A 66,311-nucleotide genomic window follows, 5' to 3' on the forward strand; every position below is an offset into this window, starting at 1 on the left:
GCTTGCCGCCGGCACCCAAACCTTTTGTCTTGAGCGGGCAGGTACTCGCTAAGGGCAATGCTCGCTCGAGCAATTGCCCTTAGCGAGTATACTCGCTCATCTCTAGTAGTAATACATGTATGTATTACTGCATAGTAAATGAATGGGAAGAATACTTTCATACTCAGTGGATAATAGTGAGCAGTAGTGGGTGGTATAGTAAAATTAATTGTGTATGCCCATTGTGTGCCTGGCTGCAGACATTCTTTGTATTCTGCTGGAATATGCTTATAGGTAAGGCTCCGTACACCAAGCGATTTATCATTTGAACGAGCAAACAATGTCAAAGTTAACTCAGCGAGCCTGTTTATACTCATTGGCTCGCTCAAACGAGAAATCGTTCAGTTGTTCACAATTGTTGTATAAGTGAATCAGAATGACTGAACAATCGGTATTTAAACCAAATGATTAGTGAACGAGCCAATGATGATTTTTATGACGGCACAAAGTGAATGATAAAGGAAGAACTGAATGATTTATCATTCATTGTTCGATCGTTGGCTGCATTTACGCTGAACGATTATCGTTCACTTTCACTTGTTTGAACGATTTTTTGCATGATAATCGTTCCTTGTAAATTCTCATTTACTGTGAAACAAAGGGGTCTCTGAATGTGTCAGCTGACCACAGAAAAGACCCTCTGCCTCTTAATCAACACTCTAGTATCCACATCACTGCGTTGTATGTCTGTGTATTGCATGCTTCTATGTCTAGTGCATGTTCATTGTATATTGAGCCTCTATGTATAATGAGACTTAATGCAGCATCTTCAATGAGAAGGAATTCAGCAAGAAAAATTCACAGCCAAGAAATAGCAATTACACAAATGGATCTATAAGAAAGAGTAAAATACAAGTAAAGGCCCATTTACACGCAAAGACAATCATTCAAACGATTGAAAGTTTTAGCAATCATTTTGCATAGTGTTAATTGAATGTTTTCACTGCCCAGCATGTTGTCTGAGCTCTGCACAGAGTTCCATTGTTCTCGCATGGGCTGTTGGCAGAATACAATGTAATCTCCGACTCCCGTGGAGAACACGGCGTGTGGTCCCCGTTATCTTCTCTTCTGCTGAACAATGGATTTTAAACTCACCTTAAAATCATCGCTCAGCTGAAAAGTAAACAATGTCATCGTTTGCATGCAATGATGATCACTCATATGCCATTGTTTGAACGAATTTTGAACGATAATCGTTGCGTGTAAATGCACCTTAAGATTCTTTTCTTTAGCACAAAACATCTAAAAATTGTTTTATCCCAACTATCCAGTAATGATGTCATTGTCATTCTAATCTATGTAGTTCTAATCTATCTACCTACTCTAGTGACTCTCCATTCAAGGCTGGAGACTGCTGCCTGCCACTTGGAACCTGGAAGAAGCTGTTGGCAGTCACATGCTGTACATTGTGCATGTGACCACTCAGCCAATCACAGGCGTCAGTGACTAAGTAAGAATTACTGCTGAAGTCTGTGGTTGGCTCAACAGTCAAGTGCACTGTGAATGCTGTGTGACCACTGGCTGGCTTCCTCGGGGTTCCATGCAGTTGCATGCAGCGCTGGACAGGGAGCCACTGGAGTAGGAAAGTATCCATTTTTTCTTTATTTCACACAATATTAACCCTGTGATTTTTTTTTTAAGTCCCTGAAAAACCCGGAAAAGTGAAGATTTAATTTAACATAAAAGAGGGCCAGTGATAGGACACGAATATGTATTTGAGCTGACTACACGTCTATATAAGCCTATGTATTGTAGATTCCTCCAGTTCTTCATATGTCCATCTATGTGAATTACCTCTCACTATGTATTTCTAGAAATCCATAGGATAGCTCTATACGTAAATGTACAGTATAGATGTGGAACTGAATAGTGCCACAATCTATACGGGGAAGCAAGACCCTATCCATCATTAGCAATCCCCATGTATAGTATATAGGATGCGTTATCTTGTAAGCATAGAGAGTTCTGATTGTAGACATCACTGTAGGGCAGGTCTAGGGACTTTATCTGTATGTGTATCTATCTACCTACTTAGCTACCTATCTAGGAGAGTCTGCCTGGGAGAAATGCATATAAGGTAAATATACATTTGTAGCAATTTCCTTCTATATTAATATACACGATGCATAATAATGAAGCTTTATTGCAGTTCTCACAACAAATACAGAATGAGATGAAAGTGCAGCTTCTGTTTTCTATCAATAGTCTTCTTTCTAACAATGTGCCCCACTTTAAGCCTGGACTTTCATATGTTAAGTACTCGGCATCAGATGTGCTCAGCAGAGATGTATCCATATAAACATACATAGAAATGTACAAAACACAAAGCAACTGGAACCACATAGAGGTAATACACAGCGGACACAAGAGCTGGACACAAGGCCCAGGGCATCATAATACTGAGAAGGACACTTCCCACCGGGAGAGAGGTCATATGAATAGTAGCTGCAATCCACTGAGACAGCCAATATACACCGAGATGTATCCAGCAAAGCTACTGCATCAAGCTACACAATATAGGGGACAACACAATACATGGCCACACAATACAAGGGACAACATAATACATGGCCACACAATACAAGGGACAACATAATACATGGCCACACAATACAGGGGACGACATAATACATGGCCACACAATACAAGGGATAACATAATACACAGCCACACAATACAGGGGACAATACAACGCATACAGTCACAAAATACAGGAGAAAGGCACAATACTAAACTCTCAACAGGGGTAAGTTGTGAATATTATGAAATTCTCTTTCCTTGGGGTGTGTTTATAGTAAACATGAGATTTGTAAAGTGGTGGTGGGTCTACAAACTAAAGAAAATGGAAAAAACCCACAAGTCTGTGATAATGCAACATTCACGACAACTGCAGGGGTATAGCTGAAGGGTATGCAGAGGTAGCAGTTTGCACCCAGACCCTGGTGTCTATAAGGGCCAAAAGGCCCCTGTGCCACATAAGAAGACAATTGCACTATAAATGAGTTATAGGTCTCTAAAATTGTGAACACCACTTTCAACCAATGAAAACGTAACCATGGTGTTGTAATGCAGGTTAGGTTTTATGAAAGCAGTGGCAGTAAGCAGGCGGAGGTAATACGGGGTCTCCCCATTGGAGGACACTATCTCTTTAAAATGTTGCAAACACAAACAATATAACATGTGGGCCTAGCACCCAACACACGGACAGTCTCTTAACATGGGCTTACTGCCCAAAAGGATACATTCTATCTCAGTCTCCTCAGTCCCAAGGGAGACCTGCCAGATACAGGGGCAATGTTGATGGCTGTTACCATTTTGCTGTCCCATCTGTGTCTAAGAAGCAGGACCTTTATCTTGGACAGCCTCTGCATTGGACCTGGTCTGACGGTCTAGCCATCATCATGTCTCGTCATGGTAGTGAGGGAGACTCCTTCTCTTCCCATGCACTGGTGCTTTGTGGGCTGCTCGGTCCTTAGCGGTCATTCTTGCTCCGAGCCCTTCAGACTTCTGAAAGCCTACTCAACCGATATGGCAGCTGTTGCATCAGTCTTTAATCTCTTCAGCCTCTCTAGCCCTTTTTGACTCCAATGGACACACAAGCCACACTTTTCTTGCTTCACCGGTTGTTGTGGCAACCGCAGCAGGCCTCTTGCTGGATCTATAACTGGAGCTCTTCTTGCTGCGCATCCAAGACACAGACACAGCTAGCACCACTTTTTCCTGGCCCTGGTCTACTAGTCACATCTTAAAGTAGCTGTCCAGTTCTAAACTATTTATGGCCTGTCCTAGCATTGGCACTTATCTAGTACCCACTCCTACCAGTCTATGACATTGGTGACACTTTGGTCACTTCACCAGATGGGTGGCACTTATTCCCTACTGAGCCCCGAGTCTTCTGGGCTGGTGACACACTAGTTGCATCACCACCCACATCATGGAGTGTGTGGTGCTTCTCCCCAGAGTGGCCTAGCAATGGCCCAACATGGTATTGCAGGCACAGTTGCCACTGAAATGAATGGGATTTGTGTCTGCAATACTATGTCAGGCTACTCCACATTGAAAACTCCCCTTAATTTTGGAAAGTCCGTTTAATTTTGTTTCTTTTGAGTCATTCAGAGGTGTACCTGGTTGTGGGCTTCGTTCGGATCATTGTCATGCTACATGTGCTTGAGCTTTAGATCACCAACTGATGGAAATTTAAGAGCAGAATTCATGGTTCTATTGGTTTTGACAAGTCATCCAGGTCTTGCAGAAGCATGTTTCACTGATCGCATGATGTTCTTATGGGGGAATGCAATCCTATCTTCATGCCAGATGCATGAAAGTAGCAAAAGTTTACTTGAAAGTTAACGGGTTATGATGTCTTAACTACAGTGTACTAGTATGCTGTAAATAGAGTCATCACGATGTGCCAGTTAACTTAATGATTACCACATCTGTAACAGGACCCATGTCTTCCAAAAAGTTCCACCTTTTATTTATTAGTCCACAAAATATTATCCCAAAATTCATGAGGGTCATCTAGATTTATTTTAGCAAATGCAAGACAAGCCTTTGTGTTCTCTTTGGTCACCAGTGGTTTGCAACTCTCCCATCTATGCCATTCTTGCCTATTGTCTTTCTTGTAGTGAATTGTGTACATTGATTGAGGAAATTGAGGCTTGTCTGGGCTCTTTGACAACTTCTTGGATGAGTTATTTATGCACTCCTGATGAAATTGTGGTCTACGCTGTAGTCTACATTGGCTACTGCTGGGAAGGTTCACCACTGTTCCAGGTGTTGTCCATCTGTGGACAATGGCTCTCACTGTGTTTTACTGGAGTTCTAGAGCTTCATCAATGGCTTTGTGATACCTTGCGCTGCCAGCGGAGGATGCAGAAGACAAGCGGTGTGTCCCCGCTTGTCTTTTGCATACAGCTGTTTCTAACGCTCCGAGCGCCCAGCTGTTATACAGCCAAGCGCTCGGAGCGGAGGATGCAGAAGACAAGCGGGGTTCCCCGCTTGTCTTCTGCATCCAAATGTTTTCTGCACGGAGCGCCTGGATGTTATATAGCTGAGCGCTCCATGTTGGGTATGGAGAACAGAGTTGGACCGCTCTGTTCTTCATAGTCAGCCTGTGATCAGGGAGTGGGATACAGCTGAAACAATAGTATCAGCTGTATCCCGCTGTGAATCCCTGATAAGGCTCATAGTTGTCTTCCAGCACGCTGAAAGACGATGATGAGCGACGGGGTGACGAAAACTGCACGATGTCAGTGCAGTTACACACAACAATTACCGCTCAAAAGACGGCTTTTGAGCGAATTTTGAGCGATAATCGTTGCGTCTAAATGGTCCTTAACAAATATGCAAAAATACTGTAGAATAAATTGTAAAGGGGCAAATACTTTTCACAGCACCTTTCCATTGAAGTTAATGGGGTATTCTAGCACAGACGAACATTTTAAAATGTAATGTACATCATCACAATAAATTATTCTGTAACAGGTTTACTATACCAGGTCTAGCTACTTTCTTCATTTTCTATCACGTGACTCTCCACCTAAAAAATATCTCCACTTCCTCTGACATCTTGTCCACATTTGCTACCCTGTCCATAACCTCTAACATCCTGTGAGCAGTGCATGATGGGAGGACAGGATCAAAAGCACTGTGCTGTATTGCTCATGTACATCTCAGAGTGCCAGAGGGTCCAGGTCTGTTGGCTTCAGCCTCTTTCTCTGGCACTCTGTGTGAGAGGTAGGTTGGTGCTGGTAGGTTGTAGGACCTGTGAGCTGTGGGCGGAGCTACAGTGCTGGCATGGAGACAATTCCTCTGCATCCTGGAAGTTGTAGGTAAAGGCTGGTTTACACGGGCCGATGATCACTTAAAGATCGCTCAAACGACAAATGGGCCTTTACAGTCTTTTGTGGAAGTGATGCGGCTGCACGGGACAAAGAAGAGGATCCAGAGTGGCAAATAAAAGGTAAAAGTTGATGCTACTTAGTTGTACCTCCTAGATTTTAGCATTTTCAGAATTTCTTATTTGCCCAGAAAGCCTGTTTAATTAGCGTTATAGGAACTTCTGAGTCATTTAAGGGTCATTTTAAGATCAGCAATTGTGTCTCATGTCCAACACTGAGAAAGATAGATGATGCCATCGGTGCCAATAGTAGCAGCGGTGTCACAGATTATAAGGTGCTCACAACATTATACAGATATTTATAACACGTAAACCTGTGTTCAGTGATACTAAGCATAACTTCACAATGGAAAGCTATCAACTGAAAAACTGCTCAAACAAGCAATTTTACAAGACCCGGGAGAGGTGAGCGGCAAAGCTCAGGAGGCGGAAGAGAGCGGCGGGAGCCAGCAGAGAGCCGCGGCATCACGGCCCTGAGGATCCGTAGACCTCCCGCGGCGTAAAGAGGGAGGCGGGGCCCCGGTGGGGGATAGACTTGAGTATGCCCCCGTCCTGTCCCCGCTCTCCCCTCTACTCCCCACTGGTGGCCTCCCACTTCCCTACACACTACCATATAGAGATGTGACCTCGAGTTCTTCCCCTTTTTCTTTTGAAAGAAAAGGGGGCCGACTACAGATAGAATTTACTGTATGCCATACTAAAATGTTTTCTGGTCTAAGTATGCATAAGATACTATAGTCGGGCAGAGAAGTCAATGTACCTGTGATATTGGGGGCCTAGAGTTCTATGCAGATTTAATCTGTCTGACTGTGCCCAGTTATACCATCGCGTTTTAGGTGCACAGTCTTCCCCGTTATCACACGCACGTTCAAGTAATGTTAAACGTTATGATGTATGTAATACCCAGGCAATTTGCTGTTGATGTAATTACAATCGTTAAGTTTTGGACAAGTTTGTGCAGTGCAACACACGGAATTTGTTCTAATCGGAGCATGGGAATGCACTCCTCGGCCCTTGTTCGGGGGGATCTGGTGGCTGGCCGGGCGCGGGCTCGACCTCGTTCGGTGGGGTACACTCTCCCGCATAACTATAGAAACACTCGAGTTAAATGGCCAACATAAACATACTCTCCTGGAACGTGAGGGGAATGGGAGCCCCCAGAAAACGTTCTATGATTTTCTCATATGTCAGGAACCATAACCCCCACATAGTGTGTTTCCAGGAGACGCATATGATCTCTGAAAAAACAAAACTATTACAAAAACCATGGGTTCAATGGGCTATGCACTCAACCTACTCCTCATATGCCAGAGGAGTGTCCATACTAATCCACAAGCGGCTGCGGTGGGAGCCGGGACGCACAGTCAGAGACCCAGAGGGCAGATTTTTGTTCATCCAGGCGTGGATAGAATCCCAACCCTACGTAATAATCGGGCTATACCTCCCCCCACCAGCCAACATAGCAATCCTATACCAGGCGGCCCAATTCGCCAACCAGTACCCCAACGCTTCCATAATATGTATGGGCGACTTAAATTTGATACTGGACCCCCAATTGGACAGATTTGGCACCCCTGCAGCTCACCCAGCCCAAACCAGCCCCTCACCTCTGATGCAATTCCTACAGGAGGTCGGCTGGCGCGACGTGTGGAGAGTAAGACAACCGGCGACACGTGAATACTCGTGTCATTCCATCGGCAGGAACGCTCTATCCCGAATAGATTACTGTCTTGGTAATGCCAGACTGTGCACTGCAATAACCCACATTAAATACCTTACCAGAGGTATATCGGACCATTCACCTATACTCGTAGAAGTTTCCACGCCAGACACGCATGCCCATAGGCATAACTGGCGTGTACACCCATTCTGGTTAAACCTATTCGGTACAAACGATAGAGTACCCGACCAACTTTCTGTTTTCCTAGAACTAAATCAGCCAGATACCGACCCGGCGGTGCTGTGGGAGACATTAAAGGCCTTTTTACGAGGCACTCTAAAATCGTCCATCTCATATATTAAAAGGGAGTCTTCTAGGCTGGAACGCGAGATGGCGTCCCAATACGAACGTCTAGAGGCAGACTACATTACAGACCCAACCGACGAACGCAGAGAGCAGTGGCTACGGCAGGGCAGGCAATATTTAACTCACCTACAAGAGAAGGCTCGCAGAGCCTCCTTCTTTGTTAAACAGAGGTTTTATGAACTTGGCAATCAGTCCAGTAGCCTATTGGCCACTCTGGTGCATCAAAATTCGGCATCGCCGTCGATACTCCGTATCGCGTCGGAAACAGGAGAGATACTCCACCAAAAAGACTTAATAGGAGCAAGATTTCAACGCTTTTATAGAGACCTCTACGCTACTGGACTCCATGTCACACAACAAGAGCTAATAAGCTACCTGTCTAACCTCAATTTTCCCACACTCTCTCAAGACCAACAGACCCTAGTAGATGCCCCATTTACTCTAACAGAACTCTCGGAGGCTCTTCAGGAAATGTCCAATGGTAAGGCCCCAGGCCCAGATGGCCTACCAGTAGAGGTATTTGCAAAGTACCAAGAAATACTCCTGCCCACACTGCTCGAGACCTATAATGCTGCCTATAACAATAAAACACTACCCCCATCCTTCTATGAGGCTACAATTGTACTCATCCTAAAACCAGGAAAAGACGCCCTGGAATGTGGCTCGTATAGGCCCATATCCCTCCTTAATTCAGACTATAAACTCCTGACAAAAATGCTTGCCCGACGCCTCAATAGCGTCATTCTAGACCTGATACATCCAGACCAAACTGGATTTATGCCGGGCAAATCTACAAGAGAAAACCTACGCAGGGTGCAGGTAATAACGCAAATCGGAGCGACAGATAGAGCGGACTGGGCCCTGGCTTCACTAGATGCAGCCAAGGCCTTCGATTCCATAGAGTGGCCCTTCCTGCTCCAGGTGCTGAGGAGATTTGGGTTTGGAGACCGCTTTATCCAGTGGATATCTATAATCTACAAAACACCATTGGCAGCAATCTCCGTGAACGGCACCTGTTCCACGTATTTTCCCCTGTATAGAGGTACTAGACAGGGGTGCCCCCTCTCCCCGCTTCTCTTCGCCCTGGCTATGGAACCGCTGGCCCTTATGCTCCGAGCAAGCCCCTTATACCACGGGATTCAAATCGGAAATCGGGAAGACCGCGTGGCGCTATACGCTGACGACCTTATGCTCTTTATGGCAGACCCAACAACTACCTTGCCTCATGCCATAGACGTCATTAACACGTTTGGATCCTTCTCAGGATTACAGATAAATTGGTCAAAGTCCGCCTTGATGTTAGTATCCACACAAAACCCCCTACAATCAATGGACTCACTGTGCGGACTACGAGTCTCTAGAGAGTTCAAATACCTGGGAGTTCAGATCACCAATACAACTACTAGAGTCCTAGATCTGAATGTTTATCCATTAATAGACCTATATAGATCCAAATTTAAAGTATGGGGAGCACTACCCTTGTCGGTCGCGGGTCGTATTAATCTGATTAAAATGATAGTCTTACCAAAGTGTCTATACATCCTGCAGCACATCTCCGTTCCAGTCCCGACTAGATTTTTCCGAATGATGAACTCCCTTATGACCTCCTTCATATGGGGCAACTCTCGCCCAAAACTTAAACTCTCCACGCTACAGCGGCCGAAGGACGAAGCCGGGTCGGCACTCCCAGACTTACTGCTATACTACCTAGCCGGCCAATTGATACACTTAAAATGCTGGCTGGAAAACGGTCCACTGCCCAATTCAGAGGCCCATCTGGCCCAGACTCTGAACACCTCTAGCCTCTGGCCGTTGCTGGAGCTCCCCGCCACGGTGAGGGGCAAAATACTGCCTATACATAGACTGGCTATGCGGGTCTGGCGCCAGGCAGGGGAGGTGAGCGGATTCTCGGATATAGCCGCAGACATGCCGTTGTGGAGAAACCCTGGGCTGGGTGAGCTGCTGTTGCTAACTGATCTAGAGGTATGGGAACAGCATGGGATAGCTCATTTAGGAGACCTATACAACTCTAATATCCTGCTATCCTTTGAGCAGCTCCAGGCCCAATACCAAATACCTCGACTTCACTTCTACAAATACCTACAAATCCGACATGCGCTCCAGACCCAATTTCCGCCCACGAGTAGCACTATATCCCATTACCCACTAATTGGAATATTAAGATCGCAAGGGCCCCGCGGACTTATCTCGACATTATATTCCCATCTAACAATTGCAAAAGCCACAAGGGAAATCCCCCCCGCTTTGACTAAGTGGAAGTCCCTGATCCCAACGCTGACGGAAGAGACGTTCCAAGAGGTGCTGGAGTCACCGCTGTCCGTCTCCCCCTCAGCAAATAATAAGTTGACTCAATTTTATATAGTCCATCAATGTTACCTCACCCCGGCGAGACTACATAAAATGGGCAGGACTCCATCCACACAGTGTATCAGATGCACCTGCTCGTACGCTGATTTTTGGCATATGATCTGGGACTGCCCGCGGATCCGATCATACTGGGACGAAGTCATAGACCTGTTATCCACAGTCCTTGAAATCCCAATCCCTGTCACACCAGAAATCTGCCTTTTTGGTATCCTCGATGAGGAGCAGTGGCAACATTACCACAGAGTATTCCTAAGGGAGGTACTGTTCATGGCCAGAAAGGTCATCGCGATGAGATGGATGGACCAGAGGGGCCCGACCATGGCAATGTGGAAGAAAACCACAAACTCAATTATACCCTACAACAACATAATATACAAAGCCCGCAAATGCCCGGATAAATTTCAAAAGGTGTGGGGCCAGTGGTGTGACTCCTCGTTGACCTTGTATCCCCCGCAGCCGCTCGCATTAGCAATATCAGCGCTACAAAGGCGATAGTAAAACCCTCGAGGAACTGCGGTGAGACAGGGGGACTCGGCCCCGCGCACGGTCAGCCACCCGGAATATCATTATACACTTCCCTTCTCCCTCTGAAAATAAAATAAAACACTTGGAGGGTCCTAGCCCCGTACCGTAACACGCCCAGTCGATTAGCACATCCCGATGCAAGTACATATTCAAGTGCCTAAGATAAAAGTCACAACAGACCTATGCTTTAAAATGGGCTTTAGCACAGCTATACCTCCCCACATGAACCCCCCATTACCCTTACTCTTCCCCACCTTTCTATTACTCCTACAACACGATATTATACTGCATGCCTACTGCCTCTCCCTTTGCTCAGGGCCGGGAAAACTCACCAAATATGACACAAACTGAAATGTACAAGCCCGATTGGCTTATGTTACATGTAAGACTTTGTACTGCACAATGTTACTGTTTTCTTTTCTGTATTTGTTATGTTATTAACTTGTCAATAAAACGAGTTTAAAAAAAAAAACAAAAAAAAAAACAAGCAATTTTAAGCTACAGTTGTTCACAGGATCAGACAGGGCACTGAGCGAGACACCCCTTAGTATTCACTAGTCACTTTGTTTCAGTTCACTGAAAACGAAATGACTAGTTTGCGACTTCTCTCTTGGTGTAAAAAGGCTGCTGTTGACAATGAATAGAGGTGGGCGGCCAGAGAAGATCTCTAGCACCCGCTATCGCTCCTGTGTGAATGTACAGGAGCGATAAGTCATTGGGATGACTGCTGAGCACTGATGCCACCCTAATCATCAGTGCTCAATATGCCTGCACCTAGTAAAGGTGACCAATTATTGGTCTGATGGTTATAAGTGGGAAGAATAAGACAGTTCCACTACTTTTGTAACCTGATAAACATTAGTTAGTGTAATCAATTAAGGGATCTCATATTTACTATAAACATGTCATACTGTGCAAGGATTTTGTAATATTTACAATTTCCACCCTACTGGGAGTTTAGTATTCTGCCTGTCCTTGTATTATATGGCTGTATGCGTTGTATTGTCCCCAGTATTGTGTGGCTGTGTATTATGTTGTCCCCTGTATTGTGTGGCTGTGTATTGTATTGTCCCCTGTATTGTGTGGCTGTGTATTATGTTGTCCCCTATATTGTGTGGCTGTGTATTATGTTGTCCCCTATATTGTGTGGCTGTGTATTGTGTTGTCCCTGTATTGTGTAGCTTTGGTGGATACATCTCGGTGTATATTGGCTGTCTCAGTGGATTGCAGCTACTATTCATATGACCTCTCTCCCGGTGGGAAGTGTCCTCCTCAGTGTTATGATGCCCTGGGCCTTGTGTCCAGCTCTTGTGTCCGCTGTGTATTACCTCTATGTGGTTCCAGTTGCTTTGTGTTTTGGACATTTCTATGTATGTTTATATGGATACATCTCTGCTGAGCACATCTGATGCCGAGTCCTTAAAGGGGTGGTCTCGCGAAACAAAGTGGGGTTATACACTTCTGTATGGCCATATTAATGCACTTTGTAATATACATCGTGCATTAAATATGAGCCATACAGAAGTTATTCACTTACCTGCTCCGTTGCTAGCGTCCTCGTCTCCATGGTTCCGTCTAAATTCGCTGGCAGCTTGCTTTTTTAGACGCGCTTGCGCAGTCCGGTCTTCTCCATTCAGCACGAGCCGCTTCAGTGTGCTCCCCGCTACAGCTCTTCTGCGCATGCGCAGACGAGCTGTCACTGCTCGGGAGCGCGCTGGAGCGGCCATTCTGTACCATCCTCTGTTAGAGGAAGGTGCAGAGCTGCCCGGAGAAGCCGCCCAGCTGTCCCGCCGTCCAGCTGTCCTGGTAAGTGATGGGCCGGGGGGGCTGCCGCTGCGCTGGGCTGCGCCGGGGGGGGGGGGCTGCCGCTGCGATGGGGGGGGCTGTCGCTGCGCCGGGGGAACTAGCGCTGGGCCGGGGGGGGGCTGTCGCTGCGCCGGGGGAACTAGCGCTGGTCCTGGGGGGGGGGGCTGTCGCTGGGCCGGGGGGGCTGCCGCTGTGATGGGGGAACTAGCGCTGGGCCGGGGGGGGCTGCCGCTGTGATGGGGGAACTAGCGCTGGGCCGGGGGGGCTGCCGCTGTGATGGGGGAACTAGCGCTGGGCCGGGGGGGGCTGTCGCTGGGCCGAGGGGGGCTGCCGCTGTAATGGGGGAACTAGCGCTGGGCCGGGGGGGGGCTGCCGCTGTGATGGGGGGGGCTGCGCCGGTTACCTTCTGCCTGGCGGTGGGTGACAGGTCGGCCGTGTTCACTCCAGGGGTCCGGTCGGCGGCTGCGGGGCGTCTGGTTGCCATGGAGACACAGCTGGTAGCGTCTCGGGAGCGCGCACGTCGGGCTACAGCAAGCGATGCGAAAAGAGCTGGCAGCCATCTTGGGAAAAAGTTTTATAAGTTGCTGAAACGCTGGAACGGTAAGTAGAAACCAGCTAGGAAAGTAATTTACAGGGGTAATTAGTAATGTATGTTTAATTAGGGGGACTGGGCAAAAAAAAAAATTCACTGCTTCCTCGAGACATCTCCTTTAACATATGAAAGTCCAGGCTTAAAGTGGGGCACATTGTTAGAAAGAAGACTATTGATAGAAAACAGAAGCTGCACTTTCATCGCATTCATAGATAAAGTTTGCACTTGTAGTGAAATGCCCAATATTCATTATTATGTATGATGTATATCAATGTAGGAGGAAATTGTTGAAAATGTATATTTACCTTATATACATTTCTCCCAGGTAGGTAGTTAGAGTAGATGTACCCCCCCCACCCCCCCACCTCTCCAAGAGTCCTTTCCACCTTTTATGTTCTATTCCCCACCCACACACATAGAGCCCCTGGCAGGGCTGGATAGGCGGGGAATAAAGTCAATGAAAGTAAATTGATTTTCGTTGACCCACTCACACTAGCATTATTGTGTATAATACGCAAATAAAAAAGAACGCAGTATGTTCTTTATTAAAGCGTATCCCACGTGACAGATAGCCCTATCTATAAAGAAGATGAGGGAGATAAACAAAAAACAATATATATGACTCTAAATAGAAAGCAAACAATGCATAATAAATAATGAATAGAAAATAGAAATATTACAATTACATTTTGAATGATTTTGACTGCAATATTTCTATTCATTATTTGTGATTGTCCCCAGCAAGAGAAACCAAGTAATCTTGTAAATATGATACATTTTAATGGATAACAACAATACATAATGTTAATGCAAGCTTTCAAACCTATGCAGGGTCCTTCATCAAGGCATATTGAAATGGATTCGAATAAGCATGCATATTTATACACACATACATATGACAAGGCACAGACATGGAGGTGATTAATTTGCACTTAAAAGAATACTACAACAGAAATACAAACATAGATGTGAAGGTTTTATGGTCCCTGAGTTAGTGTTAAGAGATCATCAGGTGAGCAGTGTTATCTGTGTTATAGATTTCTCATACTTCTCAGTCACATATGAATCATCTTGAAAAATTTAGGCCCAATGTCCATGGGCGGATTTTAATTATAAAATCCGAGCGTGTCTCCTGTGGGGGAGATTCGCAGATCTAGAAGTTCATAGGGATGCATTAGCATCTGCATTGCAATTTAATGCATGCAGATGTGATTTTTTTCTCCGGCGTGCGGATTGCACGCATGTGAAGAAATCACAGCATGCTCCATTTTTCTGTGGGATCCCGCAGGGACGGTTTCATTGAAGTCAATGGAAGCCGTCTTATCCACGGCACAGCCACAGCTGTCATTGTGGCTGTGCCATGGATCCGCGTCGGCGTGCTTACTGCATCTGTCGGGCAGAAGAAAGAAGATCTAGCTGCAACGGAGGGGAGCCCCGCAGTGTCCGGACAGGCGAGTAAAATGTAATTTTGCCCTCATGGCTGTGGGCACGGATGGAAGCCGCTGCGAGATTCCACACTTGGAAACCATGCATGCCCGTGGACATGAGGCCTTGATCCTCTGTTGAAAGTGTCAAAAATTGTTATCAATTTATTATTTATTATGCATTGTTCGCTTTGTATTTATATTCATATGCATTGTTATTTGTTTATCTTCCCCGTCTTCTTTATACTTTTTTCACAATATACTTTATTGTATGCTGTACCTACCCTTCTCTGTTTCAGTTTCTCCCAGTGACTGATGAAGGAGTTCACCCCGAAACGCGTATCTTTTGCTAACTTTTAATTTCACTAAATAAGAAAAAAGTTGGATATTTCATCCTATTGCCTTACAACTCTCATTGGAGAGTTGCACTGGGGCCCTAGCTTTTGTTTCCCACATATTTAGTCTGCCCACCATTGGCAGGTCACCTGGATGGCAGCACCTCCACTTACTTTCTGTAACCCTTATCAAGGCTATTTGAGCCCTGGGTATACACCTGGGTCTCAAGCCTTTGATATTTCCTTGGGTTTGCTCTACCCTCTTCCACTCTTCTCCCTACACTCTCCATCTACGTCAGTGGAGATGTGGCTGTGCTCAAATGCAACCATTGTTCTATTGAAGTGTTTACAGAATGCAGAGACTGGAAATTGGCAAAGGGGTCGGGTAATAGTTGATTTCAGCTGTGGAGTGGACCCCCAGAATGAATAGAATTTTCCTGGTGGACCCTAGGTGCAATACTGGATAGAAAACATAGCTAGCAAACTTGTTGATTAGATAGACCTTATATACATTTCTCCTAGACTAGACTCCCCTAACAGATAGATAACAGATATAAGTTTGTAAAGCCTCATGTCCACGGGGAAAATCAGGCCCGCTACGGATTCTCCATGGAGAATCCGTAGAGGGTCCCTCCTGCCCCGCGGACATGAGCGCTTAAAATAAGAATAAACTTACCCACAGCGGCCCGGGCAGATCTTCTCTTCTTCACGGCCGGATCTTCTTTCTTCGGCCGGCGGATGTACTCGGCACGCCGGCAGCGTGCCGCGCGCATGCGCCGTGCACATCCGCCGGGCCGAAGAAAGAAGATCCGGCCGTGAAGAAGAGAAGAACTGCCCGGTCCGCTGCGGGTAAGTTATTCTTATTTTAGGTCTCCCGCAGATCTGGACGGCTTCCATAGGCTTCAATAGAAGCCTACGGGAGCCGTCCCCGCGGGAGACCCGCACGAAAATGGAGCATGTCACGTCTTTTTTCATGCTCCATTTTTTAAAAATTCCCTTTTATTGAACATCCGTGGGTATTTATCTACCCGCGGGTGGTCAATGCATCCCTAAGGGATGCGGATCCGCATGCGGGTGATCCACTGCGGATTTAAAATCCTATTTTGCCCGTGGATATCCGCAGCAGAAGACCTGCGAGTCAGTGCGGAAAGGATTTTTAAATGCTTGCCGGCAATCGCAGCATGCTCCATTTTACCGCGGATTCGCTCTATTGATCTCTATGGAAGCGAGCGAACTACAATGCATCCACAATTCAATTGCAGATGCATTGCGGATTTGTAGGCGGATACATCTCTGGTTGCTTGGAGACCAAGTAGGGAGGTGGGGAAGGCAGGCACTTTGGGCTTGCAATTTTTTTTGTGCAGATGTACGTAAATGCACTGCGGATCATCCGTGTGAAAAAAGAAAAAAATCGCAAGCCCAAAGTGACAGCCTTACCCTCCCTCCCCACCTGATCTTGAATTGTGGATGCATTGCGGATCGCTTGCTTCCATAGAGATAAATGGAGCCCATCCGCGCGGAATCCATGGTAAAATGGAGCATGCTGCGATTTCTTTTCTGCACAAAAACATACGCAAAACAAATCCGCATGTACGGACGCTCCATACTTTCCTATAGACGGCTTGAACTGTGGATCTTTCACGCGAGTGCTGATCGTGAATTCCGCAAATCAAATCCGCCCGTGGGCATAAGGCCTTAGGATAGCTCAGTCATAACCTTCATGTAATTCTGTGAAACAACACTAGAGGGCACTGTGCAGAGTCTGATCAATGTATATCACAATGAATAATATTCTGCAAGGTAAGCAAATATATATGGTCAGCCCTTGTTTCCCTTGTTAACCCCTTAGTAACTAAGCCTGTTTACACCTTGATGACCAGGCCAAATTTTGGAAATCTGATATGTGTAACATAGAATAAACGCTGCAAAGGTTTTGCATACCCAAGTAATTCTGACATTGTTTTTTCACCCCATATTGTACTTAGGTGGTAAAAGGGAGACCAATAGAATTTATGAATGGCCCCTGTCCACGGGCGTTGCTGTATGCCGCAGCGAATCTCAGCTTGGAACGGCGTCTGTTTAAACTGCACGATGAGCGATGATCTTCATCGCTGAGTGTTTATGAAGCATAAAAGATGATAGCGAACAGCCGCTGTGTATCTCAATGGAGAGGGGCGGGGGAGCGAGAGGAGAGAAATCTCCTGCACTGCCCCATCTCCATGTGCGAGGAGCGTGGAGACACAGGGATGAATGTCGGGCATCGTTTGCCCGACACTCGTCCAGTGTAAATGGGCCTTTACTCTGAACTACCAGCAAAGAACAAACATGCCTGCATAGGGCTGCCTGCACACAAACAGATTCGAATTGGGGAATGCGCGGTTGGCGTCCACACCGCGGATCAGCAGCAAATACCGTCCACAGCATGCTATGGGAAATCGATTCTTCCTGCACACTTGCAGAAACCAATTTCGATTTTCACGAGTCAAGGAAAAATCGCAGCATGCTCTATTTTCATGCGGTGTTCGTACGGACGCCTTCCATTGAAGTGGAAACCGTCCGACCCACAGAAATAAAAAACATAATGAACAGTAATCAATGCTTCCGCTGTAACTGAAATCTATGGGTTTCATGAAATCATCACGTGCAAATGTAAATTTGCACCTCATTTACATATGAAAATTACATTACAGATAAACAGATATCTCCCATCTTTACCTCCTAGGACAGAGCATGAAATCACCTTCCTCTGGCTCCATCATCAGTATAGGTCATTGTCACTTTCTTGGAACCTGCCCTTTAGATATTGATAATGACAGTCCTTATCTAGAGTGGGTGCACATGAATATTGTACAGCTTCCCAGGGTGTGGACCCCATAATCAAATGCACATATTGTCCCATACCGTGATTATTCTGCTACCTTATCTGCCATCTACAATCACTTGTGAACTGCACCTGATGCACACAAGAACAGGTTATCAGCCAGTGTGTCTGCTTAAACAAGATAGTGCGCTCTATTGTCCCGGATGCTAATGAGGGGGACATGTGAGAAACTGCAATAAAGGCAGACTCCTGGGATCTGGAGAGCTCTGTGTGTGAAGACTCCAGCATGGGGGTTCAGATTCTAATATTACATATATAGGATCAGTGTTGTATAGACCTGTGATACAGCACCTATAGGGTGCTGCTGTTGTTGGCCGTTTAGTCGTTCACAATCCTCGGCAACCCTAAAGGCGAGCTCCCTCCATGTTTTTCGGTTTTGCACTGCTTCTTGCAGTTGTGTGATATCCATGCCAGTATCAGCTCTGACAGTATCGGCCATCGTGTCCTTTGGCTCCAGGTCTTCTTTTGCCACTGATCTGTCCAAGCATTACAGATTTTTCTAGTGACTCTTCTTGCATTACATGGCCAAAATCCGTGAGTCTGAGTCCAGTCATCTCCCCCTCCAGTGATACAGTATATCGGGTCTTATACGATTCAGGACTTCTCTGTTTGTTACTCTCGCCGTATTCTGGATATATGTCTGTGATTCGCCTCTTATTTGGACATAATAAATATTGGATTATACAGTTTGGATAGAGTTGACTGTGTAAAGTTTACCCATTGGGGGATGAAAACGCTGGTGGTTGCAGAGTTTGTATGGGCTTGCAGGACAGTCCCACAAAAATTGGTCTGTCACCAACTATGTGAAGGACATGCTGCCAGAACTAGACAGGACTGGATGTACATTACCTATAGTTTCCTAAAAATTACCCAGTTATTTTGCAAATGCTTTACTTTGTGTGATGGCAACTCAGGGACTATTAAAGTGCTTTCCAACAATGTCAGCCAAAATAGGCTGATTACAGAACCGTCAACTAATCAGGGGTGGATACAGACAGCAGAAGACCCCCATGCAAAGTCAACATTTCAAAAACTCATCATAGTGCACCCCCCTCATGGCTCTCTAGTAAATCCTTCACGTATAAAATAACTTTATCGGTGGACGTCACTAGGCAACAATGTCGTTCTGATAGTCCATCAATGGTTTAGAAAGTCATTCTGTGTAGAGGAAGCATACTTACAGAGTCTATATAGCAGCACATGGACTAGAAGTATGTGGCCACAGACACTCTGTATTCTACGGAATACCTCGACAATATGAAGTCCAATGGAGCATGCTATATAAGTCCAGCCTGTAGTCTGTATCCTGATCATGAACTACCATAGATGGCAGTCTACAATCTGATGCTGGATTGCAGGACAATATAGAGGGATATGAATTCTTTACATCTGGGGAGCCGCTATTTACAAAGGGAACAATTGATTCTATTTCGCTCCTCCCTGCGACTAAACACTTGGCTCCTTAATGGTGTTGCACTTCCATAACTATTCACCCTTGCCAATCCATACGATATAAGTTGAACCACGACTGGGCCCCCTCTTGTCTGTACACCGGATGTATTTCCACTGCTCCCTTCCCTCTCTCCCTAACCCCACTTCCCCTACTTTCTCTTTTCTTACCCCTCTTGCGTTTTACGAAGTTTGTAATACAAAGTATTGTTGGATTAATAATGTAACTCCTACTTTCAAAACATTTAATTGCTCATCATTGAACATGTAGCTTTTCAATAAAACACTTTTTGAACCATATAAAGGGAACCATTCTAATAATATTATTTTAGGGAATTGCTATTTATGTAATCCCGAGATATATTCGTGTTGATCCTGCTAGACACAGGGATTCTAGTCACTGTATACAGGAATGACTGCCCCTCTCCCCACACACGGAAGACAGATTGCAGCACATCCCTCAGGACGGCGAGGATAATGACATCACAAATCACCGTAATAACGACTTCTTAATACAGACAGATGCAGGCAGTGCTCCCGAGAGGCCATCTGCAGGGTACTGATTACAGATCAGTGAGGATACATAGGCACTTGTATGAATAAATGGGAATGTCTAGACCTTTTTTTCCATTTATTTATTGGTTTATTCATTTATTATATGATTTAACGGAGTAATTCCAGATAATCACTAATGCCATTACAGGGTCCCCAGGGTCACCCAACCTTCCACAGACTCCAAGTGCTATAGAGATCTACGGTATTTGCAAGAGTTACATACACGTCTGATATTTCTATGCCTGTGTAGTGTCAGTCTTCATCATAATTCTGGGATGCTACTGATGAACCTGGATGCTCAAGATGAACTGCAGTAACAATCCTTCATAGATAGGGGGTGCTGCACAGAACATAATTTTTAAGGATATAGAAAACATGTTTAAATGTTTTACATAGATAGATCTCCCCCCCCCCCCCCCCCCCCCGCTCCCTCCTGCTCACTCCCGCAACACAAAGCTCACCCCTGCCGTCACCCGAATCTTTGCGGGCAAGCAGGCAGGTAGTCGAGCGAGTATCGTCCTTTTCGAGTACCTGCCTCCTCGCCCGCAAAGATTTGTGTGCCAGCGTGGTGAGTGCTGTGTTGCGGGGGGGGGGGGGGGAGAGAGATCTCCTCCCCGTTCCCTCGCCAGCACCTTGTTGTTTCTGTTGTTTCAATAGGAAACATTTTAAAACTCATGTATATGAGGGATGGAAACACTCTTGATCTGGTCTTCCTCCGTCTCTGCTCTGCTTCCAACTTCACTAACTCCCCTCTCCCGCTCTCAGATCATAACCTCCTCTCTTTCTCTGTCACGCTCCCTAACATCTCTCCAGACCCACCTACCTACTGTACCTACAGGAACCTTAAGGCCATTCACACCCAGGACTTTGCTGAATCCCTACAGTCCTCTCTGTCCCCTATCTCTCTCCTCGCCTGCCCCAACCTGGCTGCTGCTCACTACAACACCGCTCTCAAACATGCCCTGGATGAAGCGGCGCCCCCCATGACCCGAGCCATCCGATGGAGAACGCGGCAACCCTGGCTCACGCCTCAAACGTGCTTTATCCAGCAGTGCTCTAGAAGTGCTGAACGGCTGTGGAGGAAGTCGCAAACGTCCGCAGACTTCCTCCACTACAAATTCATGCTCAGAACCTACAACCTCGCCCTCCACCATGCCAAACAAGTCTACTTCACCTCTCTCGTCTCCTCACTATCGCATTACCCTACACGGCTCTTTGATACTTTTCACTCCCTTCTCAGCCCTAGACTGCAGCCCCCCATGACGGATCTCAGTGCTGTAGAGTTCGCTACTTACTTCAATAAGAAAATTGATGACATCTGTCAGGAAATACCTTCCCGATCCCAGACTAGCCCTGACGCTAGTCTTATCAGCACTGCATCTAGCTCCAGTTTACTGTCTATACTCAGACCAACGACAGAGGAAGAAGTCTCCAGATTGCTCTTCTCTGCTCGCCCCACCACCTGCGCTAGCGACCCTCTCCCCTCACACCTCCTCCGATCCCTCTCCCCAGTGGTCATCTCCCATCTCACCACTATATTCAACCTCTCTCTGACCTCTGGCATCTTTCCCTCTTCTTTCAAACACGCCATCATATCCTCTCTCTACCTAAAACTAAACCTCTCTAAAACTGACTTACTGGTATTTCCACCCTCCACTAACCGACCTCATCCTGACATCTCCATCTCAGTGTGTGGCGCCACTATAACTCCTAGACAGCATGCCCGCTGCCTTGGGGTCATATTAGACTCTGATCTATCATTTACCCCCTACATCCAATCTCTCACCCAAACATGTCAGCTGCACCTCAAGAACATTGCAAGAATCCGCTCTTTTCTCACTGTGGAGATGCTAAAAACGCTCACTGTTGCCCTCATCCACTCTCGGCTCGATTATTGCAACTCGTTGCTGATCGGCCTCCCCTGCACCAGACTCTACCCTCTCCAATCCATCCTGAATGCGGCAGCTAGGCTCATCTTCCTGTCCAGCCACTACTCGGATGCCTCTGCCTTGTGCCGGTCACTGCACTGGCTGCCCGTTAAATACAGAATTCAATTTAAACTCGTTACCTTCATCCACAAAGCCCTCCACAGCGCAGCGCCCCCCTATATCGCCTCCCTCATCTCAATCCATCACCCAGCCCGGGCTCTCTGCTCTGCTAACGAAACCAGACTGAGCGCCCCTTTAATTCGAACTTCTCATTCCCGCCTCCAAGACTTCTCCAGAGCAGCACCAGTCCTCTGGAACGCACTACCAAAGGCTACCCGGACAATCCAGGACTCGCAGAACTTCAGGCGTGCTCTAAAAATGCACCTCTTCAGGGAGGCATACCGCATTCCCTAAACCAAACCCCTTTTTTACGCCGCCTGATAACATGCTCCCTGACCTGTTGACTGCATTCCCTGCTAGCCATTATAAAGCGCTCCTGCAGTCATACCGATTCTGCCGTCACACGGCCAAATGTCTGACCATTGTCTATGTGTATAGCATCCCACACTCTCCACCTCGCCATACCATGCACATCCCCAGCCCCTTTACCTTCTGTATCACCCCATTACTTGTAGTATGTAAGCTCGTCGGAGCAGGACCCTCACCCATATTGTTTCCATCAACTGATTACTATATGTAACCGTGGTTCTGTAATGTTTGTATTTCTTTTTGTCTTTCTGTATTCCCCCTGTCTATATAAGCGCTGCGGAATATGTTGGCGCTATACAAATAAAGATTATTATTATATGGGAAGTTTCATGCGAATGTGATGCTATTTTTAACTTGCCATAACAAATTATGGATTTCTGCATTATATAAAATTATGAAGTTTTCTGCAATATTGTGGAAAAATAGAGCATGCTGAAGTTTTTCTGTCTTGCTACATCACTGTGACGGCACATGTAAATGGACCCATTTAAAATAATTGGTTCTACTGTATGTTTGTGTGAGTTTTGTGGTTCTTGCAATGCCGATATACGGCGTCTCTCTCTGCAGTGGGAGGAGGCTGGAAGAGCCGGGAGCAGTGCTCTGAGCTCCCGCCCACTCTCCACCCCCTGCACTATTTGCAATGAGAGGGGGCGGGGCTAAGTACCGGGGTGTAGCTCCGCCCCTGTCCCACCCTCCCATTGCAAATAGTGGCGAGGGGCGGAGAGGGGGTGGAGAGGAGGCGGGAGCTCAGTGCACTGTTCCCGGCTCTTCCAGCTTCCTCCCCCTGCAGAAAGGGACGCTGTATATTGGCTGGGCGTGAAAACTCAATTGATATACGATTGTGTGAATGCACCCTAAGGGCTATTTCAGACAACCATATGTTGGCTGGGTTTTTACACCCAGCTGATGTACGGTGTCCCTCTCTGCAGGGGGAGGAGGCTGGAAGAGCCGGAAGCAGTGCTCTGAGCTCCCGCCCCCTCTCTGCAAGGGGAGGTGGGCCAGAAGCTAGTGCGCTGAGCTCCCGCCCACTCGCCACTGTTTGCAATGGGAGAGGTCGGGGCGGAGAGGGGGCGGGAGCTCAGTGCACTAGCTCATGGCCAGGCCTGCCTCCTCCCCTTGCAGAGAGGGGCAGCGTGTATATATATATATATATATATATATATATATATATATATATATATATATACGCTCATCTGAATAAGCCCTTAGGTTAGGTGCAAAAAAAAAAAAAGTATAATATATCTGCAAAAAGCGTCCGTTTTTCATACATGTGCAGCTCTGTGTGTCCTTCGTATTCGGTCAGTGTGTCCGTTTTCTTTTTCTGTTTATAATGTGTTTTTCACATCTGGAAAAAGATTAATCAAGTCCAATTCTTTTTTTCTGCATCTTTAAAAAACAAACAACAAAACCGACAACACGCAGACTGCACACAGATAGCAATCGGATTTGTGTGCTGTCCGTTTTTTCTCTCCCTATGGACGTACAATTATTAGGTACACATAATGTATAGTAAAACTTTATCAATTTTTTTAAAGGACTTGGAGAAAAAAAAACATCAATTCTGCCATTTTTTATTTACAACGTTAATCATAAATGGGACAATAAAGCATTTTGTCGGGTTGGTGTGATTACGACGATACCAAGATTTTTTTGTTGTTTTTTTCCCCACTTTTTTACACAATTCAAAACTCCTTTTTTGGATTTTTTTTAACACTGTTGCATTCAAAATCTAGTAATTTATTTATTTTTTCCCATGGATGGAGATCTGTGAGAGCTTGTTTTGTGTGACGAGCTGTAGTTTTAATTGGCACCTCCTTTGATCACTTTTATTGCGTACTTTTGGGAGGCAAAATAAGCATTTATTTTGCCTCTGTTTCACTTTTTTTATGATCAGTTTTGTGTGTCCAATGAGTTGTACAAGTCTTTACGGATACAATTATACTAAATATGTGGATTTTGTAGTAGACGGACCTCAGTTGTATGGCCTAGACCTGATACAAGCGATGCCTAACCTTGCCCCTAGATCAGGGTTGTCTTCAAATGGCTGATTATAAGGGCTCATCCACACGGACGTATTGGCGCTCCATATTACGCACATAGTTTTGTATGTGCCTAATATGGTCAGATTATTCCCCATTGATTTGCATTGCTATATACAGGCATACGTTTCTGACGTGTGCAACAAAAAAAAATTGCAGCATGCCCTGCATAGAGCTGTGCCGCCTGTGAGCTGCTAAATTCAGCAGTGCGGCATGGAGACACGCGCCAGACTTCTGATCCAAGATGGCACCTGCTCTCTCTGCTAGGCTCTGGCTGTGCCCTTCAAGGAAAGAAGCGAAACCATTGTTCTGTGTCCATGCCTCGTTGTGGGCCATATAAAATGTCACGGCGGGCCAGATTTGGCCTGTGGACCTTGAGCTGACCATGTGCCCCAGATAGTGCTAAGTATTGCTTTGTTTCCTCCTGCCATGTCATGTGACCACTAGGCAGCACTATCATTCCCCTATAAGTCACAGTCACTAATGTGTGGGCTGAATTATACATCCATGACGTTCTGTCTTTTGCTCTACAGAGTAAATTTACATCTACTTATAGTTATTTTATCTCCAGTCATCCAAACAAAAAAATGCCACAACTATCATGGCGCGCCTTTCAGTTTTACTGCACGTTCAGGCCGCCACATCCAAGATGGCGCGTGTACCGTGCGGTGAGATCTCGCGATACTTGGAGGCCGGAAGCAGCTGTGCCGCTGGTTGGTCTTGCTGGTGTAAGAGCTGCGGGGACGTGAGAACAGGTAACGCCTCGTCCTGCGCTCTGGCTGGTACCCCCGCATGTTATACACGGGAACTACAAGTCCCAGCAGCCTCACCGCCATAGCTTTCGGCACATACAATGCCCGCTGCTGGTGTCTTGTACAGACTATCTTACTCACGTGATAGTAATACGGGCATAGTGTTATATCAGCTGCTAATGACAGTTATTACACAAGTACTGCTAGTGCATGTGATATAGAGCATGCTTCTAGTATATACGTGCTCCTAATCTCATCCACAGTTATATAGGCGGTGTTATATGAAACTTGCATCTCATACATAGAGCATGGGCAGGGGAATTAGCGCTGGGCACCGCATCCTGGCAGTATGCTGGAAAAGCCCCTTTACCAGAGCAGTTAGAGGGGTGGTCCACGTGTGGAGGAATGTATAAGAAGGACTGTGAATGTGTTAAAGCAAAACATTACCTGTCCGGTCCGCCCCCAGCGCTGCCGCTCGCGCCGGCACCCCGCTCTTTATTGGCTACAATGTGACGGCTGCACCCAATCGGAGGCCGCAGAAGTCTGTGCCGTTCTCCTGACATCACAGCTCTGATGCTGGGGGCATGGTGCCAGGGAGCAGGCGGGCAGCGCTGGGTGAATGCAGCTGCTTTTAGGGTTTTAACACATTTGTAGCCATTAACTAAATCACCTGCCCCAGACGACCATTTCAGGTAGGTATCCCTTAGGGCAGGGGTGTCAGACGCATTCTCAGGACGGGCCACATGAGCATTATGGTTGCCTTCAAACGGCCACTAATAAGGCTCATTCACATGGGGGTATTTGCGCCCCGCTCAATACAGACAGCGTAAATACCTTTGATTTGCATTGGGGTATTCACACATGAATATTTCACGCGGGTCTAAATTTGCAGCTTGTCTTTTTTCGGTCCGTATTATGGACTGGAATGGTCTTTACAATCAAAACTCTGCTCTTTCACCTACCGAAACTGCACCTCCCCCCCGTGAATGAGTCCTAAATGTGACTCCTCCTTCCCATAGCCCTGGAGCTCTAGGCACTACGATGGGGTTTCTGCACTTTCACCTCTTTAGCACGGAGCTTCTTATCCGGTAGGGCTGGCAGAGCTGTGCCACCACTTGTGAGTCGCTGAACAGAGCGGCGTGGAGGTGCTCGCCAGCGTTCAGAATCCAAGATGGCACTGGCTCTCTGTGCTGGCACCACCCTCTGCCAAGTTCTGGCTGTATCCTCCTGGAAAAGTGAAGAGCCAGTCCTTCTGCATCCTGTTATGGTCCACATAAAAGGACGAGGTGGGCCGGATTTGGCCTTGAGTTTGACATATGTACCTTAAGGAATCATTAGAGCTCCCCAATAAATCTGTCCAGCAGAGTTTTTACCTTCCTTTTGCAGCTTTCTTTAGACGGCTCTTCTTGGCATGATGCCAGAAATGTGTGCCCTAAGACAATCAGACCTCTTTTTTGCCCTCTCTTACATACTAAAAAACTGCAGCTGCGTCCCCCTCCTCCCCTCCACTTGTCATTGATTTCTTTTCCACATCAGATATTGAAGCTTTATAAACGAAAATCATGTCTGAAAATGTATAGTGGAGACCTGATTACAGTTTAATGTGTTTCCTCCTGCAGACCATGGACAATGTGTTCATCCAGCACAGCGTCAAAGTCCTCCAGGCTCTCAATAAACAAAGGGAAGATGGCCGATACTGTGATGTCACGCTGGGCGTAGGAAATGTCCAGTTGAAAGCCCACTGGAGCATTCTGGCTTGTAGCAGTCACTTCTTCCAGAGCCTTTATGGGGATGGGGGGTCCCCGAGTATCATGCTCCATGAACGCTTCTCTGAGGTCATTGGCTTTCTCCTGGACTTTCTCTACACTGGAGAGCTGGTTCTTTCACAGCACAATGTGGAGAAGGTTCTCCTGGCGGCGAAGGAACTTGCCATATTTGAAGCAGTTGAGGTGTGTGAGCGGTTCCAGACGAAATGTTTCCAAAGTGAAGAATATTTTCAAAGTTCTGGTGCCATGGAGACCTTAAATGGACACCTGAAGGAGGCAGAGGAGTCAGACGGGGAGGAGGCTTTAAAGGGCATTTCTGAACTCAACAATGTCCTGGCTGATACCGAAGTACACCCTGATCAAAGTAACGGCCAGGACCACGGTCTGTCCCTGCTGCAGGAGACTGTGGAGACCTCATCTCCGTTCCAGGAAAATGTCTTGAAGAATCCAGATCTCCGCACACACACCATGGAAAGTAGAGAGTTCAAGCGGCAGAGACGAGGGCAGAAGAGCGAGCAGTGCGTCAGCGCCGACGGAGGCTGCATGACGGTAGTATGGATTGCGTTCTCCACCCTTACAGGTCTTACAGAGACTTTCAATAGAACCCCCAAATAAAAGGGTTGTCATGTGTTGTGTACAATATGTATCCTAAGTATGCAGAGCAATGCAATGAAGGCTCCACAAATTTGTAATAGATTTTGCTTCTGTTCCTTACCATTTCCACAATTTCTGCTTGCTGTCATTGAATGGGCACAAGTTGGGTATTGCCGCGGGCAGGGTGGGATCCCACGACGGGACTCCTGCCCAAGGAACCTTAGGACATGAGGCCTAAGCCAGGTGGTTTATCTTTAAGAGGACTGCCTACACTGGCACATTGTAACACTCAGCTGTTGAAAATATTAGGTTTGCACAGATTTGCATCCCATTCACTGACAACAAACGGAGAACATGATCATGGCTAGGAATTCATGAGTAAAGAAAACTAGCAGAATGGGAACCCTCCCCCTCTAAACAAATGGTGTCTCTTATGTTGTAGTGGGATTTGGAGGTGGACCAGATCCATGATGTCATAACGGAGGAGACAGATTACATGCAGAATGATCTAGATGAAGACTATGTCTTAGAGAAAAAGACTGTGAACCCCAAGAAGAGGAACTGTGTGCCCAAGAAGATTGTTCCCTTAGAAGCGTCCGCCAATGACTCCTCACTTGGAGATTTAAAGGGCAAGAAAACCGCCAACACTCCGGTGGAATGTCCCATATGCCACAAGAAATTCCTCAGCAAGTATTATCTGAAAGTCCATAACAGGTAAAGCAACAATATCAGCGGGAGCAGTGATGATGGGCTCAGGGGGTCTTAAGATGCTGGTGACTTGCTTCCTCACTGCATGGTCTTATTGGACAGAGCATCCCAAAAACAAGCTGTGATTTATAGCATGTCAATGAGACTAGCATCTGGTAAAGTAGCAAGAAGTAGGGGACTAATGGAAACATGTACAGGAATCCATAGACATTAATTAACGATAACACATCGACCACTTAATATGTATAGAGACCTTGTGGCAGATTTCTAGGAAGAGGGATCTGACAAGTAGGATTACAGGATTCGGAATACTTTTCATCTCAAGGGCGATATGCCACTGTCAGAAATATCCAGCAGTGGCTAATACCACCTCCCTATTGAGAACACATGCACGCTCGGCAAAACAGATTATGGCCTTATTTAGGGTAGTCAGGAAGAATAGCTACAGTGTCCCCCAAAAATAAGCCCTACCCCGATTTTAAGGAGAAGCTTTAATATAATCCACTCCCCGAAAATAAGCCCTGGCTAAACTACATGAAAAAAAAACCAAAACAACAATACTCACCTAGCTGGTGGTGTCTGAGTCCCTTGCGCTGGTCTCCAGCACTGCGGCAGGCTGCTGTGTCCTCAGCGTTGACACAGCACTCTTTCTGGTGATGGGGCTTTGCATACCCCGCCTCCAGCAAGCGAGTGCTGTTACTAGATCACGAGCGCCGTGACTCAGCCAATCAGAGCCAGCGCTCGATCATCCACTAAATGGAAATCCACTAACATCACTAAATGGCTGTGATTGGTTCATCAAGCGCCATCTCTGATTGGCTGAGCAACGGCGCTCATGATCCAATCACAGCACTCGCTTACTGGAGGCGGGGTATTGAAAGCCCCATCACCAGAAAGAGAGTGCTGTGTCAATGCCGAGGATTACATTGCAGCCTGCCGCAGGGCCAGAGACCAGCGCGAGGGACTCAGACGCCGCTGGGTAGGTGAGTATAAGAAGCCTTCACACTGTGCCTCTTTTGGGACAAAAATTAATATAAGACTGTCTTATTTTTGGGGAAACACGGTATTAGCCGAACGTGCCTTCAGCTAACCGCTATCAAAGGTTTATGGCCACCCTAACGCACGACCAAAGGATCAGACTACACAGGGTTTGTTTGCAGTCTGTAACCATTGATGGGTAGTTCTGCATGAGAGCTCTAGCTGGCAATGGTATGAGTTTTAGGCTTTTTTGAGCAGTAAAAAAACCTAGTTGCAAAAGTGTTCATACCCTTTAAAAAAAGAAATGAGATGAGAATGTTGCATCTGACTCTATTCCGTAATTTAGTGACAGTGGGATTTTGATGAATTTTACCTTATCTTTCCATTTGACACCCTGGAAATGAAGTGCTGAATGGACTGTAGGAGTTAAAAATAAAAGTAATCATTTAATCTGTTTCTGGTGAAGCAGGGTGACAGAATATGTCAAACACTACTGCTTAACCCCTTCCCTCCCCATGACGTAAGGGTACGTCATGAGAGCGGGTTACTTCCCGCAGAATGACGTACCCTTACGTCATAGGGATAGCACGAGATCATAGCAGATCTCGCGCTATCCCGCAGCGGGAGCCGGCTGTCACTAACAGCCAGCCTCTCGCTGCGATAGCATGGGGCATCGGAGATGTGCCCCCCCGCTGTTAACCCCTTCCCTGCCGCGATTTAAGTAGATCTAAGTAGATCTCTGTGACTCTAGCCGACTCTCGCGAGAGCCCGGCTGGTTGCTATGGCAACAGGACGCCAGATACCAGCGTCCTGTATTGCCATTGCCTAAGATCACTGTAATAAGCGATAAGGCATGGCAGGAGAAAAGTCCTGCCATGCCTTATCGTAGCGATCATTAGTGCTGCAGTGTAAGTCCCTCAGAGGGACATAGATGGTGTAAAAAAAGAGCAAAATAAAATGTTAAAAATCCCTTTTTTTAACGTTTTTCTCATTAGCATTAAAAAAAATCCCACATATTTGGTATTGACGCGTCCGTAATGAAGTGTACAATAAAGTGAACACGCTTTTTATCCTACACAGCAAAAAGTGTTAAAAAAAACACTAAAAAACTGAGGCAAAATGCTAATTTTTAGCATTTTCCCTCCCAAAAAACGCAATAAAAGTGATTTAAAAAAACGTATGTACCCCAAAATGGTACCAATAAAAACTACAGCTCGTCTCGCAAAAAATAAGCCCTCATAGAGCTCCTTCAATGGAAAAATAAAAAAGTTATAGGACTTTGAATGCAGTGATTTTAGAAGAAAATAATAATTTCCGAAAAAAGGGTTTTTATTGTGGAAAAACCTAAAAAAATATAAGAATTTTGGTATCGTTGTAACCGTACCGACCCGCACAAAAAATGTAGTGTGTCATTTATGCTGCATGATTAACGCTTTAAAAAAAAATCTATGGCAGAATTGATGCGTTTTCTCTCCCTACGATCATAAAAAAAATGATAAACGTTTTACAATGTAGTCTATGTAACCAAAAATGGTACCAATAAAAACTACAGCTCGCCGCGCAAAAAACAAGCCCTTATACGGCCGCGTCGACGGAAAAATAAAAAAGTTATGGCTTTTAAAAAATGGAGATGAAAAAATACCAAAAATCGTTTGGTCCACAACGCCAAAATAGGCCATGTCATTAAGGGGTTAAGGGAATTTTATGAGGTGCAATTATCACCCAAATTCTCACTAGAAAAAGCAGATTTGGGTGATTATCGTCTCATGTATATGTTGCCGCTGACAAGGCAATGAGAATTCGCTCACCTGCCAGAGTCGCTTGGTTTTTGGCAGACTGTCGGCACATGTAAACAGGAGCCATTCAAGGTTTGAGCAACTCCTGTTTACTGTGAATGGAGGCTTGTGGGCTGGAATGATCCCGGCCCGCTCCGCCTGCATTCACTTGATGGACTATCACCCCCGTGTAAGCACAGGAGCGATGGGCCGTGGGACGGCTGTCAGGTGCTTATGGGGCTGACAGGTGTCCCATGTGAACGTACCTATAGAATAGATGACAAGCCCTGAATAAACAGGGGTTCTGCCTAGATGTGATTGGGACATAGTTCTGCATAGTGAGGGAGTTTTTTTTTTTAACCATTTAACTATTTTAGAGAGAACTTGCCCTGATGTATATCTGTGTTCCTGCAGGAAGCACACCGGGGAGAAGCCATTTGAATGCCAAAAGTGCGGGAAATGTTATTTCAGAAAAGAGAACTTGGTGGAGCACCAGGCCCGCAACTGTATGAGCCGATCAGAGCAGGTAAGTTCAAGTCGGCACCAACTTACAGGTGGAGGATTGTCCTTTTTGCCATTTGAATGAAGGTGACAGAATGATAACTCTTTATTTGTCCCATAGTTTTAACCCCTTAAGGACTAAGCACAGTAAATTTACGGTGCGTGTTCATGGGCTTTAATCCCAACCGATAGTAAAAATATGATGTGGGATTAAAACTCCTGCAATCTAACAGGAGAAGGTCGGGTCCTCAGCTGTTAGTGACAGCCAAGGACTCAAAGGAAAAGGCAGAAGTTGTTTTTACTGCTTCTGCCTTCTCCTTTACAGGCTACATACTGCTCAATGAGCGTTATGTAGTGAAAACAAAAAGCAGGAGTGTTACTTCCACTTTTCGAACTGGCGATCGTGTGAGCATCGGGTGCTCCCTGGCACAGCAGAGCTGCAGGGTCCTTAAAGACCGAGATCAGCTCTGTTAGTGACTACTGTCACTGTAAGGGGATGTTTTCCCTGTAACTGGGGCTCCTATAGATGCCCCAGTTACAGTGTAAAAGTGTGCCTTTTTTGCTTTTTAAACTTTTAGTGCGAATTACCCCCAGAGGTCTGATGTGACACCATAGGGGACACAGGTCATAAAGAAAACATTCCCAAACTTTATTTTAGCGTAAATATACTAATTTTAAAAATATACAATGTTAAATTAAAAATAAAATTGTTTTTTTAGCGTTCTACCTGTAATAAAACTAAAAAGCGGGGAGAAAAGGCAGTGAAAAAAGATCTAAAAAAAAATAGCCCTATAGGTCATGGAAAAAATAATTCTAGTAGTTGAAGAAAAAAATAGGGCAAGAAAACCACCACATGGGTAAAATTCTTAAAAAGCGTCTGATCCTTTAGGACGAAACACCCTGGTTCTTCAGGGGTTAAACTATTTCAAATTCGATTGAATCAATTACGGTCCTGCAAGGTTTAACCTCTTACCACACTGTAATTCCAAGTGATGATTGGTTGCTATGGTAAAAAGAAGCCATAATCTAGTCAGCCTCATAGGCGCCTGTCAGTTTTAGGCTGCTATTACACAGCAATGTGTTTCCACTTCAGAGCACAAGCCAAGGAATGACAATTGCTTCCAGCATCTGGATTTGTCAGTCCAAGCACTATGACGAGTCCAGAGGCCGGCCACTGTTGGCATTTCCCACTGGAGACACTGCCGTGTAATAGCGGCTTTACTTTGTCACTCAGTAATCCATTAGAATTTAGAGGTAATCCAGTTTGGTGTTCAACCCCTTAATTTCACATGTGATTTAGTCCCTATTGACTAGCCCATTTTTTAATATTTTCTACCCATTTTGGGTAAATGGTTATAACTTTATGCTATTAAAGTAATTTCTCATCCGTGTCAGTGAGGGACACATCTGAAGACTGTGGGTATAGCTGTTGCTATTATGAGGTGGACACTAAAGAAGCAGACCCAGTCTTCAGCTGGTGTTTACTTTCAGGACTGGGAATATAGGGCTGGCCTTTGGCTCTCCATTATCCCACCGAGGAGAGCTAACAGCGTGGAGTCAATCACCCTGTTGTAGGCCCTACCCTCAGAAGACAACGCGGTTCAGTCCACAGGCCAAGTGGAACTCGACCCACCAGCGCTTCCCCCCTCCCGATTTACTGGAGCACTCCCTACTCAAAAGTTGGCAAGCTTAAGAGCGCACGCTGCTGGAGTACTGACACCATCCTCATTACATAGGTGAGTATGGCATCCTGGTAAGTATACAAACACCCCCATTTCCTCACCCTTTGTGGTGGTGCTCCCATTTCGCCATCATGGCCCTGCAGCCTCAAACTCCCCTTCTTCCCATTCTTCGGTTGCAGGTCTGCCACGTGCCAATTTTTCCCACCGCACCCTCTGTGGGGTGTCCTATGCATGTCGCCACCACTCTTCTTCCCCAGCACCCTGCAGTATCATTCTGTTCCACGCTTCTGGCTCCCATTCGTGTTAGGTCTTTTATGCTGCCTGTCTTCTGCTTCTCCATGGGCTCAGGAGGAGGTCGAGAGGGAAGAATGCCTTGCAGGGCCATATATTAATCCAGACTGTGATCTGAGGCCTAGCGCATCTACTCCCTAAGCAGGGGCGAGCAAGTGCCTTGTGGCCAGTCAGCAGGCTTTCCTTGCAGGGGGTGGACCTAGAGGCACCCTCTCAGTCTAGCACGTTTGTCCAGCACTGGGGAGGGACTTCCCTTCCTCCTCTTTAATCGGGGCTTTGAGAGCACCTTTCCTCTGCATTCATATTTGTTCCTGTGCGCTCCCTGTGAAGTGCTCACTCCAGGTCCTTTCTTCTTGCTTCCCAGCCTCAGTCTCCATCCATGTTTACTGCTGTGACCTGTAGATTTCCCTCTTGCTCCGGACGAGGTGAGCTCTGCCTGGTGGGTAGCTTCTCCTATATCTGCTATTTCGGCGCCTGACTGGATAAGATTATCTTGGAAGCCACAGGTGGTAAGCTCCCAAAGTCTAGCTGAGTGAGGTATACTCACAAAAAACTACCTCCGTTTTGTTTCTTTTTGCTTTCCAGTCCATACATGAAGGGTGTCTTCCACCTCAGTTATTCAGGGTGGGGGATGACTTTCCCGTTTCAGAAACACCTGGTTAACCCACGCCTCGGACGCCTGGGTCCAGGAGGTCATTTCCTCAGGCTATTCCATAGTTAACAACCATCCTCTGGACCCTTTCTTCAATTAAAGGGACTTTTGCCATCTCTTCGCCAAGGGTGTCATCGAAGTGGCTCCCCCATAGTGCATTTCATGGGGTTTTAATCCAATCTTTTCGTGTTTCCAAGAAGGACAGATCCATCTGTCCTATTCTAGCTTTGTAAACTGAATCAATATGTAAAAGTCTGGCATTTCCACATCTAGTCACTGAAGTCTATACTTTTCCAGCGCCCTTTGGCATCCAAATCCCCCATCCACACTTTCATGCAGGGAGCTGTACACGTGTCCCTCCCTATTGTTCTCCGATTTCACCTTGGGACCTTAATTTGGTCTAGACATCTTGCAGTCGCATCCCTTCAAGCCTCTTTTCGGCATCCCAGCTTTCCTCCTGACCTGCAAGGTGGCGTTTTGGGTGGCTGTCATCTTCATTCGCCAGATCTCCCAACTCTCAGCCCTATCGGCCAAGCCTTCCTTCACCATACTACATCAGGACAAAGTGGTCCTCTGTCCTGTGCCCTCCTTCTGTCCTTCAGACTCTCACCTGAAGGCATGCGTTCTCCAGAAGTTGGATTTAGTTTGTGCTCTGTGAATTTACATGTCTCAAACATCTACCTCCAGGCGCTCAAACTCCCTTTTCGTGATTCTGGATGGTCCAAGATGGAGCCTTACTGCTTCCTAAGTTGTCATTTCACATTGGATCAGGTCAGACGTAGTTGAAGTGTGCTGTGCAAGCCTCCTTTCTACATTACTGTGCATTAGACTCAAGCTGTGGGTGGCTCTTTGGTGCTTCCACTCTTCAAATCTGAAAGGCCGCCATGTGGGCTTCTCTACACACTTTTGCAAATTTTTCCAAAGTTCACACAACAGCGTGTTCTTCTTTTAGACAGGTTTAATAAATCTACTCCAGTACATTTTTCAAGAGTAGGACGGTTTAACACATAGTAGGCTGCCTTTATCAAAACTGTCTAAAAGAAAAACGTGAAAAATAAAACAAATAGTTTGGACAGCACCTCGATATTCACATTAAAAAATGCCAGAAGTAATCTGAAAGAAAGACTTACCCGGTGCCCAGTGGGGTCAGTGACATTGCTGCTGCTTCCATAGTATACACTGTACTCATTGAGTACTGTATATAAATAGAGATCAAGAAGGCAAACACTGAAAAAAAACTTTTCTGTCTTCTCCTCAGGGTGCCTGACTGTCTCTGACAGCTGTGCATCCAATCTGTGGCTGCATAATCCTGCAAGCACCCACTGTTCTACAGTGCAGTAAAAAGTGTTATGGCAGTTGTTAAGGAGTTAATAATTTAAATCATTCATAAAAGTCCCTAAGTGGGGAAAAAAACATTTCTAAAACCTAAAAACAAGATAATGTAATAGTCACTGTAAGATGATAATGTTGCCATCCGATAGGTGGTGCTGCATCTCCTTCCATGTGCAGGTTGAAGGAGAGATAAGGCACATCATAAAACTGTCACATTCCTGAGCCTAGTGGACTGATTAAGCATTTATGTTTCAGCTCAGTTTGTCTGAAATCTCTGGGTGTGAATATTTGTATATCAATTAAGAGGCGTGTCCTATTTGCATTTGTATATGATATATGTGCCCCATCCAAGACCCGAATGCTTGCTGTAGCATCATGTATTTTTGTTAGCCATTAAAAGATATCATATCTACAAGATTACTTAGTTTCTCTCACTGAGAGCAATCACACTATAAGATAATGTACAGTATGCAGCACCTTCTGTCACTTGTGTGATGCCTCCAGGCTGTAGGTGATGGATGTTGCTCTCTAGGTCCAGCTTTAGGGTCTGTTCACACAGCAGAATCTGATGTGGATTTTTCCATGTGAGTTTCATTCTAAAAACACAGCAGAACGCCACTACTAGGCACATCTATACCTGCAGATCCATACATAGATTTAGCCCTTTTCAATGGGCAAGTCTTCATCAGGAAGTGACATGTTACTTCCTTTTTATCATTCATGGACTTGAAATCCACCAGCGAAAAAAAAAACTGTGCTGTGTGGTTTCTGGCACACAATGGGAATCCATTGAAGGTATTTAGATGCGGGTTAAACACGGAATTGTCGTGGATTCTGAGGCAAATCCCACTGCAAAATTCCGCTGTGTGGACAAACCCTTATAGGTGTCAGATTTCCATTTTCTTCTATTTTTTTCGTGCCAGCATTTGAAGATCTGATATTTGGTATTTTTCCAGGTTTTCAACTGTACTACTTGCAGCGAGGTTTTCAAAAGAAAGATGGAATTGCGGTTACATATGGTGTCACACACAGGCGTAATGCCTTACAAGGTAAATGGGTGCTCAGTATATTTATCTAGTCAAACTACTAATGACCACTTGTCAGTTAGTATGTATGTTAGTGCTTCTCATGTTCCACCCCCTAGTGATGTCATCGAAGGTCCTACAACATATATAAAACACAGAGCCTGACCGATAGACAAACACCACAGTTAGGGCTCTTGGAAAGGGGAGGACAAAAATAACAAAATGAGAATACAACTAAGCCGTTGTTATCTCAGACAAAACTCAGCAGTCCTGACAGAAGACACTGACCTACCGTCACCTCAGAGATCCTGTAGGCTGAAGGACCTGCTGTGACGCTACTACTGTGGGAGGAGCCATTGTGCAGTTTGGTAGAAATCGCTGTATACTGGATAAGCAGACAGCAGCCACCAGGACCTGTGATGATGTCACCATCATATGATCACCTGTGTAGGTAGGGTCAGGAATCACATGACCAGGGGCTGATCATTGTATCCAGGAGTCTGGTGATGTGTGGAAATCAGGATGGATGTGGATGTAGCAGAGCTGTGTGTGTGTGTGATGTGTGTGAATCAGCTTGTAGCAGAGCTGTGTGTGTCATGGGTGTGAATCAGGATGGATGTAGTAAAGCTGTGTGTGTAATGTGTGGCGTCAGGATGGATGTAGTAGAGCTATGTGTGGGATTCATAATGGATTTACCATGCAGCACAGCTGTGTGTGTGAATCTGGATGTAGCAGAGCTGTGTGTGTAATGTGCTATGTGTGTCGTGTGGGGTCAAAATGGATGTAGTAGAGCCTTGTGTGTAATGTGTTATGGGTGTAATGTTTGGGAATCAGGATGGATGTGTGGGTGTTAGGATGAATGTAGTAGAGCTGTGTGTGTGATGTGTATGAATCATGATGCATGATGTGTGGGCATCATAATGGATGTACCATGTAGCACAGCTGTGTCGTGTATTGAAATACCAGAAACACTGGTACTATAATTTCTGAATTATTACTAGTGGCCTATTATACGAGCCGTGATATGAATCATGCCAAGATATAATAAAATACTTGAGATCCAGCAACATACACAGGGAAAACCCCGACTTCTTTGTACATGGAAAATAATTCATGGCAATGATTCAATTACTGGTTGCAGTAGGCAAGAATTTCTGATACATGTATTGATGCTTATTATAACCACTTCTGGTCACAGATGCTATTTAATTTTTTTAATATAAAGTTCCACTTTGAATTAAAATGTCAGTAGGCAGCTTGCTAGTTCTCCCAGGGACAGCAGTTCCAGGACCCCACTCCCTCTCCGGTGCTGGATTTTTTTTACCTGCGTCGGGGAGTGTGTACCCAATGGGATTGGTTAACCCTCAGGTCAATAGTGACCACTACATTTAAGGACTTAGGCAAACCAGGGCTCCTTCAGTCAGCTCCAGCATAATCATGGGATGCTGATGGATTTTCCTGGCAGCTCCGGCGCCTGCTAAATATAGTTTCCCCGTGGACAAGAGGCCTAATAGTTTGCCTGTCACTTTTACACTAGCAGGCAGTAATGCTTTGGAATACTAAGGGTATGTTCACATGTCGCAGAATTTCCACAATGGACCTTTTGTACAGACCCACATCATATTCTGCATATGTTACATCTGCTACACTGCAGATTGTATTCTGCAATGTTTGGACAACATTTAACCCTTTCCAATCCACTGTCTGATGTCTTACAACATTCTGATTGAAGACTGTACAGCTCCGATGTTGGAAGACGTCTGGCACGGTACTCTTACTGTATATTCCTGGCCGCTCTGTTGTCAGGGCCTCTCCGACATGTCACATACTGCAGTACTGGCTCTAGCCAGCAGATGGCGCCATTGTATAATGGCAGAAAAAGAGTAAGCCCCCTAGGAAACGCTGAATCCAAAATTGGATCTCACCCACCTTGCTTGTACTCTAAAATGCTGCGGATTTTCTACAGACAACTCTGTTGTGCAAAATTTGCAGCATTTATGCAATGTGAGAACACGCTCTGTGTTCCAAAGCATTATAAAAGTGATCAAGAGATCACAGCTTCAGTAATAAAAACAATAAACACAGTTCAATAAAATATAGCCCCCCACCCTCCATTTAAAAAAAATAAACGTCTTGTTCAATTTGAATATGTATTTTGCGTTTTAAAACAGAATAAATATAATCTATATATATTACATACACATATATAAAATATGGTATATGATACAGCCTCAATTGTAACAACTGATGGTATGAAGATTTTGCAGTCCATTATTGAAACTGCTCCGTGAATAATGTGAAAAAATGCAAATTGTAGTGGCAGAAATGCCACCCCCCTCCTGCCCCCAACGCCCCATTTACCCATAAAAAAATGAATATAAATAAATGACATGTATGCTATAATGGTGTAGCACATGGCTTTCTCTCTGTCCCATAATTGGTGAGTGGAGAGGTCGTGCAGATGTGTGATCACTGTTTCATCCACACCGGGCCCTCAGGACAACCATTTTTTACGATTGGCTGGTGTCCCAGCAGTCGGGCATCCAGTGTTCACACATTTATCACACATGTAGATAGGTGCTAAATGTTTATGGACCAACTGCTTTTAGGTTGACGTATGTTTGTACCTCTCTTCCACCAGCAGATGTCGCTGTTGTCAGAGGCCTATGTTTGCCTTGAGCCATATTTGCATGGTCAGTATTCATAAGTCAAAACCAAGATTGGAACTTACAGTGAAAAAAAAAATCTTAATGGAGAAATTTTCACCTTTTCCGTGTCTTGAACTTGCCCAAGTGTCAGCTTACAAAGACTGATCTTGCAAACTACTGACCAAAATAATGCAGAATTTAAAAAAGGTCTTATAGTAGCCTTACCTGGCTATTCCATTATTTCATAGTGAGCATTACACTTCTACAGACACATTCTTTGGAAATAAAACTTCACGGCAACTTTTAAATGATTTACTTTAGTAAACTTGTGATACCCTTTTGTCACCAGCAGAGGGCGCAGTTTATTTTTCTCTAAATTAAACAGTGATAAATTACAGGAGAGAATAAGTCACTTCAGGGATAAATAGTCATTGCATATTGTGTATATGAATTTGGAAGCGTCCATTAACCCTTTGTATTATCACTTTTTATGCAATCTATTTTTCAGTGTACTACATGCCCTCAACAGTTCATGCAGAAGAAGCATCTCCAAAGCCACATGATAAAAATGCATGGAGAACCTAAACCTCATGCTGTGAGTATTATAATGCTGACTATCCAGCAGCTTCATGATCGCTGTCGTGCTGGATTATCTGCTTTCCCAAATCTTGAGAAGTTAAAGGGCTTTTCTGGGACTTTTGGGCATTTTTCTCTTTTTTGCTATTGAAGACCTATATCCTCAGGATAGGTCATTAATACACAATTGACAGGGGTCTGATACTTGGGATCCCCACCAATCAGCTGTTTTCCAGCACCGCTGTCAGTACAGACAGCGCAGGAAGCCCTCCGTATTGCAGTGGCCCAGGTTTTTAAGGGCAGGCACTCCTCCCATTGAATTCAATATGAGCTGTGCATGCAGAATCAACCCAGGCGGCTGCAGTACAGAAGGCGTAATCTGTTTCCAGCACTGTCTGTACTTGCAGAAGTGCCGGGAATCATTTGATTGGCGTAGATCCCAAGCGTCCGACCCTGCCAATCATCTATTGATGAGGATAGGTCATCAATAGAACAAATGCCCAAGGTTCCAGAAAACCCCATTAAGACACACATATACTTGCATGCTCACTGGTGGTTTCCTGATGATCAAAATGAGGTCTGTGATGCCAGCACTTGTTACGCACTATATTCTGATCCTTAAGTGCTGGTGATCAGTTTTCATATAATCTCCTTTGGAGCTTGTATGTGTTGTGGGGGTGAGGTGAGTATCTCATGTTTAATCAATATGGTCTTTCTAGGCAGTAATCAGGCTTTCCCTCCATAATTGAACCATTGACCCAGATGTTAATCTTAACTTGTAGTTAATAATGGTTGGCATTACATAAATTCACAGCATCTATATTTATACATGGCGTGCAATATATTAAGTATTTCTTTGTCCTATTCCTCAAAATGGCTGCCTGTACTATGTGTAGGACGGGTACACGGTTATCCACACTCCTGGTTGTCTCCTTATATGGCAAAGCGAATGTAGATTTGCAGAACTGAGATTTGTGTTTTACACCCACAGTCCACCAGATGGCAGCAGTGAGCGCCATCTAAAATGTTTTTTTACCAAATATAAACTTTCCTGTGACTAGGAATATGACGCTACCTATAGCAACTGTCCAGGGCCTGCTGAAATTTATAGTTCCAGAACAGCTTTAAGGTTTATGAATTCAGATTTGTTTCTAATAATATTCTGTTGCAGTGTCCAACTTGCGGGAAATGTTTTTTCACACGGACAGAGCTGCGTCTGCATGAAGCCTTCAAGCACCGGGGAGAGAAACTTTTTGTCTGTGAGGAGTGTGGACATCGAGCTTCAAGCAGAAGCGGGTTACAGATGCATATCAAAGCCAAACACAGGTCAGTGATCATCTCATCCCGTGAGACAATGGGCAGGCTTAAAGGGGTATTCTCGTCATGTCCGCAGGATAATTCATAAATCAGCTCTGGGGCATATACCTATGTGAAGAATGGGATCTCCCAGCCCTGATGCCACCACATGCAAACAGAGAATAGATAGAAGGATCCTTCTTAAGGCTCCATGTAACTCTTATTTTCATGCAACTACATGATAATAAGAGTTTTCTCACTCTGGATAAGTTGCTTTTAGTTTCTAATCATTTAGTTTTTGCTCTAATGAGAACTTGCTCTTTATGCATGGTTTACTGGTGAGTGTTTATAGACAATAGCTGCAGTGTAAAGGCCCATTTACACACAACAATTATTGCTCACAATTCGTTCAAACTGTGGCATTTGAGCGATAATCGTTGTATGTAAACGCTGCCATCATTCACTCTGTGGCTGAACGATGATTTTAAGGTGAGCTTAAAATCCCTCGTTCAGCCAGAGAGAAGATAACACAGACTGCACGCTGTGTTCTGCATGGGAGTCGGAGATTACATTGTATTCTGCCAACAGTCCGTGCAAGAACAATGGAGCTGTGTGCAGAGCTCAGACCACATGCTGGGGTCTGCAAACAGCTCCAGGAGGCCCTCTTACACGCAAATGAAGCTAATAAAGTGTTAAAGGACATTAGTGTCCGGCATTCTGAATTACTGATTATGGACTTCAAGCTACCTCAGATTTGCAACTATTTTAGATCCATTGAGCATAGCCAGGGTTTTTAAAAATATCACTAGTCCATTAATAAATCCCTCTCTCCACTTTCCTATAGGAATGAACGTCCGTTTGTTTGTGAATTTTGTCACCACGCCTTCACGCAGAAAACCAACCTGAACATGCATCTGAAGACGCACACAGGGGAGAAGCCTTTCCAGTGTCACCTGTGCGGAAAGACCTTCAGAACACAAGGTAAGAGGAGAGTTCCCTGCTGCAGGGAAGTCATGAGGAAAGAGAAGTCCAGCTTGTTAAAAGACCTGGAGCACTCATCCACATATTATACATTGATCTAGTGCTTCTTAGCAGTATTATAAACATGAGGTTCTTGGTCACATTTTGATCAGATTGTATATGCCCACTAGTCGCTTCATGGTGACATCTTTTTAGTGGGTTGCTACAGTACTGGGTGTGTTAATGCATGGTGACCACCGCAGCCACAATGCAGTTGCTATGAGAGGAGCAATCCTATAGCCCAACAACACTACTCCTGTCAGGCTGACTCTCCCTAGGCACCGCACTACAGCCACCATGCAGCACTGCACCATGTCAACAGGTCACAAAAGCTCACCTGTCCATGTGGACTCAGAAGGCACACTGAGAACCAAGTAGCAGAAGACTGCATGAATGGTGATTACCTACTTGGTTCTCAGTCTGCTTTCTGAGCTTTTGTGACCTGTTCAAATGGTGCGGTCCTGCATGTTGGCTGGTGTTGCTGTTGTGCGGTGTTTATGGAGTAGTTTGACCCAGAGCTGGGGACGAAGCTCTGGGGATGTTGTGGTACTCGGTTACTCTTCTCATGGGTGCTGAATTGTGGCGACGGTGGTCACTGCATCCACTAGTGTAGAGAGCCACTAAAAAGAGGCCGCCATGAAGTGGCTAGTATGCTTATACAATTTGATCAAAATGTAACAAACTAAGAACCAATGTATACACATAAAACACTATCCTACCAAAAATGATTGCACACCTGAGCAAGAGTCAAAAGTAGTATTTATTTCCATATGTTAATACTTAGTGGGGCCTCTTTTAGCCCTAATGGCATCCGATACTCTCTGTGGCATACTTTTCTTTTAATGCCTGGTAAACTTTAGCTGGTATGTCGTTCCATTTATCCTGCAAACGTGGCGAGTTCTCTCAAAGAGGATACATTGACCCATCTACAGTGGTGCAAGTAGTGTAATTATTGAACAGTTGAGCAATGGAAGAAAGTTCTATGGAGTGACTAATCACAGTACAGCATCTTCAGACCCATACCCGGGTGTGGAGGAGCCTGGGGAACACCTTTTGCCTGAGTATGTTGTGTTCTGGCAATACTGCCAAAAAGACAATGCACCTTGTCACAAATCCAATCTATTTTACATTGGTTTGAAAATATGAATTTTCCATGATTGGACTGGCCTGAATCCTAATGAACATCTTTGGGACGAAATGGAATATTAGGGAATATGAACAACATCCATATTCTTTGCAAGATAAATGGAGGGTAATATCAGTTGAAGTGTATCACACGTTAGTAGAAGGTATGACCATGAGAGTATCCAGTGTCATTAGGGCCAAAGGAGCCCCACTAAATATTAACATATGGAAATAAATACTATTTTTGATTCTTGCTCAGGTGTCCAATTTCTTTTGGTAGGATGGTGTTGGAATAATTCTTGGTTATATCTGTTTCTACGAAAGCTGAGTGATGATCAACATTGTCGCTCTTACAGCTTTCCTGCATATTTGCAGTACTACAGCTATACACTTAGTGCAAAGGTCTGTAATCGCACTGCATAGGGATGGTATATTACATAGTTACATAGGTAAGATTAAAAACAGGCACATCAACTCCAACTAATAATTCTACTGTGTTAATCTGAAGGAAGACAAAAAACCCCCCAAACAACGAGACAGGTGACAATTGCCCCATACTAGGGGGAAACATTCTTTTTTTACTCCAAATCCAGCAATCAGAATAAATCTTTGGATTTACGCCACATCTCCAGATTTTTAGTATCCATAACTTGTAGTAATATTCTCTTCAACAAAGACTCCCAAACCTCAATTTAAATTTTTTAGTAAGTCCACCATCACAACATCATAGAGTTCCATAGTCTCACTGCTCTTACAGAAAAGAATCCCTTACTGATGGTGAAACCTTCCTTAGATGAAAAGGATGCCCCTTTTCATTGTTACAGACTTAGGTGTCAAGGTGGTGCCACACTCAATTTTGTGGTAGTTTTTGATGCAGTTTTTAAACCAGAGCAGAAGTGGTTCCAGCAGGAAGGAAAAGCATTAGTCATTCATTTATATTTCCCCTTCCTTTTTGAATCCATTTCTAGCTTTGGCTTGGAAATTTGTATCAAAACAGAAAAAAAATGATGTGAAACCACCCTAAAATCATTACATAGACCCCTGTAGTGTCCATTCATACTGTGTTCCCCCAAAATAAGACACTGTCTTATATAGATTTTTGCCTCAAAAGAGGCACAGTGTCTTATTTTCGGGGGATGTCTAATAATACTCACCTACCGCCGGCGTTCCGGTCCTCGGGCTGGCCTTCGTTGCTGCTGCAGGCTGCCACGTCCTCCTTCAAGCCGACAGAGCAGATCTTTCTGGAAGCGGGGCTTGAATACCCCGCCTCCAGAAAGCTAATGCTCTGATTGGCTTACGCGGTGCTCAATTAACCAATGACCCATTCAATGGTATTCAAGGCCCACTTCCAGGAAGAACTGCTCTGTCGGCTTGAAGAGGGACGCAGCAGCGTAAATTGGATGTAGGGGGTAAATGATAGATCAGAGGTAGATTGCTCTCGGTATATACACAGAAAGGTGAGGTAGATTGTCCTCAGTATATACACAGAGAGGTGAGGTAGATTGTCCTCAGTATATACACAGAGAGGGGAGGTAGATTGTCCTCAGTATATACACAGGGGAGGTAGATTGTCCTCAGTATATACACAGAGAGGGGAGGTAGATTGTCCTCAGTATATACACAGAGAGGGGAGGTAGATTGTCCTCAGTATATACACAGAGAGGGGAGGTAGATTGTCCTCAGTATATACACAGAGAGGGGAGGTAGATTGTCCTCAGTATATACACAGAGAGGGGAGGTAGATTGTCCTCAGTATATACACAGAGAGGGGAGGTAGATTGTCCTCAGTATATACACAGAGAGGGGAGGTAGATTGTCCTCAGTATATACACAGGGGAGGTAGATTGTCCTCAGTATATACACAGAGAGGGGAGGTAGATTGTCCTCAGTATATACACAGAGAGGTGAGGTAGATTGTCCTCAGTATATACACAGAGAGGTGAGGTAGATTGTCCTCAGTATATACACAGAGGTGAGGTAGATTGTCCTCACTATATACACAGAGGTGAGGTAGATTGTCCTCACTATATACACAGAGGTGAGGTAGATTGTCCTCACTATATACACAGAGGTGAGGTAGATTGTCCTCACTATATACACAGAGGTGAGGTAGATTCTCTTCCGTATGTGTATATACTATGTATACAGGGAGGTGAGGTATATTCTCCTCAGTATATACACAAAGAAGTTAGGTAGATTCTTATCAGTATATACACAGAGAGATGAGGTAGATTGTCCTCAGTATATACACAGAGAGGTAAGGTAGATTATCCTCCGTATATACACAGAGGTGAGGTAGATTGTTCTCAGTATATACACACAGAGGTGAGGTAGATTGTCCTCAATATATACACATAGAGGTGAGATAGATTCTCCTCAGTATATACACATAGAGGTGAGGTAGATTGTCCTCTGTATATACACATATAGGTGAGGTAGATTCTCTTCACTATGTATACATAGTATATACACAGAGAGGTGAGGTATATTCTCCTCAGTATATACACATAGAAGTGAGGTAGATTCTCCTCAGTATGTACACACAGAGGGGAAGTAGATTCTCCTCAGTATATACACATAGAGGGGAGGTAGATTCTCCTTAGTATGTACACACAGAGATGAAGTAGATTCTCCTCAGTATATACACATGGTGGTGAGGCAGATTCTCCTCAGTATATACACAGATGTTAGGTAGATTATACTGAGTATATACACATAGAGGGGAGGTAGATTCTCCTCAGTATGTACACACAGAGGTGAAGTAGATTCTCCTCAGTATATACACATGGTGGTGAGGCAGATTCTCCTCAGTCTGCAAATAATTTCCCTAGGCTTTATGGTTTCTGAGAAAAGAACCATGTAATGTATCGCGGATTTTTGCACAGTTTTTCATGCTTGGAATTTAATGTTGAGGTTGTGACCCCTTTACTTTTCCTTTTCGATACTGATGTGTGTTATTAGTTACATTACATAGGGGGGTGGGTCACTTACTTTGCAATTAGAATTGAATAATCAAGTTGCAACCTCTTTACTGTTCCTATTTATGACCTAAAGAATGGCCGCGCCAAATTTCACCTTTGTACAACACTGGGAAGTTAGAGAAGTAATGGCCAGTCAAACAGTGAAGGCTTTCGCATATATATATAGACAGATAGATGTCCAGAAATATGCACAATATTTCATGTGCAGTTTGACTTGTGGTTTGTATTAAGGCAAAACTATGTGTTGGCCATATGCGCTTATAACTCTTTTGATGCATCCCATGATTTTATTTGCCTTGGCAGAAGCTGTCTGGCATTGGTTGTTAAAGTTGAGTCAACCAATATCCGAAAGTCTTTCAGTGCCAGTTTTATCCAGTGTTTTACTGTTTAGTGCATAATTGTACATTTTGTTTCCTGGACTCAACATTATTCCTCATTTGCCACTTCTCCACCCAAGCCTCCAGCTTCCCCACATCTCTGTAATATTACATTATACTATTACAGCTGACACCCAGTTACAACAGCCAGGTTCAGAGATAACTTCGCTACAGTGACTGTGGGGGCTCAGATCAGATCGATTACGGGGGTCCTGAGCAGTGGACCCCTGCGATTAATTTGATGACCTCCTATCCTGAGGATAGGTCATCAATAGAAATGAGCGAACGTACTCGTCCGAGCTTGATACTCGTTCGAGTATTAGCGTGTTCGAGATGCTCGTTACTAGAGACGAGTACCACGCGATGTTCGAGTTACTTTCACTTTCATCTCTGAGACGTTAGCGCGCTTTTCTGGCCAATAGAAAGACAGGGAAGGCATTACAACTTCCCCCTGTGACGTTCAAGCCCTATACCACCCCCCTGCAGTGAGTGGCTGGCGAGATCAGGTGTCACCCGAGTATATAAATCGGCCCCTCCCGCGGCTCGCCACAGATGCATTCTGACAGAGATCAGGGAAAGTGCTGCTGGTGCCGGAGCTGCTATAGGGAGAGCGTTAGGAGTAATTTTAGGCTTCAAGAACCCCAACGGTCCTTCTTAGGGCCACATCTGACCGTGTGCAGTACTGTTGAGGCTGCTTTTAGCAGTGTTGCACAATTTTTTTTTTTTGTATATCGGCCGTGCAGAGCATTGCATATCCGCAGTCTGCAGTCATTGTACAGAGTATAGGGCCAGTACTGGTGAGGCAGGGAAAGAGATATTCAGGCTATATAGGCAGTGGGCTTTTTCCAAAAAATTGATCGCCGTCATCCCGCCAGAGGGAAACAGTATACATAATATTATACGCTGCCTACAGTATCTATCTGCTGGGGGTAGTAGTCGTAATTAATACGCAGCTAAGCGTTACAGCAGGCTTGCGCAAAATTGTTTCCTGGATCTGCTGTCTCTGCTACATAATCGCCGTCATCCCGCCAGAGGGAAAGAGTATACATAACATTATACGCTGCCTACAGTATCTATCTGCTGGGGGTAGTAGTCCTAATTAATACGCAGCTAAGCGTTACAGCAGGCTTGCGCAAAATTGTTTCCTGGATCTGCTGTCTCTGTTACATGATCGCCGTCATCCCGCCAGAGGGAAACAGTATACATAATATTATACGCTGCCTACAGTATCTGCTGGGGGTAGTAGTCCTAATTAATACGCAGCTAAGCGTTACAGCAGGCTTGCGCAAAATTGTTTCCTGGATCTGCTGTCTCTGTTACATGATCGCCGTCATCCCGCCAGAGGGAAAGAGTATACATAATATTATACGCTGCCTACAGTATCTATCTGCTGGGGGTAGTAGTCGTAATTAATACGCAGCTAAGCGTTATAGCAGGCTTGTGCAAAATTGTTTCCTGGATCTGCTGTCTCTGTTACATGATCGCCGTCATCCCGCCAGAGGGAAACAGTATACATAATATTATACGCTGCCTACAGTATCTATCTGCTGGGGGTAGTAGTCGTAATTAATACGCAGCTAAGCGTTACAGCAGGCTTGCGCAAAATTGTTTCCTGGATCTGCTGTCTCTGCTACATAATCGCCGTCATCCCGCCAGAGGGAAAGAGTATACATAACATTATACGCTGCCTACAGTATCTATCTGCTGGGGGTAGTAGTCCTAATTAATACGCAGCTAAGCGTTACAGCAGGCTTGCGCAAAATTGTTTCCTGGATCTGCTGTCTCTGTTACATGATCGCCGTCATCCCGCCAGAGGGAAACAGTATACATAATATTATACGCTGCCTACAGTATCTGCTGGGGGTAGTAGTCCTAATTAATACGCAGCTAAGCGTTACAGCAGGCTTGCGCAAAATTGTTTCCTGGATCTGCTGTCTCTGTTACATGATCGCCGTCATCCCGCCAGAGGGAAAGAGTATACATAATATTATACGCTGCCTACAGTATCTATCTGCTGGGGGTAGTAGTCGTAATTGATACGCAGCTAAGCGTTATAGCAGGCTTGTGCAAAATTGTTTCCTGGATCTGCTGTCTCTGTTACATGATCGCCGTCATCCCGCCAGAGGGAAACAGTATACATAATATTATACGCTGCCTACAGTATCTATCTGCTGGGGGTAGTAGTCGTAATTAATACGCAGCTAAGCGTTACAGCAGGCTTGCGCAAAATTGTTTCCTGGATCTGCTGTCTCTGCTACATAATCGCCGTCATCCCGCCAGAGGGAAAGAGTATACATAACATTATACGCTGCCTACAGTATCTATCTGCTGGGGGTAGTAGTCCTAATTAATACGCAGCTAAGCGTTACAGCAGGCTTGCGCAAAATTGTTTCCTGGATCTGCTGTCTCTGTTACATGATCGCCGTCATCCCGCCAGAGGGAAACAGTATACATAATATTATACGCTGCCTACAGTATCTGCTGGGGGTAGTAGTCCTAATTAATACGCAGCTAAGCGTTACAGCAGGCTTGCGCAAAATTGTTTCCTGGATCTGCTGTCTCTGTTACATGATCGCCGTCATCCCGCCAGAGGGAAAGAGTATACATAATATTATACGCTGCCTACAGTATCTATCTGCTGGGGGTAGTAGTCGTAATTAATACGCAGCTAAGCGTTATAGCAGGCTTGTGCAAAATTGTTTCCTGGATCTGCTGTCTCTGTTACATGATCGCCGTCATCCCGCCAGAGGGAAACAGTATACATAATATTATACGCTGCCTACAGTATCTATCTGCTGGGGGTAGTAGTCGTAATTAATACGCAGCTAAGCGTTACAGCAGGCTTACGCAAAATTGTTTCCTTGATCTGCTGTCTCTGTTACATGATCGCCGTCATCCCGCCAGAGGGAAACAGTATACATAATATTATACGCTGCCTACAGTATCTATCTGCTGGGGGTAGTAGTCGTAATTAATACGCAGCTAAGCGTTACAGCAGGCTTGCGCAAAATTGTTTTCTGGATCTGCTGTCTCTGTTACATGATCGCCGTCATCCCGCCAGAGGGAAACAGTATACATAATATTATACGCTGCCTACAGTATCTGTCTGCTGTATCAGCTCAGCATTTAAAAAAAATAGAAGCAAAATACTTAAGGCCTACTACTGGCCTTTGGCCACTTGACTGCTTCTGCGCTGTGAATTCCACTAGCTCAGTCATACGCACCTACGTCTCACTACAGGCGTGCGCAAAATTGTTTCCTGGCTCTGCTGTGTGTTCCGTAAGGGAAGTCAGCCTCCAACCACAGGCCAATAAGCGGCACATTTAATTACAGCGTTCTGTTTCTGCACTACTGGTAATACAGCATGCTGAGGGGTAGGGGTAGGCCTAGAGGACGTGGACGCGGGCGAGGACGCGGAGGCCCAAGTCAGGGTGTGGGCACAGGCCGACCTCCTGATCCAGGTGTATCGCAGCCGACTGCTGCGGGATTAGGAGAGAGGCACGTTTCTGGCGTCCCCACATTCATCTCACAATTAATGGGTCCACGCAGTAGACCTTTATTAGAAAATGAGCAGTGTGAGCAGGTCCTGTCGTGGATGGCAGAAAGTGCATCCAGCAATCTATCGACCACCCAGAGTTCTGCGCCGTCCACAGCTGCAACTCTGAATCCTCTGGCTGCTGCTCCTCCTTCCTCCCAGCCTCCTCACTCCATTACAATGACACATTCTGAGGAGCATGCAGACTCCCAGGAACTGTTCCCGGGCCCCTGCTCAGAATGGCCAGCAATGGTTTCTCTCCCGCTAGAGGAGTTTGTCGTGACCGATGCCCAACCTTTGGAAAGTTCCCGGGGTCCGGGGGATGAGGCTGGGGACTTCCGGCAACTGTCTCAAGAGCTTTCAGTGGGTGAGGAGGACGATGACGATGAGACACAGTTGTCTATCACTCAGGTAGTAGTAATTGGAGTAAGTCCGAGGGAGGAGCGCACAGAGGATTCGGAGGAAGAGCAGCAGGACGATGAGGTGACTGACCCCACCTGGTTTGCTACGCCTACTGAGGACAGGTCTTCAGAGGGGGAGGCAAGGGCAGCAGCAGGGTAGGTTGGAAGAGGCAGTGCGGTGGCTAGGGGTAGAGGCAGGGCCAGATCGAATAATCCACCAACTGTTTCCCAAAGCGCCCCCTCGCGCCATGCCACCCTGCAGAGGCCGAGGTGCTCAAAGGTCTGGCAGTTTTTCACTGAGAGTGTAGACGACCGACGAACAGTGGTGTGCAACCTTTGTCGCGCCAAGATCAGCCGGGGAGCCACCACCACCAGCCTCACCACCACCAGCATGCGCAGACATATGATGGCCAAGCACCCCACAAGGTGGGACGAAGGCCGTTCACTGCCTCCGGTTTGCACCGCTGCCTCTCCCCCTGTGCCCCAACCCGCCACTGAGATCCAACCCCCCTCTCAGGACACAGGCACTACCGTCTCCTGTCCTGCACCCACACCCTCACCTCCGCTGTGCTCGGCCCCATCCACCAATGTCTCTCAGCGCACTGTCCAGCCGTCGCTAGCGCAAGTGTTGGAGCACAAGCGCACGTACGCCGCCACGCACCCGCACGCTCAAGCGTTAAACGTGCACATAGCCAAATTTATCAGCCTGGAGATGCTGCCGTATAGGGTTGTGGAAACTGAGGCTTTCAAAGGTATGATGGCGGCGGCGGCCCCGCGCTACTCAGTTCCCAGTCGCCACTACTTTTCCCGATGTGCCGTCCCAGCCCTGCGCGACCACGTCTCCCGCCATATTGTACGCGCCCTAACCAACGCGGTTACTGGCAAGGTCCACTTAACAACGGACACGTGGACAAGCAACGGTGGGCAGGGCCACTATATCTCCCTGACGGCACATTGGGTGAATTTAGTGGAGGCTGGGACAGAATCAGAGCCTGGGACCGCTCACATCCTACCCACCCCCAGAATTGCGGGCCCCAGCTCGGTGGTGGTATCTGCGGCGGTGTATGCTTCCTCCACTAAACCACCCTCCTCCTCCTCCTCCTCCGCAACCTCTGTCTCGCAATCAAGATGTGTCAGCAGCAGCACATCGCCAGCAGTCGGTGTCGCGCGGCGTGGCAGCACAGCGGTGGGCAAGCGTCAGCATGCCGTGCTGAAACTACTCAGCTTAGGAGAGAAGAGGCACACGGCCCACGAACTGCTGCAGGGTCTGACAGAGCAGACCGACCGCTGGCTTGCGCCGCTGAGCCTCCAACCGGGCATGGTCGTGTGTGACAACGGCCGTAACCTGGTGGCGGCTCTGCAGCTCGGCAGCCTCACGCACATGCCATGCCTGGCCCACATCTTTAATTTGGTGGTTCAGCGCTTTCTGAAAAGCTACCCACGCTTGTCAGACCTGCTCGTAAAGGTGCGCCGGCTCTGCGCACATTTCCACAAGTCCCACACGGACGCTGCCACCCTGCACACCCTGCAACATCGGTTTCATCTGCCAGTGCACCGACTGCTGTGCGACGTGCCCACACGGTGGAACTCTACGCTCCACATGTTGGCCAGGTTCTATGAGCAGCGTAGAGCTATAGTGGAATACCAACTCCAACATGGGCGGCGCAGTGGGAGTCAGCCTCCTCAATTCTTTACAGAAGAGTGGGCCTGGTTGGCAGACATCTGCCAGGTCCTTGGAAACTTTGAGGAGTCTACCCAGATGGTGAGCGGCAATGCTGCAATCATTAGTGTCACCATTCCTCTGCTATGCCTCTTGAGAAGTTCCCTGCAAAGCATAAAGGCAGACGCTTTGCGCTCGGAAACAGAGGCGGGGGAAGACAGTATGTCGCTGGATAGTCAGAGCACCCTCCTGTCTATATCGCAGCGCGTTGAGGAGGAGGAGGAGGAGGAGCATGAGGTGGATGAGGAGGAGGGGGAAGAGACAGCTTGGCCCAATGCTGAGGGTACCCATGCTGCTTGCCTGTCATCCTTTCAGCGTGTATGGCCTGAGGAGGAGGAGGATCCTGAAAGTGATCTTCCTAGTGCGGACAGCCATGTGTTGCGTACAGGTACCCTGGCACACATGGCTGACTTCTGGCCACTACGGATTACTGGGTGTACACACTGCTCGACCCACGGTATAAGGAGAACCTTTCCACTCTCATACCCGAAGAGGAAAGGGGTTCGAGAGTGATGCTATACCACAGGACCCTGGCGGACAAACTGATGGTAAAATTCCCATCCGACAGTGCTAGTGGCCGAAGGCGCAGTTCCGAGGGCGAGGTAGCAGGGGAGGCGCAGAGATCAGGCAGCATGTACAGCACAGGCAGGGGAACACTCTCTAAGGCCTTTGACAGCTTTCTGGCTCCCCAGCAAGACTGTGTCACCGCTCCCCAGTAAAGGCTGAGTCGGCGGGAGCACTGTAAAAGGATGGTGAGGGAGTACGTAGCCGATCGCACGACCGTCCTCCGTGACGCCTCTGCCCCCTACAACTACTGGGTGTCGAAGCTGGACACGTGGCCTGAACTCGCGCTGTATGCCCTGGAGGTGCTTGCTTGTCCTGCGGCTAGCGTCTTGTCAGAGAGGGTGTTTAGTGCGGCTGCGGGAATCATCACAGATAAGCGTACCCGCCTGTCAACCGACAGTGCCGACAGGCTTACACTCATCAAGATGAACAAAGCCTGGATTTCCCCAGACTTCTCTTCTCCACCAGCGGACAGCAGCGATACCTAAACAATACGTAGGCTGCACCCGCGGATGGAAGCATCGTTCTCTATCACCATCAAAAACGTGGACCTTTTAGCTTCATCAATCTGTGTATAATATTCCTCCTCCTCCTCCTGCTCCTCCTCCTGAAACCTGACGTAATCACGCCGAACGGGCAATTTTTCTTAGGCCCACAAGGCTCAGTCATATAATTTTTGTAAACAATTTTTATACGTTTCAATGCTCATTAAAGCGTTGAAACTTTCACCTGAACCAATTTTTATTTTATCTGGGCTGCCTCCAGGCCTAGTTACAAATTAAGCCACATTAACCAAAGCGATTAATGGGTTTCACCTGCCCTCTTGGTTGGGCATGGGCAATTTTTCTGACGTACATTAGTACTGGTTGGTACACCAATTTTTTGGGGCCCTCGCCTACAGTGTAATCCAATTAATTTTTTGCCCACCTGCATTAAAGCTGACGTTACATCAGCTGTGCTGGGCACTGCAATGGGATATATTTATGTACCGCCGGTGGGTTCCAGGGAGCCACCCATGCTGTGGGTCCACAGGGAGTTGTAACTGCATGTGTCTACTTCTAAAGAACCCCAGTCTGACTGGGGCATGCAGTGTGGGCCGAAGCCCACCTGCATTAAACATGACATTACCTCAGCTGTGCTGGGCAATGCAATGGGATATATTTGTGTACCGCCGGTGGCTTCCTGGCACCCACCCATGCTGTCGGTCCACACGGAGTTGTAACTGCATGTGTCTACTACTAAAGAACCCCAGTCTGACTGGGGCATGCAGTGTGGGCCGAAGCCCACCTGCATTTAATCGGACGTTACCTCAGCTGTGATGGGCACTGCAATGGGATACATTTATGTACAGCTGGTGGGTTCCAGGGAGCCACCCATGCTGTGGGTGCACACGGAATTCCCATTGCGGAGTTGTACCTGCCTGTGACTATTTATAAAAAACCGCGGTCTGACTGGGGCATGCAGACACCTTGACAGAATGAATAGTGTGTGGCACATAGGTTCCCCATTGCTATGCCCACGTGTGCAGCTCCTGATGGCGGTGGCACAGGATTATATTTCTCATTGCTTCTGTACAGCATTGTGGGCTATCGTCCCGCCCCTTTTAAAGAGGGTCGCTGCCTAGCCGTGCCAACCCTCTGCAGTGTGTGCCTGCGGTTCCTCCTCATGGCAGATGCACTTATAAATAGACATGAGTGTGGCGTGGCATGAGGGCAGCTGAAGGCTGCGCAGGGACACTTTGGTGTGCGCTGTAGACACTGCGTCGTGCGCGGGGGGGGGGGGTTGGCAGCATGTAACCCAGGAGAAGTGGCAGCGGAGTGTCATGCAGGCAGTGATTGTGCTTTGTTGGAGGTAGTGTGGTGCTTAGCTAAGGTATGCATTGCTAATGAGGGCTTTTCAGAAGTAAAAGTTGTTGGGGGGGGGGGGGCCACTCTTGCCGCTATTGTGGCTTAATAGTGGGACCTGGGAACTTGAGATGCAGTCCAACATGTAGCCCCTCGCCTGCCCTATCCATTGCTGTGTCGTTCCCATCACTTTCTTGAATTGCCCAGATTTTCACAAATGGAAACCTTAGCGAGCATCGGCGATATACAAAAATGCTCGAGTCGCCCATTGACTTCAATGGGGTTCGTTATTCGAAACGAACCCTCGAGCATCGCGATAATTTCATCCCGAGTAACGAGCACCCGAGCATTTTGGTGCTCGCTCATCTCTAGTCCTCAATACTTCAAGGGGTATGCCTAGAATACACATTTTAACCCCTTAAGGACCAGGTTGTTTTGTACCTTAAGGACCAGACACTTTTTAGGGATTTTACCCATGTGGCGGTTTTACTGCTCTATTTTTTTTCCTTTAGCTACCAAAATTATTTTTGCTGCATTTGTTTTTCCGTGACATATAGGACTATTTTTTAAAAATCTTTTTCACTGACTTATTTTTCCGTTTTTTAGTTTTATTGGGGGTAAAATGCTAAAAAAAAATGATTTTTTAAACATTTATAGTTTTTTTAAAAATTATTTTTATATTTACACTAAAATAAAGTATGGAAATGGGTTCCTCTATTTATTTTGGACGTTTTGATATATAGTATGTATGATTTTGGTTTATAGGGCGCATACGGTGACGGTTTTTGTTGGCGTCTGCTTTGTGTTATCCTCTTTCTCATGTATGTATTGTTGTTTTATTCTGTAATTTTGTTTTACTTATTTATGTAATTGTGTTTTTTACTATCTATGTCCCCCAAGATGTCATATAAGACCTCTGGGGGGACACTCCCTTTTTTTTTTTTTTTTAACTTTATTTGACATTTTCCCACTGTAGCTGGGGTGTCCATAGGAGCCCTAATTATAGGGGAAAGCAACCCCTGTGGCGACATTAGTCACCTGCAGAGCTGCCAGGGTCTAAGTCTGACCCTCCAGCTCTGCATAGCAGGGAATCCCGGGAGGTCACATGACCGACACCCCCCCCTCCCCCCCCCCCCCCCGAGGCTCCCGTAGTGAAAGAACTTCTTACTTTCACTTTGCCCAGACAGTGCTCATTGAGCACTGTATATCAGGGAAGCAGAAGGCTGGAAGGGTTAAAAACCCCTCCTGCCTTCTGCTCCGGGTTATCAGCTGTCACTGACAGCTGATAACCCAGCAGGAGACTTAGAGCACCGCCGTATTTGTACGATCGGTGGTCCTCTAAGCCCAGGACCAGCCGCCGTATATATACAGTGGCTGGTCCTAAATGGGTTAAAAAAGAAACCACATGATTGGTACCAATGTAACAGTAATGCCCTGAGATATAAAAATCTAATGGTTATTTATCATCAACACTGTTGCAAAAAAAATTTGCCAGAATTGCTTTTTTTTTGTGTTCATCCTGCTTCCCAAAACATGGAATAAAATGTGGTCAATGTGTTTTATGTAACCCAAAGTGCTACCAATAAACAGTCCAGCTCGTCTGTAAAAGCAAGCTCTCACACAGGTCTGTCGGCAGTAAGGTTATGGGTCTTCAAATGCAGAACCGCAAAATTTGTTTTAAATGGTGGGGAACATTTAGTAATGGGACTGCGCCAAAAGGTTTTTTGTAAAATGCTTCAAAATTGTACTTCTTTTTGGCATATAATGACAAGTGAGAGTAAGTTGGTCGGAAAAGGGGGTCTGACTTAAATGCAACAGCACTCCAAAACAAGGGCAACTAATAGATGGTGTAAAGGTAAACCCGTATCTGAAGATGCGCCACATTTAGCATACAGTATGAGCACTGCCTGGTGTAAGTTTAGACTGTTAGGTTTAGTAAATCTTTCCCCATGTTTAGTTAGTAAATGTAGTAAAACAGAGAAAACTGTACTTTTCTGTGCCATAATTGTGCCACATAATAAATTTAGCATGCTTTTGGAGCATTGGAGCATAGTGGAGCAAATAATGGAAATAGCTTCCTCGGAGGATTAACCCTTTCCAATCCAATTTGTATCCTGATTTTCCTAGGGGGCTTACTCTCTTTCTGCCGTTGTACAACGGCGCTATATGATGGCTAAAGCCAGTACTGCATGAGGTGACACGTTGGATAGGTTCCGACAGCAGAAAGGCTGGCAATATACAGTAAGAGAACCCCAACGGACGCCTTCCAACATCAGAGCTGTACAGCCTTAAATCATAATGTCTTCAGAGGTCAGACAGTGGATTGGAAAGGGTTAAAGGAGTTGTAAACAATTGATGGTCTAACCTCAGAACAGGTTATTAGTAGTAGATTGGTGGGGGGCCATCTTTAAGGAACCCCTGCCAATGAGCTGTTTGCCGGGTCAGTGTACTAGTGCACCCAGTTGATTTCTGCAGGAAGCAGACCGCTCCATTCTTACTGTACTGGCCAGGCTGAAATGATGTAAACTTGATCTGTAGTACAAAGCCTGGCCACTAAAGTAAGAATGGAGTTGCCTGCTTCCTGCAGAAATCAGCCATGTGCCTAAGGATAGGCCATCAATAGTCCACAATTGGATAACCCCTTTAATGACATGGACCGTTGTGGCTTCAGCTAATATTTTTCATATTCATAAGTTATTTCTTTCTATACCTTGTTTCTTTAGCCAGTCTGCTCAAGCACAACCGGACACACACAGGGGAGCGACCGTTCAGCTGCGAGTTCTGTGATCAGCGTTTTACTGACAAGACTCCACTATTGCGGCACATTGCTAGTCGACACCAAGAAGGGAGGCCATACTACTGTCAAGTGTGTGGCAAGACATTCAAAGGTATAGATCATAATACAGAATTCCTTAACCCTCTTATTCACAGGACGTAGAGGGTTTTCTCATCTTATAAAGTGATGGCATATTGCTAGGATATGTCATTACTTTATGATCATGAGGTTCGGCTTCTGGAACCCTGCAGCTCTGAAAATTCCCCTGGTAAAGCACTGCTAAAATTTCTCTGCACGGTGGGTAGCTGGGACCCTTTCTGTCCCAGAGGTCAGACCTCCAAAGATCAGAATGTGCTGGCATATCCTAGCTATCACATAAGATGGGAAAATGATTTTCATGCTATCAGGTAGATTATAGAGAAGATATAAGATATCACTTTAATAATGTAGATAGTCAGCTGCTCTGTCAGTTTTGTCAGGAAAACACTCTAAACAATACTGACTGGTGGAGAGCAGCTTCCTGACCGACCGCAACTCAAAAGTGCTCCTGCAAAATGTTTTTTTTTAGTTTGATACGAGATACTGCATACAGCTCTAGGATCTGCTAGCACACACTTAATTAAAGCAACCCTCCAGGCTTGGAGAAACCAAGATGGCTGCTCCAGCTTCTCCGACTACCTGATGCACACTGTGTATAATATGCATCATTAGTATAAGACACTACACCTGCTGTGATTGACCAGTGCTGCCACATGAGCAGCATATAGTGTCCTAGACCAGGGGTCCCCAACTCCAGTCCTCAGGTACCCCCACAGGTCATGTCTTCAGGATATCCTATGGCAAGAACATCTGTGGCAATGTCTGAGGCCGACAATAATTACATCACCTGTGCAACACTGAGGAAATCCCGAAAACATGATCTGTTGGCAGTCCCTGAGGACTGGAGTTGGGGAACACTGTCCTAGACTACCAGGGCTTACTATATAGTGTGCACCTGATAGTCCGAGAAGCAGTTCTGCCATCTTCGTTTCTCTAGGCCTGGTGGGTCGCTTTAAATAATTCTGGAACATTTTTTTTCTTAGCTGACCCTCTTATTCCTCCTGGAAATTGTGTAAATCAACTATGCACAGTTTGCATCATGTAGTCAAAGAAGCCATTCGGCCATGTTTGTTTCTCCAGACCTGGGGGGTTGCTTTAACCCTTTATGAGCATTTTGTAAATGTCCACACTCTAATGAGACGAGGGTGCTTTAAATTTCAGTGATTCTGCAAATTCAAATTTTGTACTGATGTGAGCGCTGTCTTAAAGCGACAGACCCATCATTGCAAAATTTCACTTGTTGCTACTTGGAATCTGAAAATGCTGCGATGCATTGTTGAGTGGTTGGACATGCAGACGAACCCAGTTATTTCTACAGAGATCATATATGAGACTATTGGAATCGGCACCAGGTATTGGGCTCCATGGCAGGGATATATCTGGTATGCGCGTGATAAACTGATAGTTATGTAATCCGTGAACTGGCAGAGTTTGTCATGAGGAATGCATTCAGCTACACAATGTAGCCACTAAAAGCTCAGCTATGCGTGAGGACAAAGATGTAGAAGTGATCCAAAACATATAAGTGCTTTGTCAGTCAGTCTATCCCTTCCATAAAGGATCATTTTTAAGGAAGAAGAGTTGAATGCTGGATATTCTCCCGTTCCTACTGCACACTCACTCCCTTTTCTCACGCTGCTCCATTCTCTTCCCCTGCAGCTGCTGAGCAGTTACGTGTCCACGTGGCTAGACATCGTGGGGTTCGGAAGTTTGAGTGCACGGAGTGTGGATACAAGTTCACCCGGCAGGTGAGTTTTCTACATACAGATTATCTGTGGAATTGGTAAGTGTGAAGGGAAATTCAATCTTAACCACTTAAATAATCAGACCGGTTTGGGCACAATAAACTTGTTTTGTTTTTGCCTCTCTGGATTTCAGCAGCCGTAACGTATTATTTTTATGGATAGGGTTGTATGAGGCCTTGTTTAAATGGAAGTCATTTTTAAGCACTGATTGGGAGTTCATATCAATTGCAATTAAAAAACAACTTAGTTTAACAGTGAATTACCTGTTAAATTAGAGGAACTTAGCCTCTCCCCATTGCAAATAGTGCAGAGGGGTGGAAGCTCAGTTCCTGCTCCTGGCTCTTCCATCACCCCCCCTGCACACGAGGACAATGTATATCGGCTCGGCGTGAAAACCGAGCCGATATACGTTCGTCTGAATGCAGCCCCCGGCTTGGGACCTGCAACTTCAATTAATATTATCTCATCCCAAATGCGAGGCATTTAAAGGGAACCAGTCACCTTGGAGCAGCACTATAAACGAAGTTATGGTGCTATTCAGGGAGTCAGAGGATGTAATTTTTTTATTCTCGCCCATTCTCATGTTTTCGCAGTGTCCCCCAGTGAAGATCATGCACAATTCAAAAATCTGACTCTTTTCAGACTGCCATGTTCACATTCTCCTATGGGAGTTCGCTCATAGAGAAGAGTCAGATTTTCAGATCATGTGCGATCTTCAGAGGGGAAAACTGTGGAAGCCGGTGAGTATAAAAATTACATCCGCCGGCTCCCTTAGTAGCAGCATAACTTAGTAATGGTGCTGTTCTGAGGCGACAGGTGCTCTTTAAAATGTTTGGTGTTTTTTCAGGCTCACCTCCGACGACACATGGAAATTCACAACCGGATCGAGAACTACAATCCACGTCAGAGGAAGCTGCGGAATCTCATAATTGATGAGGAAAAAAGCGTGGTCATTGGCTTACCGAATCCACACGAGCTGGACGTCTCTTCAACAGAGATCATAGTGGAGTCTATTACTTCCAGCGTTTTGCCAGAAGAGGTTACAGAGCAGAGACTGTGTACAGATGATGGGTTCCCCGCCGAAGTCATGGAACAGTCTATAATCATTACTGCTACCGCCATCCCCATTGAGGAGTGTGAGACGTGATCCGTACCGTCACCCATGTTTTTTATTTATTAGGTCAGTGCATTTTATTACCGAATAAACTGAATCATGTTGAAACCATGAACAGGGGATTTGTACACAGTGTTGAGGCAGCAGAAATGCAGTCCTAAGCTCTCGCTCATGACCTGAAGGTTGCAGGGTCAGGTAGCAGCCCATGGAGTACTCCGCTTGCTTGGAGGGGTAAAGATGACTGGGGAAGGCAATGGCAAAACTACCCCTCAAAAACAGTCTGCCAAGAAAACGTCACAATGTGACACCACCCTAGGAGTCAGTCATGACTCTGTGTTTGCACCAGGGGATTTTACCTACCTAACACCTTCCTTATCTCTGAAATGCAGGTTGTTGTAATAGTCTGCATCTGCACAAGTGGGAAAGAAAAATCCCTCCATTGTCCACCAATGCCTAATTGCAGGGTACCCACTTATCTGCAGAGGGCAAATACTGTGGCTCCTACACTGCAGTACCCAACGCAATGCCCATGTGGTTGTCTACTGCAACTATGCCATATAGAAGGCTGATCAGTGGGAGTATCTGGGATGGAACCCTACTAATCACACACTGATGGTCTACATGTTTTAAGATCATCCTTAGGTTTACATCCAACGGGTGAAATCTGCTGCAGATCCACATCAAAAACTGCATCAAAGTCCACAGGAAATGGTGAGGATTGTGACACAGTTCAAAATGTATTGTGGATTTTGGTTGGGGATCCACACCAAAATCTGCAACATGTGAAGTACCCTAAGACGGGAAACAGGTGCATTTGGCTTAAGGTGCGTTCACACACGGTTGATTTGCTGCATCATTTGGTGCTGATTTTTTAGCTGTGGAAAATTTGCAGTAAATCCTGCATGTGTGAACATACCTTGCGGGGTGCTGGCTGTCTTTGACAGCCGACTCCCACCCACAACAGCCACGATCAGCGCTCAATTCTGACTGTGGCATTTAAATGCCCTGCGGTGATGAGATCTTTTGAAAGCCCCCAGCACTGCTAGTGCAGATTGCCTATCAAGCTATGCCTGTGGTGTGGCTTCATAGACTGTCTGTGAGATAGTGGTATAAAGTAATACTAGGGTATTATGGCATTGTCAGAATTGACCTTTTTTTTTTTATCACAGTCCACCAAAAAAAAAAAGTAATACTAAATGATCAAAAAGTAGTATGTACTCTAAAATGGTACCAATAGAAACTCCAGAACGTTCCACAAAAGAGACCTCTCAAAATAAATGTAAAAAAATCATAAGATGGCAGCAGAATTTTTTTTTTGAAAGCCATTTTATTTTTTAAAAACAGTACTGCAAAAAAAAAGCAAAACATACCTTTTAGTATCTCCATAATTAAACTGACCCATAGAATAAAGTTATGTCATTTTTGCTGCCGTGTGTATGCCATAGAAACAAAACCTTCACCCCCCTCCAAAATTGCCAGAATGGCATTTTTTTCCCCTCATTTCACTCAGAATTTTACTTTTTCAGTACATTATATGGCACATTAAATAATACCATTTGAAAACAACTCATCCAACAAAAAACAAGCCCTCAGGCATATACGTCCATGGATAAATAAGTTAGGGGTTTTTTTTTTAAATGGAAAGAAAAAAAGAAAAATAGGGGAAAAAAAGGTCTTCCTCATTAAGATATCCTACCATTGTGTACCAAGCTTCTATCCCGGGGTTTCCATGGTTGCAGGCTACAAACAGCCCTGTGTAGTTGGTATAATTTACAATTGTATTTTGTATACCAGACACAAACTGATTTTATCTTTACAGCTACTGATGGTTTCCAGACATCAGTCATATTGACTTGGGTGACACAGTATAACACATTCTAAGGGAGCGGCTGTGAAAAGGTATACAGCTTCTCACTGCTGGGCACCAATCAGTATTCAGCAAAAAAAAAAAAAGGCAACGGGGAGGGGGGGGGGGGGGGGGGGGGGTCTAACTCCCTGGATCCCCACACTCCTGAAAATAAACATGTGGCAGCACTGGTGTAGCCGTGCTGCTCTTTGCGCTGCTGTGAAGGTAAAAACCAGTTAGAGAAAAAGAATTAATAAAAGGGAGGGCACTGCTAAACCAAACCTTCATTGTCAGGATGGATGGACGGTGCAGAGTTTGGACCCCCACCAATCGTAAAAAAAAAAAAAACAAATTTCAAAGTAAGTTGTTTCTCTTTTAAATTTCGTGAAGTGCATATTAAAGCTGGGGCTAGATGGTATCTTTGGCCACAACATAGGTTATGTGGCCAAAGATCCCAGTAATACAAGGGTCAATGCGGTCACACTGCAGCACAGTTGCTGTGACCTACCAATTGCAAGAAATTCAGCGTTTGAGTTTTTGCAATCTGTAGGTCACAGCAACTTGTGTGCTAAAACATGAATATATTCGACTTCTGTTAAGATTGCGAGGTCACAGGGCTAGACTGGATGCCTTTGGTTGCACAACTGGTGTCACAGCCAAAATCTCTGTAGAACTGTGAACGTAATGTATAAAGCTTTTCACATACGGGTGAATCTTCTCTGCTGGCAGCTGATGACGTTACAGACCCAAAGCCTGAGGCTGCACTACTTAATTATGATTTGTCATTTGCAGTGTTGTCATGGATACTTTGTGTAGATGCAAATCATCAAATACACTGATGTCCCCACATTTATATAGAAGAGTTACTAATCCTGCCAGGGAAGATGTAGATATTGATATATTAGACAGTTTGGACCTACACTAGGTCTCCATGCAGCCCCACTCCTGCATATAATAATCGGACTCTCGGTGCAGCTTCAGGCTTTCTAGCCTGTAACTTCAAATGGTAATCTCAGATCTTTTTCTCAAATAGGTCACCTTTAACTCCCTCGTGCCTGGTCTATTTTATGCCTTAAAGACCAAATGATTTGCTTCGTTCTTTCCATAGTCACATTCCAAGAGCCACAACTTTTGTATTTGATGTAGCCATATGAGGACTTGTATACTACCATAATACACTGCATTACTTTAATGCAGTTTACTGTGTCTGTGACAGCAGGGTCTATTAGGCTGCGTTACATGGCAGAGACTAAGGCCTCTGTCAGAACCTATGATGGCATAGTCAGGTGCCAGAGGGAGCCCCCTTACCTTGTCAAGCACTTAAATGCCACAACCACTATAGACCACGGCGTATAAGGGGACAAACAGCCAGGTTTAAAGGCTTCTCTGATCCGAACCGTTACAGAGCAGGAGCCCAGCTGTCCACACAGCCAAACCCTGGCTCTTACCAGCATAGACACCTGTACAGAGCTAAGCCTGAAACGTTGTGAAAAGTCATATATGCATGTTTAAAGCCCATTAGTGACAACTGTAAAAATATATAGTGGTGGTTACCAATGTGTTATAGAAGACTGGTCACTACTCCTCACATGATAGTTTTAGTAAATATTTGTATTCGACAGGAAACAAAAACTTTGGGGCATCGTTTTATAGAGCCCGGGTGGTATACAGAAGACAGGCTTTTCTTATGCCTGTCTTGATCTAGGATATGCTGGAATAAAATCTCCACTCATCGCGTGCATCCGATTGGGACATCTACAGCAGCCATATGTGGCATAGATTTGCGCTATAATTTACAAAGTTTTAGAGTAAATGTAGGGCTGCAAAAGGCAATGCCCCTGCCCACTTTTAAAAATTGCTAAGCAAGATGAAAACAGGAAGTTTTTGAGCAAAGCTAGTGTGTGATAAAATCTGCACCTTTTTCCACAATTATAGCACTAGTCCCATGATAAATTACCCCCTTTATATTGTGCTGCTTCTGTTATTCTTCCTGGAAATTACTGAATAATCTGATAACTCAAGCTGTGCCCTACATACTCAAGCTGTCCAATCACTGCTGTGTCAGACTCTGTAGGGACACAATCCTTCAAAAAGGTAACACCCAGCGGTCAGTTTATTCATACATTTCTTTTAGAAAAGATGCTTCAGAATTGCCATTTCATTGGAAAGTATAAGTATTAAATGGACAAGGCAGGGGTGCAGATTGGACCCCTTTTAACCCCTTTGACACACATCAATACAAAATAATTTTTTTTAACCAACTTTATTTAAACTTCATAAACAAACAATATAATGGTGTAATATAAAACTAAAATACTGCAAACATCCTACAAAAACAAAATGCAAGATCTTGTAACAGCGCAAATGTCTTACACCTATGACAACTAATTGAGAAAACACTGAAGGGTGTGTGCGCACAAACCTAAAGGTCCCTTTACACAGGATGAATGTTAGACAAACTATGCCAGTCACTCGTCCCCGCACATACTAGCTCTCGTGCTACTGCACGAGAGCTAATATCGCTTGCTCACAGTGAGGCGGCTGCAGATTTTCTCCTCACGCTCCCTCGCTCCTTGCCAATGACTTAACATAGCGGCCGTTCAATACTGAATGATGATCGTTCAGCTCATAGTCCATAGTTTATACAGCATAAATGATGGATGATGAGCTGATCACTCAGTGTACATAGCGGCCGTTCAGTACTGAATGGCCACTATGTTAAGACAATGGAGAGGGGCGGGGGAACACGAGGAGAGAAATCTCCTGCAGCCTCCCTGCCCACTCTGTGAGTGAGCCAGCGCTTCTAGCTCCCCCGAGCAACGGCACGGGAGCAAGCGTATGCGGAGCCGAGTGGCGGGCATCCTTTGCCCAACATTTGTCCCATGTAAATGGACCTTAAAAGCATCAAACATTGTGTTTATAGTCCTGTAGAATGTGACCCTGCTGCTGAAGTGGCCATTGTTTTTGACATACCAGTGTTCACGAAGACCGGCTCTATGCTTTAGCGTAAGCTTAAAAAAAAGCGGCTGAATGTTTAAGCCAGTGTTTCCCATCTTCAGTCCTCATGGACCCCCAACAGGTCATGTTTTCAGGATATCCTATAGTAAGAACACCTGTGGCAATGTCTGAGGCAGCGACAATAATTACATCACCTGTGCAACACTGAGGAAATCCTGAAAGCATGACCTGTTGGGGGTCCCTGAGGACTGGAGTTGAGAAACGCACCCAATCCTGCCTCTGTTGTATCCTACTACTTAGTTGTCCCAGAACTGTAAAAAAATAAAATAAATAAAAAAGTAGTTAAAGGGGAAAATTGCATACAAGTAAGATTCCTTCTTTACCTGCTAAATTCCCCGCCGCTCATTACTTACAGTGCTGTAGGGATGATGTCGTATTGACACATGACTTCTGCCGCTGAAGACCGGTGGGGGATTTAACAGGCAAGTAATGCTTGTTTTCTTTATGTCATTTCTCTTTTGGGTCTAATTTATTTATTTTTTCTTATCCCAGAAACCCTCTTTATAAAGCCACAGAACCAGGGCCATTAGCAGTAATAATTGTAATCTCTCTAAATGCACTGAAAACTGCGGTGGTGGAACAGTGAGCACAGGCACCCTCGCTGCATTGTAAACAGCTAATTAAGAGTACAGCGATCCATAGGACAGACCCCGGTATATTCAGGCATCGCACCAGGGCTACAGTTCCTCCAGGGTCAGGCACGGCGTGGTGCACACTGGCTATTGTCTAACTTCATTCTACTGCTGCAATCAAGCTCATCTTGTGTAGGGAAGCCATGCTGTGCGATAGAATGTGATTCTACAGCACTGGCTCTCATACAGGAGATGAGCGTCTAGAACATATGACTTGACAGTGCTGCTATCCAGATGTGGAATCTGCTGTGCTGCATATGAACACTTACCATGCACAAGCCTATAAGAACAGTCTATAGCATAGGATGTGTAGTTTATCATATCGTGACCGCCTCTGCTTCTGAATAATGAATCTGATTTAGCAAATCCTTACAATAAGGCTTACTTACAATATGCAGTACCAAAAGCCCATTGATTTCTATTGCACCCGTCGAAGAGAACGATTTAATTCCTTGTCTCTGCTCCAAAAACTGAACGGATGGAACCACTGAAAGGAGGCTAAATGCTGGTGTGAATGAGGCCTAATGCATGCCTCAAGTTCAGAGATAGCCTTAAACTTT

The 66,311-nt window shown here is 45.5% G+C and overlaps 1 protein-coding gene across 2 annotated transcripts; it reads left to right on the forward strand.

Moving 5' to 3' along the window:
• Nucleotides 1–25,075: 25,075 nt before the first annotated feature.
• Nucleotides 25,076–60,366, forward strand: ZBTB48 (zinc finger and BTB domain containing 48). Of its 2 annotated transcripts, none has more exons than XM_066607344.1 (11): nucleotides 25,076–25,133; nucleotides 26,750–27,448; nucleotides 27,933–28,204; nucleotides 31,366–31,477; nucleotides 36,366–36,458; nucleotides 39,591–39,677; nucleotides 40,830–40,984; nucleotides 41,799–41,935; nucleotides 57,245–57,409; nucleotides 59,056–59,144; nucleotides 59,989–60,366. In XM_066607344.1, exons 2-11 carry the CDS (start codon nucleotides 26,753–26,755, stop codon nucleotides 60,286–60,288), a joined length of 2,106 nt encoding a protein of 701 aa, XP_066463441.1. In that variant the 5' UTR covers nucleotides 25,076–25,133; nucleotides 26,750–26,752; the 3' UTR covers nucleotides 60,289–60,366. The 2 variants fall into 2 exon arrangements, with proteins under 2 accessions (XP_066463441.1, XP_066463442.1); XM_066607345.1 differs by having other exon boundaries at nucleotides 26,750–27,445.
• The last annotated feature ends 5,945 nt before the right edge of the window (nucleotides 60,367–66,311 follow it).

Source organism: Eleutherodactylus coqui, chromosome 6, assembly GCF_035609145.1.
Source record: "Eleutherodactylus coqui strain aEleCoq1 chromosome 6, aEleCoq1.hap1, whole genome shotgun sequence".
NCBI classification, from domain to species: domain Eukaryota; kingdom Metazoa; phylum Chordata; class Amphibia; order Anura; family Eleutherodactylidae; genus Eleutherodactylus; species Eleutherodactylus coqui.

What these genes read in the sequence shown, in the direction of transcription:
- ZBTB48 (XM_066607344.1), top strand. Translation starts at nt 26,753, where the DNA reads ATGGACAATGTGTTCATCCAGCACAGCGTCAAAGTCCTCCAGGCTCTC. An exon ending in ACGGAGGCTGCATGACGGTA is followed by an intron (nt 27,449 to 27,932) that starts GTATGGATTGCG and finishes CTTATGTTGTAG; the next exon opens with TGGGATTTGGAGGTGGACCA. An exon ending in GTGTGGCAAGACATTCAAAG is followed by an intron (nt 57,410 to 59,055) that starts GTATAGATCATA and finishes CTTCCCCTGCAG; the next exon opens with CTGCTGAGCAGTTACGTGTC.